The sequence below is a fragment of the Mauremys reevesii genome, unplaced genomic scaffold (assembly GCF_016161935.1).
Source record: "Mauremys reevesii isolate NIE-2019 unplaced genomic scaffold, ASM1616193v1 Contig70, whole genome shotgun sequence".
NCBI classification, from domain to species: domain Eukaryota; kingdom Metazoa; phylum Chordata; order Testudines; family Geoemydidae; genus Mauremys; species Mauremys reevesii.
Genome location: NW_024100885.1, coordinates 341646 through 408945, shown reverse-complemented (window position 1 = coordinate 408945; position 67300 = coordinate 341646). Strand labels below are relative to the sequence as shown.

General features: G+C 52.4%; 2 protein-coding genes across 2 annotated transcripts; both read right to left on the bottom strand.

Moving 5' to 3' along the window:
• Positions 1-9733: 9733 nt before the first annotated feature.
• LOC120394636 (zinc finger protein RFP-like) lies at positions 9734-34129 on the bottom strand. Its single transcript, XM_039518884.1, has 7 exons — positions 33707-34129; positions 28104-28199; positions 26086-26316; positions 24422-24444; positions 20208-20323; positions 18521-18553; positions 9734-10431 (listed from the first exon to the last, which is right to left on the bottom strand). The coding sequence occupies exons 1-7, from the start codon at positions 34121-34123 to the stop codon at positions 9905-9907; spliced, it is 1443 nt and encodes a 480-aa protein (XP_039374818.1). The 5' UTR covers positions 34124-34129; the 3' UTR covers positions 9734-9904.
• Positions 34130-51901: 17772 nt separating this feature from the next.
• On the bottom strand, positions 51902-62141 carry LOC120394632 (zinc finger protein RFP-like). The gene is made up of 2 exons (XM_039518877.1): positions 62004-62141; positions 51902-52573 (listed from the first exon to the last, which is right to left on the bottom strand). Exons 1-2 carry the CDS (start codon positions 62139-62141, stop codon positions 51902-51904), a joined length of 810 nt encoding a protein of 269 aa, XP_039374811.1.
• Between the last annotated feature and the right edge of the window lie 5159 nt (positions 62142-67300).

Sequence of the window (67300 nt, the reverse complement as noted above, 5' to 3'; positions counted from 1 at the left end):
GCAAACATTGTCCGTGATTTTTTTCTGCTTTTAAAAAACCCCTAGTTTTCGATCCAGAAAAAGTTTTGGTGGAAAATATTTGTCCAACCCTTTTAATGAGCTTTAGTGCCTTTTAGCACTAGCTGATGCTGAGAACCAGTGATACCTTGTAAAGAAGTTTTCTCAAAACTGGGTTTGTGCTGAGATGTGGAAGGTTTATTTTTCCCAGGGGCGCCCGTGGGGGGGAGCAAGGGGGCAATTTGCCCTGGGCCCCGCAAGGGCCCCCAGGAGAATATACTATTGCGATTTTTTTACAGAAGGGGCCCCCAAAATTTCTTTGCCCCAGGCCCCCTGAATTCTCTGGGTGGCCCTGGGCTGGAACAGGGCTGGATTAACTTTTTGTGGGTGCGGCACCAAACAAATTTGTGGGCCCCCACTGGGGAAATAGGGCCTGTGATGGGGGCGGTCGGCAGAGTGAGGGGCCGGTTGGGGACAATGAGGCGCAGCAGGAATGGCCCCACTCAGCACAGCACAAGGGCACTGTTTACAAACCCACAACTGCTAGACGCACACTGGCCTGCCCAGACCTGCGCTGCCAGCGTGTCCCTTCCACACTGCCCCCCTGCCCAGTGCCCGGCCCCCCTGCCAAGCACCCCTTCGCCCAGAGACCTCCCTCACAGATCCCAGCGCCCTCACCCAGATCCCTATGCCTGGTGCCCCCTTGCCCAGAGACCTCCCTCACAGATCCCTACGCCCGGTGCCCCCTCACCCAGAGACCTCCCCTGCAGATCCCTACGCCCGGTGCCCCCTCGCCCAGAGACCTCCCCCACAGATCCCAGCGCCCCCTCGCCCAGAGACCTCCCCCCACAGATCCCTACGCCTGGCGCCCCCTTGCCCAGAGACCTCCCCCACAGATCCCTATGCCCGGTGCCCCCTCACCCATAGACCTCCCCTGCAGATCCAGGCGCCCCCTCGCCCAGAGACCTCCCCCACAGATACCTGGGCCCGGTGCCCCCTCACACAGAGACCCCCCCACAGATCCCTACGCCCGGTGCCCCCGCACAGAGACCTCCCCACAGATCACTTCACCCGGTACCCCGCACAGAGACCTCCCCACAGATCCCTCGCCGGCGTCCCCTCACCCAGAGACCCCCGCCTCCACAGATCCCTACGCCAAGCACCCCCTCATCCAGAGACCTCCCCCACAGATCCCAGCTCCCCCTCGCACAGAGACCTCCCCCACAGATCCCTATGCCCGGCGTCCCCTCGCCGAGAGATCTCCCCCCCCCCCCCCCAGATCTGGCCAGGTGGAAGTATTTCGGAAAAGGATGCGGGGGTTATAGTAGATCACAAATTGAACATGAGCCAACATGATGTAGGTGCAAAAAATGACTAATATTATGGGGTGTATTAACAGGAGAGTTGTATGTAAGATATGGGGCATCATTGTCCTACTATGATCAGCCCTGGTGAGGTCTCAGCTGGAGTATTGTGTCCAGTTCTGGGCACCGCACTTTAAGAAAGATGTGGATACATTGGGCAGAGTCCAGAGGAGAGCCATGAAAGCGATAGGTTTGGAAAACCTGATCTAGTGAAGCAAATGCCAAGACGTCTGTTGATTTCAGCAGGATTTGCAACAGGCTCCAAACGCATATCACAAAAACACATACACGTTATTCCCAAGAGCTAGTCATCCGATGCCCGTACGCGACAAAATCCATTGCCATATGTAAGGGGACTGTTGCCCCCTTACTAACATTCAGTGGGGGTGTTTTGGTTGCTAGCTCCCAGCACTAAAAGGGGAGGGTTCGATGGCAAATCAGGACTCTGAGACTGACAGTCCCCAGGAACAATGGCAAGAGCCCAATGCTCCAGGTCAGCCTGATTGACAGGGCAGGCCGGCTAATCAAGGAGACAGAAGGCCAGGGTGGGTCCCGTTCTCCGTGTGAGCAGGAATGTGCCTGGGTCAGACAGAGTGGGACAGAGCTAAGGAGAAAGCAGGGGCCTAAGCTGAGCTGGGGAGCAGAGCCAGAGGGGCCAGATCCAGACCTGCACCCACAGAGCCAGAGGCACAGCCCAGGGAGAGCAGATCCTGTGCTGGGAGCAGAGCTGCAGCCAGAGGCACAGCCCAGGGGGAGCAGATCCTGTGCTGGGAGCAGAGCTGCAGCCAGAGAGCCAGGTGTAGTGAGCAACTGGGGCCAGCCAAGGGGGGACCCTGGGCAAAGGGCCCAGCACAGAAAGACACCCCCAGCCAAGGGTCCATGCAGGCCAGGCTGGGAGGGGGACCGGCACTGGGAAGAAGGATCCCACCACCCAAAGCCCGGAGGTGTGTGGTCACCACCATTGCATGTGTCCCACCCGCAGCATCCCTGCAGCACAGCCAGAGCCTGAGAAGGAGGCCTGGGGCCTACAAGGAACAGACTGCAAAGTGCCTTGATGTCCAGAGACATTGTTTGTGATGTTCCCTGCCACAGAGCAGGGTGATGTGTTTCCCTGTAACTGTTCCCATTTATTCTTATTCTTTTCTTTAAATTAATTGTTAAGTAAACAACTTGTATTTGCTTTAAATTGTATGGAATAATCAGTGGGTCAGGGAGGTGCCCAGTGCAGAGAGGGTACCCCGGAGTGGGGACACCTTAGCCCCTGTCCTAGGTGGCCACAGCAGGGTTGGGGGTCGAGCCCCCCAGGAATCCTGGGCCCAGCCTTGTTGGGGCTACGAGAACTCTGCCAAACAGGAGAGTCCTCAAGGGCAGTGAGGCCTCTGGGTAAAGGAAGTGGGAGCGAGGACTCAGATCCTTTCGCTAGCCCACCTCACCGGGGTAGCAAAGAAGCCAGGAAAGTTCCCCACAATAGCGGGACCATTCCCCCGCTTACACATGGCTCCCGGTATCTCCATGGCGTGGTATCATCGCACCTGTTTTTTCTGTCGGCTGGTTTCCCTAGCACCTGGTGTGACAGGGTCTACAGAACACAGTGAGGAAGGGGTTAAGCGCCTTCCCTGCCTGCAGACAGCAAACCCTGTATGGGGAGCTGGTGCGGCAGCCCTGGCTGTGAAGGGGTGGCCAGCAGGGAGCATTTTCTTCCCATGTAGGCGAGTGGAATATCCTGCTTTGGGTTTATGTTTCTTTGCCATGTTGAGTCTGGCTTTGCTGAATATTTGTAGACACCCCAGGCTCGATTCTGATGTTGTTTACACCAGTGTAAACCAGAGTAACTACAGAGTACACCACTTTGGATCCATATCATATAGACCTGATTGCCCACAGAGTGACTCTGGTTTCACACCGGTCTAACTCCTCTGATTTCAGAGGACTCTGGCAGGTGTAAATCTGGAGTAAGGCAGTAGCGAATCAGCCCTGTGTTTGTGTCTGATCGCTGCTACGTGAAGGGGCCTGCAGATTCCTGGGGTTTGAAGCTTGTGTCTTCGTGTCGGAGCAGAACTTAACTTCCATCACTGACCAGTTACCCCAGTCCAGCCTTCCCTAACCTTGTGAGCCCCGACACCAGGGCAGGGTTTGGCTGACAGTTCCTGGGCTGGCTCCCTGACCAGCTGGCAACGGGTGCTGTTATTAACACCTGTGCAGACTGAGTGGGAAACGCTACTCCACAAGGCTTTGTTCTCCAGGAGGTTCTCACGGCTCTCAGAGGCAGCCTGATGCTAGCTCCTCTGGCAGAGAACTGCTCCTCCCTGGACTCCCAAAGCTCCTCTGCCCCTTCTCTTCCTGTCTCTCCCTCTTTACACTGGGGCTGGCCCTCATTAGCGACAGCACCTGGGGGTGTGCCTGTGTAACTGCATTTCGCACAGCAGAGACAGGGCCGGGCTGGCTCTGGCTTTTTTGCTGCCCCACGGGAAAAAAAGGGGGGGGGGCAGGGGCCGCCGGAGCGGCAAAGCAGGGGAAAAAACAAAACCACAGCGGGGCCAGAGCGGCAAAGTGGAGTGGGGCGGGGGGACAAAAAATGGCGTGACTGGAATGGCAAGGGGAGAGGGGGGGAACTGCAGCACAGCCGGAGCAGCAAAGCAGGGAAAAAACAAAACAACAACAACATAAAACCACGGTGGGGCTGGAGCGGTAAAGTGGGGGGAGGGAACAGGGCGCTGGAGCGGCAAAGCAGGTGAAGAAAAAAAAAAGAAAACGGTGCAGCTGGAATGGCAAAGCTGGTGAAAAAACCCAACCTGCGGCTCGGCTGGAGCGGCAAAGCGGGGGTGGGGGAACGGCGCGGCCGGCAAAGCAGGGGAGAACAAAACAAAAAACCCTACAGGGCGGCCGGCGCCAGGGGACTCCCTGTGCTGCAGAGCGCGCGCCCGGTCTAGTGGGGGGAAGGGGAGGGAGCGAGGGGGGAGAGAGAGAGAGAGAGAAGGGGGGCGGCCAGGGCTTCGGGGGGTGCTCACCACCTCCGCGCCACCTGCCGGGAGGGCTCCGCGCTGCTCCAGTCGGCGGGGAGGGAAGGACGCGGGCTGCCCTGCCGAGTTTGCTGCAGGGAGCTCCCCTCCTCCGCGCCCTACAGGGGGGCCAGAGCAGCAAACAAAAAAAGCATCAGTGCCGCCCTAGGATTGGGCGGAAGCCGCCCCCTAGTATCTGCCGCCCCAAGCACCAGCTTGCTCAGCTGGTGCCTGGAGCCAGCCCTGCACTTGCCTGTTCCCCCCGCCTTCTCCCCTCTCTGACCATGGAGACACAAGCACCCCATGGGCCCAAGATCTGGGTCACAGGTTCATTTTGTGTTGCCCTTAGTGGGGCTCTAGGTCGGAGTCCTGCAGAGCGGGGCTGAAACGGGCTCTCAGCTCATCCATCGTGTCCCCCTGGGATTGCAGCTCCCACCAGGTTTCCAGGGTGGAGCAGATGCAGGTCCCATGGATTCAGTTCGGTCCTTCTGGAGCGTCCTCCTTCCAAGGGCTCCGCTCAGCTTCTCTCCTGCCCTGCTCCAGCAGGTCCTGAGAACCAAACGAGAGACGCTCATTTCAATTGGAGAATATTAGAGTTGGTCAGGGGCAAAGGCGCCAGCTCTGTGGGTGCTCTGGGGCTGGAGCACCCACGGGCAGAATATGGTGGGGGAGGGAGTCTGAGCTGTAGGGCTCAGGTCACAGCCTCAGGCAATGGGTCCCATGGAGCAGACACAGGAGAGTTTTTTTGTCTTTAATGGCACCAGGTGAGGTGTCCAACATGCAGCCCGGGGCCGCATCCAGCCTTCGCTCTGCGTTTACGTGCCTGCAGGACATGTTCAGACTGTGCAGGGGTTGGGAGCAGCAAAGGGACGAGGGGCTGTGACGCTGAGTGTCACCACGTCTGACTTGCAGGTGTCTGGCAGATCCCTGCCATTCATCGCACCTGAGTTCGGTGCCTGGGCTCCTACACAATGAACGGGGAGAGCCAGGCACAGAGACAGCGATTCACAAAAGCCAGCAGGGTGGGCAGGGGACCACCTAAGCCAGCCAATGGGAGGGGTGCACGGTGGATAACTAACTGAAGAGTCATTGGAGCTGGGGGACTGGATCAGGGGTCTCCCACCGCTGAGCACAGCTACCGGATTGGGTCCCGCAGGTGAGTTGGGCAGATGAAGGCCTGTTGTCCCCTGGTTTGTGAGTCGCTCTGGGGTTGGATGGGAACTAGGCAGCCCAGCACTAGAGAGAGGTACCAGTGCACATGCCCAGAGGGAGACACAGGCGTGGAGGGAACTTTTATGGCAAATACGTAGGTGCTGAGGGAGTTTAGGTGCCTACCGGGCTCAGCAAGAGTTTTGTGCATCTCAGTGGATCCTAAAACTGGGATTTAGCTGCCTGACCCCTGGCTTTCACTTTACAAATAAAGAGTGAGGCCCAGCTCCACAAAGATGTTTTGCTGCCTAATTTCAGGACCTACATTTCTAGCCTTAATGGCAGCAGAAATGGCCTTCCAAAAAGGAACGGCGTGTAACTGGCCCAGCGATGTCCGCCAGAGTCTGCAGAGAGCCTGAAACCATTCCCAAGTGAATGCCTCTGCCCTGGATTAACTTGACAGGAGCCGCAATTCTAAAGCTCGGGACTGGGAACTGTTCAGTGTCAAACGTAATGATTTCACTGCTGATCATTAAAGCAGATTGCCCTGGGAAAGGGGGTGGGGGGGAGTGAAAGCCCATAGCATGGGAAATGGAGAGTTCCCTCCGAGAAGGAAATGCAGAGCTGAGAACAGAGACTTGCAGAGAAAAGAGAAGGAGGAAGGAAGAGAAATGAAGGGCAAACATGGAGGGTGGCCGTAAGGGAAGCAGATTTTCTCACTGAGGAGTGAATGTGGCCCTAAGGCCAGATTTTGAAAGGTATTTCGGTGCTGAACTCCCATCTCTTCATTTCCTTCCCTGCCACAATTTGCAATTTCTGACCTCTGGGTTTCACCCCCACAGGTGGGAAACTCATTTCAATGGGAGTCAGGTGCTTAACTACCTGTCAAAACCTGTCCTTTCATTGTTACATAAATGCCACATCCTGCAATTGACCTGAGTGGGAGACCCACTGTACATTGTGGGAAGTGCGTAGGCCAGAATTTAAACCCCAGCCCATAGGTCACAGCCCCAGAGGGAACTGGGCCCAGTGCTCTGAAGGAGTCTGACACCCCCGCCACAAGCGTTCTCACTTGTGTGAGAACATCTCACCCCACTGTGTCTCCTTCTGTTCTTCATCTCCTGTCCCCCTCCCATGTGGTCTGAACCTTTCTATATCCCGTACGTGGTTCTCTGCTGCCTGAGTCCAGGGGTGGCTCCAGGCACCAGCACGCCAAGCGTGTGCTTAGGGCGGCAAGCCGCGGGGGGCGCTCTGCCGGTCGCCACGAGGGTGGCAGGCAAGCTGCCTTTGGTGGGTCCGCTGGTCCCGCGGACACCCTAAAACTCTCTCTCCGAACCGACATAAACACTTTAATCCCTCCCTCTTCTCCCAAAGAGAAAGTTATTCATTTAAAAAAACAGTTAAGACTGTCAAGTGACAAGATACCTAAAACAGCTAATATGAAGATGCATCAACACAGCTGTGTGTTGGGGGAGCCCAGGGCTGGGCTAGCAGCACCTGCAGGTTGGGTTTGAGGGGCACCAGCAGAAGTGTGGGGGGAGCCCAGGGCTGGGCTAGCAGGGGGCTGTGGGTTGGGATTAAGGAGTACCAGCAGAACTGAGGATTGTGGGGGAGCCCAGGGCTGGGGGAGCCAGCTGGGATTGAGGATTGTGGGGGAGCCCAGGGCTGGGGGAGCCGGCTGGGATTGAGGAACATCAGCAAAGGTGGGGGGAGGAATAGCTGGGAGGACAGAAATGGGGGGACACAAACATGGGGGACATATGAGGACTGACATAAAAGGGCAAGAGAGACCAGGGGATTTATAGAAGAGAAATGAGGGAGACGTCAAAGGCAGCGAGAGACGGGAGCAGTGTAGGAAGAGGGGGTGGGGGGGGTAAGCCCTGTGTCTCCTCAGGAGACAGAGAAACAGGAGAACCCCTTTACCACAGGCTGGGGAGGGAGAAAAGAAGAAGCCCCCAAAAATGCCGATAGGTGGGAAGAGGCTCACAATTTGGGGTGTGGGGACAGCTCATTCCATACCCGGTGCTGGGCACAGCAGAGGGGCCTCCCGCAAGATCCCATGGGGAACAAGAAACTCCTCAGCGGTGGAGGCAGTCGGTGGGGCTGGGGGACCAGGGGTGGCTCATAAAGGGTCACCACAGGCTGAGACTCACCCCAAATCCCGAGGGGGCCCATTTCATATGGAAAATAAGCAACATTTCCCTGAATGATCCCCCCCACAATTCCCATCTCCTAAAACCAGCTCTTCTCCCCACTTTCTGAAGAACGTTGGTGAAATCCTGGGAGTTTTTCCACTGACGTTAGTGGGGCCCAGACTTTATCCTTTCCCATGTAGGAGAGGGAACGAGAGACAAGAACAGAGAGAGAGAGACCCTGAGACAAGGTCACCTACTTACCGGGCTTGGAGGGATTCCAAGGGGGACCCAAAATCTCCCCGATTCCTTTCCCCTCTTTTAGGGATCGGCCAACAGGCTCCACTCTGGCCCCACATCCGCCATTATCCTCATGAGACGTGTCGGTTTCTAAATGGCACTGGAGCCTTTTCCTGCTCGGCACAGACTCTGAGTTCAGGTTAGAGCTGCCCTTGGCCCGCAGCTGGGCTGGGCTGGGCGGGGAGAGACACACGGTGGAGGACTAAGGGCCTTTCGTCTGCCCCGATACACCCCCCTGCAGACTTTGATTCCAGGTGGAGGGGAAAGAGATAAAGAAATAACTGGGAGAAGAGAGACACCCCATGGGAGCCCGGCCCAGCAGCCCTGGATTTCCCATTCTGATGTGTCCCAGTTCAGACGCTGGCTCCAGCCCCTGCCGCCCAGCTGGGATTAGCTGTTGTTAATTATCATGTACCCGTCATGTACCCCTTGCACCCACCATCACTCTGCCCACACAGCTCGTTAGCTTAGGTGAAGGTTGATAAATGCCATTCACAGCTACGCTAAACCCTCCCACCCCTCCCGAACATGAGACAGCTCCGCGGCCGTGGCGAGCCCCCAGGGGCCGGTCCCTGCCCAGCTCACCCTCCAGCCGGAGATCCCGGCGCAGAGCGGTGTTTTATAGCAATGCTGCTCCTCCAGCTTGTGGCCATCCGGGGGCTGTGCTCCTGCAGCTGGCCCCATCTCCTGCTTCTTGCAATGCACAGCGGCCTGCCCACCCTGCCCTGAGCGTCCCTGCAGAGCTGGGGAGGAGGGGAAGCAGGGACCCATGGCCGGGATTCTCTGAGCAATGGGGGAGAACCAGACTCAGATGGGCCGGGGGTGCTGGGGGAGGGGTGCAGAAGAACCAGGCCGCGGTATTGTTGTCAAGGTCCAAATTTCTTGGTCACGTTATAGCCCAGGTCCAGACTCCACAGAAACGTTTCCCACACGATGCTGTTCATACGTAAATAAAAAGATTTCGTGCTCCGTTCAATAGTGTCTGGCGGTCTGGCTTTGGCTTGCAGTGCCCCTATTGACTGCTCCAGAACATGGCGGCGTGAGGAAGAGTTGTGGGATGAAAGAAGAGGCCACGTAATCTACTGGTCAGGTTTCAGAGCGGTCGCCGTGTTAGTCTGTATCAGCAAAAACAGCGCGGAGTCCTTGTGGCACTTTAGAGACCAACACGTTTATTGGGCAGAAGTTTCGTGGGCTAAACCCCCTTCATCGGCTGCACGGAGTGGAACATACAGTGGGGAGGTATAAACACCCAGCACGTGAACAGAGGGGAGCTGCCGGACCGAGTGGGGGCTCAGTGCTAACGAGCCAATTCAATTAAGGTGGAAGTGGCCTATTCTCAACAGTTGTCCAGACTCAAACGCTGCCCCCCGGGCGCTTAGGAGCTCGTCAGTCCGAACCCCCCACCCAGTGTCCTGCTAACGCAGCTGGAAGAGCCGCTGAAGGGGAGCAGAGGACTCCAGTCCTGGTCTCTGATTGGGGGAAACCTGGGGGGCCCGACGGGTCCCCAGCCTCTGTGCACCCCAAGCCACGGGGCAGGACGTTGTCTGTGCAGCTGGGTCCTCCCTGCCCAGCTCTGCTTCCCCTGCGACACCTGCCCCTGATCTCCTGGGAACCTCTCCTGCCTGACGCCTGGTTTGCCCGCCGGTCTGTTCCCCGCTCCCCTCCCCGCAGCCCCTTCAGCCAGGCCTCCCCCCCCAGTTGAGGGGTCTCTCCCTGGCCCTCGGCTGGGTCCACCCTTCCTTGGTGGGACACCCCCCCCCACTCCACACAGAGTCGGCCTCCTAGGAGCAGAGACCCAGCCTAGAGCCTCCCACAGACCTGCACAGCCATAGAGCTACGGGGAGAGCGTCACCCCCCCTTCAGCCCCGTCTGTGTGGGGGCAGACTGGCTGAGTCCTCCAGGCCATACAGATCAGGGGGGTGGGGGCTAGAGGAGCCTGTTTCATGGGCACAGACAGGGCACCTCAGGGACACAGCGTGAGCCGCGCACTAGAACCAACAGCACCGAAGAACGGGCGGATTCTCTCCCCGGCGAAAGAGGCCGGCGGGAAAGTGACGATCGGGTCCCCGGTACCAGCATCAAAAATCGACACCTGCCCCCGTTCATAGTCCAGATACACCCGGATCCTGCGGGGCGCTGAGCTCGGGGGGAAGGGGATGCTCTGTGCAGGGGACATGTGAGCCCAGTACTGATCCTCCCTGCTCTCCACAGCCCAGATACCCCGCTCAGGGTAAAAGCTGATCCGTCCTTTCCTGCTCACAGACTCCCTGGCCACCCCCACATCACAGACTCCCCTCCCCACCTCCACCTCCACCTCCCAGTAGTGTCGGCCGGAGGTGAATCCCTCACAGCCCAGCACACAGGGCGCAGGGTCAAATCTCTCAGGGTTGTCGGGCAGAGCCTGCCTTGTGCATCCCAATCTCACACTTTTCCGATCCGCAGACACGATGAGTTGGGGATGGGCCGTGTGTGGATCCAGAGTCACGTTCACTGCAGAGAGAGAATCAGAGCGTGAGGGGCAGAGCTCAGCCCTGGGGCAGGGTCTGATCGTGTCAGTGACAGAACCTGCCCCAGCTGGGGAGTGAACCAGGCAACCTCCCCCCTCCCGGATTTACCCAGCTCTGCACGGGGAGCAGCGCTGAGATCTCAGCCCTGGGCCGGGGGGATTCGCACCCTGACAGAGCCAGTTCAGGGACAGAGCGAAAGGATAAGCTCGGCCGAGCCAGGCCCCAGACCCCGAGTCTGAGTCTCAGTGATTCCATCCTTGTGCTGGGGGGGAGACGAGGGGGGTCAGAGGGAGCTGGTTTTAAGCCACCTTTGTCCTTCCTTTAGTCTGCCTGGCCCCTCGCTCCAGGGGCCTCAGGGCTGCGAAGCAGAGAGCAGCCAGAGTGTGATGCCTCCTGTCTGTGCCCCCAGCAGAGCTGCCCCCTGGGGAGAGCGAATCGGGGCGATCGCGCCGGGCCCTGCGCTTTGGGGGGCCCCGCGGGCTGGTGTTATTGGCTGGCGCAGTCGGTCCCAGAAGAGACGAATCCGTCACTTCCACCCTGGACCCCCCTAGGGCCGGCCCTGGCCCCCAGCATGGCCCCAACCCACTGCTACAATAACGGCTGGGGGCAGAGTTGCTGTGCAGCCCCTGTGCCAACTTCACACGGGGGGGGGGGGGGGAGCTTGCACCGGAGCTATTTTCTGGGGACTGTTTCCAGGCACATCAAGGCCCCTTTGCTCAGACAAAGCAGCATAAAAGGGCCTGAGAATCAGGCCGTGGAACCTTTCCCCGCCTGCACCCACCTCTCCCCACCTCGGCGGCAGGTTTGTATAATTTTTGGTGGTGCCCAAAATGGTGGTGCCTCCCCCCCACTCCCACCCTGTAAGCCGATATATATATTTTATTAAATAGTGTAAACATGGACTGGAAGCCGTAAGCATTTAAGTTTCTCCTTATTGCACAATATCACTATCAGAAAAATCCATTGTTGATTATTAGTGGTCCTACAAATCAAGAATTTGTTGCTGGGATAAAATGAATCTACAACGCGTCGGCGCCACAAGATTACAAGCGTCAATTAAAAGCGGAAAGTCAGAAGCAGCTTCAATATACGGTATTATATTTTGTGGGAATGTTCTTAATGTTTTCTCTGAATACTGTGTGGGTGCCTCAGCTTCCCCTGCAAGGTGTCAACTGAAGGTGTTGGGGACAAAGAGATCAGGTGACATCCTTGTCCAGAAGAGACACAAAGGCCAGAGGAGGGAGTGTCAGTTTGGAGCTGGCTGGGGAAATGGGGAGAGGCCCAGAACTTGGGTCTGGGCTCCCCACCCCCCAAGATGGACCTGACTGAGGGGTCCTGTTTTCTGTACCTACAAGCTCTGTTTTAGACTGTGATCCTGTCGTCTAATAAACCTTCTGTTTTACTGTCTGGCTGAGAGTCACATCTGACTGCGGAGTTGGGGTGCAGGGACCTCTGGTTGCCCCAGGACCTGCCTGGGCAGACTCGCTGCGGAAAGCGCACGGTGAGGAAGGGCTGAATGCTCTGAGGTCAGACCCAGGAAGGTGTGAGCTTCTTGTCCTGCAGACAGTCTGCTCCGAGAGAGGAGGCTCCCCCAGAGTCCTGACTGGCTTTGAAGGAGTGGTTCCAGAGCATCCCAGCATCCCCTTCCACACCATACGCTTCCCGGAAGTCCGCACAGGCACTGACACTCCCTCCTCTGGCCTTTGTCTCTTTTCCAGGCATTAGGAGGCCACCTGATCTCTTTGTTCTCCAACACCTTCAGTTGGCACCTTGCAGGAGAGCGGCCCAGGCCATCAGTTGCCCAGAGACAGGGTTTCGGCCATTCTCTGTGCAGACAGCATCACACTGGCCCTCTAGGGCTCTACAACAATCACACCCCCTTTTCCCACCATCTAGATCGTTAAGAAATGCATAGGGGAAACTGAGGCACCACACAGTATTCAGAGAAAACATTAAGAACATTCCCACTTGTAACACCTGTATACGACTAGTTATATACTTTAAAGGGTGTAAAATAATCAAGTATTGTGCTAAACACAATTATACCAGTTAGTAGGGGAAGCAAAAGTGGATGGAACCTGGGAGGCAGTGACCGTGAGATGGTCGAGTTCAGGATCCTGATACAAAGAAGAAAGGAGAGCAGCAGAATACAGACCCTGAACTTCAGAAAAGCAGACTGACTCCCTCAGGGAACTGATGGGCAGGATCTCCTGGGAGAATAACATGAGGGGGAAAGGAGTCCAGGAGAGCTGGCTGTATTTTAAAGAATCCTTATTGAGGTTGCTGGAAAAAACCATCCCGATGTGTAGAAAGAATTGTAAATATGGCAGGCGACCAGCTTGGCTTAACTGTGAAATCCTTGCTGATCTTAAACACAAAAAAGAAGCTTACAAGAAGTGGAAGATTGGACAAATGACCAGGGAGGAGTATAAAAATATTGCTCAGGCATGCAGGAGTGAAATCAGGAAGGCCAAATCACACTTGGAGTTGCAGCTAGCAAGAGATGTTAAGAGTAACAAGAAGGGTTTCTTCAGGTATGTTAGCAACAAGAAGAAAGTCAAGGAAAGTGTGGACCCCTTGCTGAATGAGGGAGGCAACCTAGTGACAGAGGATGTGGAAAAACCTAATATACTCAGTGAATTTTTTGCCTCTGTCTTCACAAAGTCAGCTCCCAGACTGCTGCACTGGGCAGCACAGTATGGGGAGAAGGTGACCAGCTCTCTGTGGAGAAAGAAGTGTTTTGGGACTATTTAGAAAAGCTGGACGAGCACAAGTCCATGGGGCCGGATGCTAAAGGAGTTGGCGGGTGTGATTGTAGAGCCATTGGCCATTATCTTTGAAAACTCATGGCGATCGGGGGAGGTCCCGGATGACTGGAAAAAGGCTAATGTAGTGCCCATCTTTAAAAAAGGGAAGAAGAAGGATCCGGGTTACTACAGGCCAGTCAGTCTCACCTCTGTCCCTGGAAAAATCATGGAGCAGGTCCTCAAGGAATCAATTCTGAAGCACTTAGAGGAGAGGAAAGTGATCAGGAACAATCAGCATGGATTCACCAAGGGCAAGTCATGCCTGACTAACCTAACTGCCTTCTATGAAGAGATAAACATAGAAGATTAGGGTTGGAAGGGACCTCAGAAGACCATCCAGTCCAACCCCCTGCTCAAAGCAGGACCAATCCGCAAATGGCCCCCTCAAGGATTGAACTCCTAACCCTGGATTTAGCAGGCCAATGCTCAAACCACTGATCTATCCCTCCCATTGACTGGCTTTGTGGATGAGGGGAAAGCAGTGGATGTGTTATTCCTTGACTTTAGCAAAGCTTTTGATACGGTCTCCCACAGTATTCTTGACCGCAAGTTAAAGAAGTATGGGCTGGATGAATGGACGGTAAGGTGGATAGAAAACTGGCTAGATGGTCGGGCTCAACGGGTAGTGATCAACGGCTCCATGTCTAGTTGACAGCCGGTATCAAGAGGAGTGCCCCAAGGGTAGGTCCTGGGGCCGATTTTGTTCAATATCTTCATTAATGATCTGGAGGATGGCGTGGACTGCACTCTCAGCAAGTTTGCAGATGACACTAAACTGGGAGGAGTGGTAGATACGCTGGAGGGTAGGGATAGGATACAGAGGGACCTAGACAAATTAGAGGGTGGGGCCAAAAGAAATCTGATGAGGTTCAACAAGGACAAGTGCAGAGTCCTGCCCTTAGGACGGAAGAATCCCATTCACTGCTACAGACTAGGGACCGAATGGCTGGGCAGCAGTTCTGCAGAAAAGGACCTATGGGTTACAGTGGACGAGAAGCTGGATATGAGTCGACAGTGCGCCCTTGTTGCCAAGAAGGCTAATGGCATTTTGGGCTGTATAAGTAGGGGCATTGCCAGCAGATCGAGGGATGTGATCATCCCCCTCTATTCGACATTGGTGAGGCCTCATCTGGAGTACAGTGTCCAGTTTTGGGCCCCACACTACAAGAAGGATGTGGAAAAATTGGAAAGAGTCCAGCGGAGGGCAACAAAAATGATTAGGGGGCTGGAGCACATGACTTATGAGGAGAGGCTGAGGGAACTGGGATTGTTTAGTCTGCAGAAGAGAAGAGTGAGGGGGGATTTGATAGCTGCTTTCAACTACCTGAAAGGGGGTTCCAAAGAGGATGGATCAAGACTGTTCTCAGTGGTAGAAGATGACAGAACAAGGAGCAATGGTCTCAAGTTGCAGTGGGGGAGGTTTAGGTTGGATATTAGGAAAAACTTTTTCACTAGGAGGATGGTGAAGCACTGGAATGGGTTCCCTAGGGAGGGGGTGGAATCTCCTTCCTTAGAGGTTTTTAAGGCCCGGCTTGACAAAGCCCTGGCTGGGATGATTTAGTTGGTGTTGGTCCTGCTTTGAGCAGGGGGTTGGACTAGATACCTCCTGAGGTCCCTTCCAACCCTGATATTCTATGATACTCTAAACTGACCACCAAATTTAAGTTGCGTGTTTTTCTCCTCAGGTGAGGACTCTGGGGTGGGGCTGGGGATGAGGGGTTCACAGTGCAGGAGGGTGCTCAGGGCTGGGGCTCAGGGTTGGGGTGCTGGGGGCACAGGCTCTGGGGTAGGGCAGGGCTGGGGATAAAGAACTTGGGGTGCAGACAGGCTGCCCCAGGGCTAGGGCCAGAGAGGACTCCCCCTCCACTGGCAGCAGCAAGCTCCAGGGGAGAGACCCCTCATCTTCCCCCCCGCCCCATGGTCACTGCACATGCTCCTAGGGCCCCTCTCAAGTCCAGAAAGCCCACTCGCCTCCCCTGTGGTGGGTACCGGGGGATGGGGAGGTTGCCATCACGTGTGGCCTCCCCTGCTGCTGCCCCTCACCATAGCCTCACTGGGGATGGGGCTGCCCCTTGCCCAGCGTGGGGCAGGAGTGGGGACTGCAGGGTGGTGTCTGGGGGGGGGCAGGGTGTCACAAAATTCACCCAAGCCCCAGCTGCTCAGGTCTAGGAAGCTCCCCTCCCCAGTGGTGTAGCCAGGTTCTAACATCAGGGGGAGCGAACACGTAAAAAAAGGTGCCACCCGACATATCCAATTACTAATCAGGTAGTAGGGTTTACAGTGCTATAACAAGAGATTATGCTATGACCATTATCCAGTCAGCTTGCCAGGGCCGGCTCCAGACCCCAGCGCGCCAAGCACGCGCTTGGGGCGGCATTTTGTCGCCAGGGCGGCAGCCGGCTCCGGCGTACCTTCCGCAGTCATGCCTGCAAGAGGTCCCCCGGAGCTGCGGGACCGGCGACCGCCAGACCGCCCCCCTGCGGCGCGCCGCCCTGCTTGGGGCGGCGGGATTCCTAGAGCCACCCCTGCAGCTTGCACACTGCTATTTTGAATTAGTGATAATTCACAGAGAGAGAAAGAAGGAAGCTGAATTTAGAGAACAATTATTGACCAGGTTCCTGGTTATCCACCAGCCACTTTGCTCCAGTCCATAGCACAAAGCACCGTAAACGCAGTAGAATCTGGCGGCCACACGCAAAACCCGGAGCCCAGTGCTGGCTGCCTGGAAAGGTGCCGATTTTGGAAAATGTGCTCAGAGGGGAGCGTCCGCTTCTCCCTTCCCCCCCACTACGCTACTGGGTGGGGGGCATGCTCCAGGGCGCGGGGGGATGGCATGGGCCGGTGCCCACTCCAGGCAGGGCCAGGGGAGAAATCCAGCTCCAGATATTGGTGGAGCACAGCCCCCAGCCCTCAATATTCCTGGTGCTCCAGCACCTGGAGCCCATATAACCTGCCACCTATGCCTGCACCCACCTCTCCCCACAGACGTGATCAGAGACCCTGGCAGCACAGGAGGCTCCCAGCAGATCACAGGGAATCCAACGTCCCCCGTCCAATGATGCAACTCGTCACACCCCGTCTCCTTGCAGAGCCCCCTCCCGCCTAGCAAGCAGCCAGCTGAGCACTAGAAACCTGCTTTTAGAGAGACCCCACCGGCCCCCCATGACTGTGTGTAGCTGCGGGTGGGTGAGGACACCACACACTCACTGAATGGCTGCTCGGCTTGTGCTGGCCTATCGGGGACTTTCCAAACCCCACACTGCCGGCCCCACGGCCACGCAATGGCTAGTACAGTATTGCCGACGTCAAGGGATCAAATCTCATCAGACTGGCCCAACAATCAGGACATTTTAAAGGATTCTGTTGTGGTTTTTAGCTCAGTCTCTTGATGTTTGAACCCCCCTGGCCCCTCCCCAGGGCTGCGTATGTGACAGTCAGTGCTGCCCACTCATGTCCTGGAGAAGGGGATTTTGGCTCCTGCTGCAGGAGCTCTCACCCCCCATCTGCCCATCTCCTGCCCAGCAATTAATCCTGTCCCCAGCCCCCATCAGTTCTGTCCCCATCCGACCCCCTCAATTTAGTCCCCCAGCCCCCATCATCACCCCCATCAGTTCAGCAGCCCTCCCCCACTGCCCTCAGTTCACCCTCCCAGCACTCACCCTCTCTGCTCAGACCCCACCAGCAATACAGCCCCCCCAGCCCATCAGCCCCCCCAGCCCATCATCCCCCTGCTCACGTCAGGCCCCCTGCAGCCCCCAGGCCATAATAAAGCCTCCCAGCCTCACCTCTGCTCCTCCTGGGGCTCTTCACCCTGCCTAGGCCTGGGGGCTACAGTGGGGGCCCCTCTCCCACTTCCCAGGCTGGCAGGGGAGCAGCCGCACTGGGGTGGTGACAGCGGGAGCCCCAGCCACGCCCAGGGCACTGACAGGATTTCTAAGTAAAATTCAGCCTCATTTTTAGAGCTCTCAAATGTCGGGGTTTTTTTTCATCCACGGCTCTATGGTGAGATCATGAGTGAGGCTTAATTTTACTCAGAAATTGCATCTCTCTCAGTTAATTTGTGCGAGTTGGCCTGTCTGCGAACAGGTGATGTCTACCTAAGCCCTTCTGACATTTTTAACATTTTTTCTTTTGACCTATAAAGTAGAGAGAAAACAGAAATGTCTATTTTTGTATGTTGGATTTTCCCATTCTTCACTGTACCACATGTGCATTTGCTAATACTAATAATATGGCCAGGGGATGTGATGTATGCGCATAAAGAGTTCTGAGAATGAGGTGAGATGTTCCTCTCTGATTTGCCAAAAGGCTCATTTTTAAACTCTTAGATCTCTGCGGAGATCCACTGCTCGCCCCCTCTCCCGCACCCCAGCCCATCTGGGTAACCCAACCGCTAGTTACAAATTCTAAATTCTAAGAGAGAAAAGAATCGATTTTTCTGTTTTTAGGCAAGATCTGGGCAGCCACCAGGAATATGTTGCTCAGCTCCTGTCAAATGCAAAATTGAAACAAAACCTGAACTATGGCGCTGCCAATGAGCCTCCATAATTCACAGGAAACTTTTCACTCCCTGTAGTGGGGTGGTCACCCGCTCCTGCCCTGAGGGGCTTAAACCAGCCCAGGAGAGGGCTGTGGCTGGGGGCGAGCAGCTCCCAGGCTGATTGAGGAAGTGGGCACAGCTGGCCCTTATAAAAGGGCTGTGAGCCAGGCAGTCAGTCAGGGAGTCTCCTCTAGCTGTGGAGGGAGACGGGCCTGGCTGCTTGGGAGCGTACCAGGGTACCTGATGTGGAGCAGGGCTGGGGAAAGGCGAGAAGAGCTGGGGAGCTCCTGCCTGGAAACCCCTCAGGCTGCCAGCTTTGGGCAAGGCAAATAGGTACTGGGGTTGCAGAGGGCAGCCCAGGGGTAGGTCGAGGCAGTGGGTCCAAACCCAACTTGCCTGTGATGAGTGGCTGATACACTGCAGTCTGCCCCAGTGAACGGGGGCGAGATGGTGACTGGCAGTAGACTTATACTGAGGTGAGGTGGGGATAGGGGGTTGGGTGTTTCCCTGGGTGGGGAGACCCAGAAACTGTGGGGGTACTGCCAGGGGCAGCCCCCAAGAGAAAGGGGCACCAGGGTCTGGGAGGGACATGGGGGCCAGCGACAGGTGAGACACTGGCCGGCAGAGGGCTCTCTGGAAGCTGGTGAGCTAATTCCCTGGACAGCCAGCAGGAGGCGCTGTGGAGGTGAGCATTGCATCATTACACTCCCCTTTGAGAAATTTACCTTTGTCCAACCGCTGTCTGGATGAGAGTGAGTCTAGAGGAAGAAATGGGTGAAAAAGACGAAATGTCAGGTTGTCGTGTTTAGGGATATATTCACATTGTTAATGTTCTAACACGAAAGCAAAATGAAAAGAAAACAAACTTTATGAAGTTCTAGTGAAGGAGGTTAAGTGCAATTCAGACCAGTACAAACCATTCCACACCTCACTAAAAATAACCCCAACCATTAAAAACTAAGGACACGACCTAAGGTGACATGACAGACCCAGAGATGTTTTACCAGCAATTACACACCTGTGGCTGGCCCATGACAGCTGACATGGGGTCGCAGGGCTGGGGCACTGGGGCTGTTTAGTTGAAGGGTAGCTGCTGGGGCTTGGGCAGAGGCCTGGGCTGTGGGACCCTGTGACGGGAGAGGGTCGCAGAGCCCAGGCTCCAGCCCGACCCCGAACCTCCTGAGCCGGAGTCAGCGGACACGGGCCAGCCACAGGTGTTTAATTGCTGTGTAGACAAACCCGCGCCCACTCCCAGAACCACGGCCCCGTCTTGGCCCCAGCTCTGGGGAGAGGGGGCAGAGATGGGGGTAAGGGGGGTACCAGGTAAAATGTTTGGGGACCACTGGCTTTCAGCTCCCCCACTTGTAAAAATTCTTCCAGCGCCACTGCCTCTGCAATCCCTGCGCGGCTGGAGCCGCGCACGCCAGCTCGGCCTGCTGCGGGGGGGGGGGGGGGGGCGCCCCGACCCTCCACACCCCCTCTTTGTCCCCCTGTGGGTGAGTGGTCAGCGACTGATTTTTTCTGTGGGTCAATGGCCCGTGACAGAAAAAAGGTTCCCCAGCCCTGCTCTGAAGCAAGAGAGGGACTGTGCTGACACCGGAGGCCTTGCAGACAAACAATCCAAACAAACACACTCCAGAAACAGTGAATTCAGCAGGAAGCTCCAGCTCAGGTTAACGTTCCAGGGCCGCCCAGGGGGTGGGAGGGGCAAGTGGGGCAATTTGCCCCAGGCCCCGGGCCCTGCAGGGGCCCCCACGAGAGTTTTTCGGGGCCCCTAGAGCAGGGTCCTTCACTTGCTCCGGGGGCCCTGGAAAACTCTCGCGGGGCCCAGGCCCCCGGAGCTTCTTCGCTCCTGGTCTTCGCTGGCCGGGGGGTCCTTCCTCTCTGGGACAGAAGGACCCCCCGCCGCTGAATTACCGCCGAAGCGGGACCCGCCGCCGGAGTGCAGCTGGGTCTTCAGCGGTAATTCGGCGGCGGGAGGGGGGTCCTTCCGTTCCGAGACCCGCCACCGAGGTGCCCCAAAGACCCCCAGTGGGGGCTGCACTTCGGCGGCGGGTCCCGCTTCAGCGGTAATTCGGCGGCGGGGTTTCCCAGAACGGAAGGACCCCCCCCGCCGCCGACTTACCGCCGAAGCGGGGCCCCATGCCGCCGAAGACCCCGGGCCCCCAGAATCCTCTGGGCGGCGCTGTAATGTTCACAGCTGCTAGGAAAGGAAAACCCCCAGGGAGTCTGAATGCAGGCCGCTAACCCAGTGTGTGTGGGCCGTACTGAGAGCTGGGTAGGGAATTCATAGCTTCCAAATGATTAGCTGACTATCTCCATCCACAATCATTGTCCCTAAGATATTTCCCCAGCTCTGTCAGTTATCAGTGTAACATAGGTGAGAAAATTCCCCAGGTGACTGGTTATTACCTTTGAATTTCTTCACTATAGTCTCCAGAGATGCATTTCTTTGAGAAGATTCCCAGAGTCTCCATTTCAGGTCAGAAGAAAAGGCCCCTGGGTTCTGAAACTTCTCCCTCTCGCATCTGAAGAACAACCCAGTGTTACTCGGTGTGGAGTTCGTTCATGTTTGTGTTTTACTAACATGTATTTTACTCTAGTGAATGGCTGTAGCTCAGCAGACCCTGGAGGTTAAATTCTCTGTTGCCCCAGGAACAGGTCCAATCCCAGCTTGGACACTACAAGCTTCCCCTTCATTCTGGTGAGACCGATACTGGAAAACTGCATCCAGTTCTGGTGTCCCCATTTTAAAATGGACGTTGAAAAAGTGGAGCCGGGGCAGAGAAGACCCACAAAACTGATGTGAGGGCTGGTGAAAATGCCTTGTCCTGAGAGATCCCTGGCACTTGAGTGTGGGGTATAAACACTGTCATGGGGAGAACAGACTTGGCACTAAAGGGCTCCTCAGTTTAGCAAACAAAGGCACAAGGACCAATTGCTGGATGCTGAAGGCAGAGAAATGCCCATGGGAATCAGACAGACATTGTTAGCAGTGCGGGTGCATTAACCATTGGCAGAAACTGCCCAGGGAAGTGGTGGATTCTCCATCTCCTGAAGGGGCACCAGAACAGGGGGGCTGTGACCCCATCATTTTTAAAGGTGGGCGAGCTCTGCTCTCTGCCTGGGTACCTGCCTGAAAGGTGTGTGATGGGGGAGGGGCAGAGAGGAGTGAGCAGGGGGTGGAGTCTTGGGGGAAGAGGTGGAGCAGGGGTGGGGCCAGGGTTTGGGCACCAATGGCCCCCCCACTTCTAGGCAGCCTAAAGGTAATAGGTAATAATTGGAGATCTTCCAATCTCCTAGAACTGGAAGGGACTTTGAAATGTCATTGAGTCCAGCCCCCTGCCTTCACTACAGGACCAATTGTTGCCCCAGATCCCTAAGTGGTCTCTTCAAGAATTGAACTTATAAGCCTGGGTTTAGCAGGCCAATGCTCAAACCACTGAGCTATCCCTCCTGCCCCTACAGTCTCAGGCGTTACTGTCTGTTGATGTCGGTAAATCAGGACTGACTGGCTTTCTGGAAGGTGCTTTAGTCAACACACTTCAGGATTTAGTCAAATACAAGTTTCTGGGCTGAACACAGGAATAACTGGGTGACATTTAAGGACCTGACACACGTCAGCACCAACTCTGTGGGTGCTCCAGGGCTCAGCACCCACTGGCAGCAGCACAGATCAGCTTCCCCCCACCCCCCTTCAGTGCCTCCTGTCCGCTAGCTGGCCCTGCCGATCAGCTCCTCCCACTGCCTCCCGCCCACCGGGGATCAGCTGTTCAGCAAGGGGCTGGGGGGAGGGGGTGGACTCGGTGGAGCAAGGGTGGGAAGAGGCTGGGCAGGGCAGGAAGAGGCAGGGTGGGGTCTTGGGGGAAGGGATGGAGTGGGGGCAGGGCCCAGGGCAGAGTGGGGGTCGAACATCCCCGGGGGAATGAGAAAGTCAGTGCCTGTACAGTGATATACAGGAGGTCAAATGTGATGCTCTTACAGCCCTTTCTGGCCTTCAACTTTATGCATTTATGAAACTCAGTAATACCATGTGGCAATGAGTTCCATGGGTTAATAATGAATTGTGTAAAAAATGTATTTCCTTTTCTCAGCTTTACACTAGTTGCCTTTCAGTTGCACTGAACGTCCCCTCGGTCTTGTACTGTGAGTGTGGGAAGCAGGATCCCCTGACGTATCCCGTACACAACTGAAGGGAGATAATTAGCGACAATCCTTGTGGTGATGTAGATGCCCATTATACCAGGACCTGGAGTGAGACCCACTATCCCATTGCAAAGATAATTTATGTTCTTATTTAGCTCTTTGGATACATACGATGGTCAGTCCACTAGCTCCGGGGTTCTCAGCTTACAAGGCCAGTGTGTGTCCACCCCGCACTGAGGGACGGCAAACGACTGAATGAACCTGCACTGCCCAGGGAGCCGGGAGCAGTGGGAGTCGGTGCAGTTCTGGGGGGCAGGGCTGGAGCTGGGGGGAACTGGCTGGCACCTTCTATTGCTGGTTTGTCAATGGCTGGGGGATGAGCCATGTAACACGGCCGGGCGGGTCCCTGCCCGTAGGTGTCTGTCTCAGCGCAGGGCCTGTCAGGCCTGTAGCTCGACATCAGCATCACGGGGCGAGAGGCAGCCCAGGCTGGGGATCTGGAGGGCTCAGCAGTGCCACAGGCCAGGCTGCTCCCCGGGACCCCGTCGCACTGATGTAAATCTCCCTTGTGGCCAATTAAACCGATTCCTCCTTGTTCTGCCCTCAGGGGACGTGAAGAACAACTGGTCACCGCTCTCTGCAGAGCAGCCTCAGGCAGATCTGGAGACTGTTATCAGGCCCTGCCTCAGTCTCCTCTTCTCTAGACTGAACACACCCATTTATTGCAACCTTCCTCACAGCTCGTCCATTCTAAACCTCGGGTCACTTCTGTTGCTCTGCTCTGAACTCTCTCCAATTTCTCCACGTCCTTCTCACAGGGCGGTGCCCAGAACTGGACACAGTTTTCCAGCTGAGGCCTCCCCGTGGCGAGAAGGGGGAACAACGTCCTCCTGTGTCTGACACTGACACTCCTGTTAACACACCTGTGCTGGGTGCTCACCGCACATCAGCCCCCGGAAAGGGTGAAGGAAGCAGAGAACGAGGAGATTGGGGAGACAGGCCACACACGGGGGGTTCAGGCCAGAGCAGTGACCCCTGGCTGGACGATGAAGCTCAGCTGAGCAGGTGGGGGCTGGGCTAGTGCAAAGCCAGGAAGGTGGCAGCAGAAATGGCTGCAGTGAGGAGTCTGCAGCCCCCCTGTGCACTCGACAGGGCAGGAGGGGACCCAGGCAGAGAACAGCCTGCTGGGAGCCGGGCCTGGGGGAGGGAGTGTTAGACTCACAGGCCAGAGGGGGCTGCCAGGGTCATCTGGTCTAACCCCCGTCAGAGAGCAGGGGGGAGACGAAGGCCTGTGGGAGGGGACAGGGGAGCAGCCCAGGGAGGGAGCAGACGCTGCCTGCATGTGGCAGGGTCCCTGGGCTGGAGCCTGGAGCAGTGGGCGGCTCGAGCTCCCCACCCAGCCCCGGCTGGAGCGGCATTGCCTGGGCAGTGGGGCCAGCGAGACTCTGCCCCCCACCAGGGGAACCATTCAGTGACCTGGCTGGGGGCTGAGTCACACAGAGGAAGCTGCAGCTCCTGGGGGGAGAGACGAGGCTGCAGAGTGAGAGAGAGACAACGGGGGAGAGACGCCAGGGGAGGGGTTGGCCCTGGAAGAGCTAATCCCCAGAGCAGCCAGGAGGGGGCAGCACCTGCCCTGTGGTGAATACAGCACCTGGGACAGCACCCCACAGTGACATCTGCCTTTTTCACAAGAGCATCACCCTGCCGCCTCCTTCACTGTGTGACCCACTGCCACCCCCAGAGCTTTTCCCGCCGTCCTGCTGCCTCCCCAGTGATTCCCCATTTCCTAGTTGTAGGTTTGATTTTTCCTTCCAACGTGCAGCACTTTGTCTCCATTGAATGTTCCCTTCAATTGATTTTAACCCTTCCTCCCTCCGCCCTGTGTCTCTTGTGTCTATTTAGACTGGAACCTCCCTGGGGCAGGGACTGTCTCTGTCTGTGTCTGTGCAGCACCCAGCACTTTGGGCCCTGGTTTTGCCTTGAGCCTCCAGGCGCTGCCATAGCGCTACTGATAACAGCACGTTATAAACTCCTCAGAGCAGGGAACGTCTCTGCCATCGTATCTCCTGCCACACCCAGCACACGGCTAGAGCTCACTGCACAATTAGAAACAATTAATAAACAGCTCATTGAACAGTCATCAGCTGGCCATGACTTTCCATCCCTACCGACCTGGGTGGAGTTTGGAGTCTATGACCTAGAAATGAGAGACCCATTCTCCATCCCTGATCCTGAGGTCTCCGTTCCACCAGCCACACTACAAATAACACCCCCGTCTGTGGGTCAATCACTCTTTTCTCAGGCTGCTCTATTCTGGAGTCTGGTCACAATGACAACAGCCCCGAGATTAGATGTAACGGAGGGAGATTGGGAACCAGCCCCACACTCTGCACTGCTGGGCTGCGGGGAGCCAGGTCTCATGTCCAAAATCCCTTCCCTGCTCTGGGAAGTGAAAGGGAGAGTGAGAAGGAGCCACCTACCTGCTCAAGGTGCCTTTGATGTCCTAGAGGGGAGAGAGAAAAGGAAATTCAGTCCCAGCTCTCACACTAAGGATCCCTCCTGCTCTGGTGGGGACTCACTTGGTCTTCACAGTTTGAGGTTCAAAGATAAATTATTGGTTATTTATTAACGCAAACCAAAACATTCAATGTGCAGCATTTGTTCTTTCGGAGAAGTGCTCTGACTGCAGGATGTGGGCCCAGGAAGTTTGTATAAGGAGGTACACAGGCTCTTTGTGTAGTGACATTTGCATAACCAGCTGGCACATGGAACCCGAGGGCTCAGTCTTGCGATGTGCTGAACAAGGATCTTCCTAACACTCACAGGTGTGGGGAAGATCCCCTCCTGCAGACTCCAGTGGGCCCAGAGGGAGGGATGTCCCCATGCTGTGCTGCCCCCATGCTGTAAACTCTCCCCACTCACCCACAAACACTCTGAAGGCCCATCCTGTGGGCTTCTTGACATGCACAGGAAGGTGGGGCTGGGTGAGAACAGTGGGTGTGGGGTACAGAGTAGCACAGGGCCAATCACTGTCCTGCACCCCAGGTTCAATGCAGGAAACCTGAGGAGTGAAGAATGCTGCCCACAGCAGATACTGGTCACAACAAATATTCTGAATCTAGATATCAGCTAGAGAAGTCCAGGATGCTACGTTTTATTTCTCGTCTTTTTTTCTTTTTCTGCTAGTTAGAGGCATTTTTTGAAAAATAAAATCATCAGAAGGTTTTCGGAATTCTAACGACTACTTAAACTTTCAGGCTACCATAAGTAATGAACAACTTCCCTATCTAACTTCAGTTCTGGCAGAGAAAATCGTCACAGCCTCAGACCCCATGTATCAATTTTAAGGCCAATATTTTCCCTTTTTGTGATATGTAGGAAAAGTGGCAAAATCAGGCTTTAAATGGAATCGTAGCTTCAATCGTAGCTATTTCCATAATTAAACAATGGTTCCATCTTTAATCTTTTGGTGTTAGTGTTTGGAACACAGGAAATGCCAGACTGGCTCAGACTGGACGTCATCTAATCAGTATTCAGTCTCCAAAGGTGGACAGTGCCAGATACTTCAGAGGAAGGTGTAAAATAATCTACACCCCACATTCTCATCCTTCTCTCTAACAGTTAGCGATTGGCTGAAGCAATGAAGCATGAGGTTTAATGTCACTCTGCGTATTCTTGTTATCTGTATAAATATCTGATCACTTTTGAGTTTTGCTAAATGCTTGGTCTCAGCAACATCTGGTGGCAATGAGTTCCACAGTCTAATTACGTGATTTGTGAAAAAGCATTCTTTGCATCAGTTTTGATTTCTTCACCTTCTAATTTTATTGAATTTCCCTTTGTTCCTGCATTATGAGACAGAGAGAAGAGAGTTTGGAGTCTGTGATTTTTGGAGGAGTTTTCTCCCAGTAGAATTCAAAAGAAGAATTTATTTTAATTTAGGGCTCGATCCAATGCTCATTGTACTCAAGAAGTAAATTTCCATTGACTTTACTGGGCATTTTATCAAGCCCTTAAGGAAAAATAATGTATATTGTAGCAATACTGTATGTTCTGACCTTTCACTCCTACACTCCAAAAGTGAAGGGTTAGGAGACTTTCTTGCCCTGAGAAAGGTTCTGGGGTGTTTCTAACACCGTCTCACCTGCAGGAATTCACTCGCTGGCTGCTGGCACTTCTGCTCCATCTCACTGATCAGGGAACTGAAAGAGGAGAGTTCCTCAGATAATTTGGCAACATACTCAGCCCTCCCCTTTTCAATTTCCTTATTCAGCTCTTCCAGCTGGGCCAGCAGGAGTCGCTCTTGTTCCTCCAGAAACTGGCGCAGTTGCTGAAATTCAGCCACAATCTTCTGCTTCTCAGTTTGTAGCTGTTTCTGAAATGACGAGATACGAACAGGAAAATCACAGGTCAAGGACAAGACTACGGAGTGAGTCATGGGACATTTTATAAACCTATGGGATATTTTATGCATGAGGCAGCATGTCATTGCAACGCCACGGAATTTAACTTCTGATATTTTATGGAAAACATAGTCTATGCTCAGTAGACAGAAGATTTTCCAATAGATTTTCAAGAGTCCTAACTGGTGTTTAGAATATGAATTTTTCTTGCATGATTCGATAATCTATGATCTGTGGCTTCTAGAAAACCAGATCCTTTCAATAACAGGAAGCACAGCAGGTGTGGGATTCAGAGCTGACTGGCAAGGATTATTTTAGTAGAGGAAACAGTAGAACCCAAACTAAGAAGCGCTAGACTTGATCTGGGGAACACAAGCTGTCTACAAAATAGAGAGAGACATAAAAGGGCATTTAAAAAAAAAGTACTACAATTTCAGCTCTATCATTTGGTCTCATGAGTTCTGAAAACAGTTTTCGATACATAAAATTTGGCCCACCATAAATCTTGGATTTTAAGCCACAAGGGACCTTGAGCACAAATTGGGCTGCTGGGAAGGCCCCTTTTTACCCATGCAAATCTGAGTTTGCAGGTTGCTTAGGACTGAGTGCATGTGAACTGGACAGAAGCCCACCAATTCATGGTGTTTCGGGAGCACTCTCTGGCCCCGGATACCTGAGGAACCAGGAAATCAGACCAGATCTGGACCCACATCTTCTCCATGGCAATGTCTAGCAGCGATACCATTCCGGGCCTGTTCCAAAGCTCACTGAACTGACCCGGAGTCTTTCCAATGACGTCCTTGTGCTTTGTCTTAGGCACTAAGTGAACCTCCTCCTCTGGGGCAGCAGATTCCCAGAGCAGCTGCACTGATTGGCCAGCTGCGGTTCTCTCTGTTCAAAGTGCAGCTGACCAAAAAAGTGGGGGGTGGGGGAATTTGCAAAAATAATTGAAATCTCAAAGTTGTTTTCATTTCTCTGTTTTGAAAATGGAATTTCTTTTGATTTGTTTGAAGAATATCTTGAAATAATTTTTGAAACATGTCACATTTTTTCTTTCTCCCTTTTCCCAACATGGAAGAAAATAATGTTCATTTCCCCCCATTTTTCTTTTTAGTACGTCCTCTCTGTACCTCCTCAAAAGAGCTCCCAGTTTTGAAAAAGTGGCAAAAAGGAAAAGGAAAAACTAAGGGGAAAGAATGGGAAATTATTCATTTTAGTGCGCTCAGTCGAAAAAAGGGCTAAAAGAGAAAGAAAGAGATAAAAAAAAGAAATATGAACATTTTTTAAAATTTCAGCTTTTTAAAAGCCAAATGAAATTTCAGTTTGAAATGACACAAAAATGTTTGTTTTATTTTGAAATTTTCTGTCAAAAAATTAAAATTTTGTTGCAAGTGACTTTTTCCCATGAAAAAAGTTGTTTTCTACTAAACCCCTTTTCTCTGCTGGAAGCTTTTTCGGTTGAAACTTTTCAACCAGCTTTAGTTGAAAGACTAAAGGAGAAACTACTGTTAAGTAAACAAATTACACTCGAATTATCAGAGTTTTAATCATCCAAATATTGTCACTTTCTTTAATGCTGCATTTTCCTGCTGACTCTCAATTAAAGCAGAACAGTTTTTCTTTACAATGGGAAGAAAGAAGTGATCATCTTTCACAGGTGAGAATGTGTTACTCACTATTCCTCTGATGACACTCAGACTAAACAGTGGATTGATAATGTCCCTGTGCACATTTGCTTCTGAGTAATAACGGCACCTACCAGCAGTTCACGGCTTTTATTTTCCCCACTCAATTTAAATGTCAGAATCTCTTCGCTCTCTTTCTTCAAACTCTCCAAATGGCTCCGAATTTGTTTCTAATTAAAGAAAAACTGGTTTAGTTTTGGTTGTTTTTGGAGGATTTCCCCCCATTTCTTTATATTTGCAAGAATATCAAATACATAATAAAATGGTGGGTGCTCTAACCCCATGACTATACAGTCAGTCTCACACTTGTGGTCTCTCTCTCTCTCTGGCCCAAATGACTCTTTATCCCCAGTGCAATAGCTTCTACAGTGGGGAGGGAGGGAGCCCCACACCACACTACCCGTGGGTAGGTCACTCCCCTGAGAGATGGCAGATCCCTGTTTGAATCTCTTCTCCTCATCAGGTGGAGTTGGGACTTGACCCAGTGTTTCCTACTTCCCAGGTGGGCACCCTAACCCCTGGGCTAAAAGTTAGGAAGGAGGCTGCCTCTGTGTGTACCAGCTTGTGGGGCCTGAAGTGGCAGGTGTGTTCAGAGGCCACCTACCAGGTTGGGCCTCACCCTCTACCTGGGCAGCCGAACGCCTGTCTTCCTCCAGACTGTGAATCGCTCTAGGGCTTAGGTGGGATCTCGGCGTCTGGATGCCTAGCGGGAGGCAGCACTGCAGGGTGCGTGCCTAGAAATATAGGAATGGTGTAAAAGCTGGAATGAGCCAAAACAACATTTTAGTCACTAAAATTGTTGCAAAAAACAGCAGGTGTTTTTACAGACAGTTAAGAACAATATTTTAGTGATGAGAACAGACTCATAACACATTGTGCTCCTGGGGGAATTCAGTGCCGCTGCGCAATGCAGGATTTTGCAGAAATTAATGTTGGGCCCTGAAAATTTCCTTTTTCCCCACAGAAATGGGCTGCAGAGATGTTGGCCACCACTAGGGGCTGCTGGACTTGGCAGAGCCCAGATCTCAAACAGAGACAATCCCTGGGGGAGGGAATGGGAGTGTTCCCAGCAGCTGCTGCAGTTGCCAGCCCGCTCCGAGGGCAGGAAGGGGGCAGCAGCAAGCAGGAAACTCCGCGCAAGCCGGGACCCAGCATGAGGCTGTTTCTCCTTCTGGGTCCCTGGGCTCTGGGGGAGACTGGCTTTGAGTGTCTGCGCCGGGGGGAACCTCCCAGCTGGGCTCTGGGGGAGACGGGCTCTGAGTGTGTGGGCCGGGGAGGGCTCCACAGTTCAGCTCTGGGGTCGGAGGAGGCAGAGAAGCAGGAACTGGGTTGTTGTTGGGGTTTCTTTAACTCTCTACCCCGGGGGAAATTGTGTGTGTGTCTGTATTGTTACAGACAGACTTGCTGACAGGTATTTTGAAATAAATTACAAAAATAATTGAAACTGGTGTGATTGTGTCATTTTGAGAAATAAAATTTGCAGAATTTTAAAATATTGTGCACAGAATTTTAAATGTTTTGGTGCAGAATTCCCCCAGGAGTAACATTGTCACTAACTCATTGTGGCTCAAAACCATATTTTAAACACCAATAAATAAATAAATAAACCCCCAAAGACCTTGGGGACAATATTTTACCACTGAGAACTGATTCCTAGCACGCTGCCATTAACCCGTTCCAGCCCAGAGCCAGTTTTTAAACACCAAGAAGGACCTGGACACATGGTTCCGAAGTGGCCCAGAGGGTGAGATGTGTAACCAGAGCACGTTGCCTTGTGGACAATATTGTACCACTGAGAACGGATTAACAGCTGACTGTCCTTAACCTCTTCCAGCCCAGAGCCAGTTTTGAACGCTAATAGGAACCAGGAATACACAGTTCCGAAGTGGCAAAGGGACAAAATTTATACAAATAGCTCATTCCCTTGAGGACAGTAGTTTAGGATTAAGAACTGATTAGCAGCACACTTTTGTTAACCCATTCCAGCCCAGAGCCAGTTTTTGTACGCTAATAGGGACCTGGAACAATCGGTTCTGAAGTTGCACAGGTGTAGGAAATTATTACATATTGTACATAGAGATGAGAATACATAATGCTAATGAGAGACCCAGGTAATTTATCTTTGATGGGGCATTCTGGGTAACAATTAGCTTTATTACTAAAGCCGCACAGGACACATGGTTCCGAAGAGACACAGGAATGGCATTTTGATAAATAAAATTGGTTCCAAAAAGAGCAGATACTGTGGCAGACACTTAAGAACAACATTTTAGTAACGAGAACAGACTAATCAAACATCACTATTAAGCTGATCTGGCCCAGAACCTCTTTTTTAACCCCCAAACGGGTCCAGAACACACAGTTCTGAAGTGGCTCATGGGACCAGAATTGTTGGTGTCACTAGGCATGACTCTAGGTAACTCAGGAGGGTGGAAAGCCATAAGTGTCAATAAAGCCTTCCTGTAGTAGGCCTAAATGAACTAAAGTCACTCCATGTCTGACCAAAGTGCTTCCATGTTTATGTTTGAACTTTAATCAACCTAACAAGCCAGTAACCAAGAATGGAATGTGTAGCAGCTAGTTATCAGTGCAACCCTGATACCAGGAGGCAATAATAAGGCCTGCTTGCACCTGGCTAAGAGGAGGGGGAGAGGGCAGAATAACAAATCAGAGGGAGTAAAACAAAATAACCGGTCAAGAAAAAGTCACTAACGAGATGATTTGTTTGTTGCCAAGTATGACTTAACTGCTTAATGTAATTGGTACTTGCATGATGTATTTGCTATAGAAAAATAGATGGGAGGGGGAAGAAGGGGGGTAAGGGGGAGGAGTGTGGGGGGTAATGGGAATGCGTAGCTGAAATCATGTATAAGAAGGGAAAAACGGCTTGTATCTGTGTGCAGGATTTGAGATTGCTATGTCTCCCTTGCACCTTATTTGGGCTCAAATAAACTTTGTCTGCTTCTCCACCTTGGTGTGTTTATTGGAGCGAAGCACACCGGGCAACGAACCACTGTTGCTGCCTCGAGCATTCTGTGCCGGCAACAGAATGATACGCATAACACAACTCACTGAGAACAACGCTATCAGGGCCGTCCTTAGGATTTGCGGGGCCCTGCACAGCATTATTAAACGGGTGCCCCTCTGCTCCACTGACGGCGGTCCCCAGCCGGCGCTGCTGACCCCAGTGTGTCGAGGGGGCACAGCCACCACCCCCGCGCCCGGACCCCCAGAACCTCCCCCCCCATTGCTGACACACACCGGCAGTAGCTCAAGACAGGCTTCACGCTGTCACATGGGGGCTGCATCTTGCCAGAGCCCACGGCCCTCCTGCAGCCCCTCGCCACTCCTGGCTCCCCACGGGCATTGTGACAGGAAGTACCAAGCAGTAACAACAACAACAACAACAATACGTGTGTGTGCGCATGACAGTATATGTGTGAGTATGTGTGAGAGAGAAAGAACCTCTGTGTGTGTGTGTGTTGGGGGACTGTGTGACAGTGTGTGTGTGTTGGGGAGTGTGAGACTGTGTCTGTGTGACAATCTGTGTTGGGGGACTGTGACTCGTGAGAGGCCGAGTGTTTGTGGGTGTGAGAGTCAGTCTGTGTGTGAGAGACTCTGTGTGTGTGTGTGTGTGTGTGTGTGTGTGTGTGTGTGTGTGTGTGTGTGTGTTAGGGAAGTGTGAGAGACAGTGAGCGCACTGGTACTTTAAGTCCCCCCCCCACTCACGAGGAAGTTTCACTTCTCCTGTCCTGGCCCTGGTCTGGCCCCCGCCAGAGACGGAGTGGTGCAGCCAGGCAGGGTGCAGGGAGGGACTCTGCTGCAGGCAGCGGTGGGCTCCCCGGGGCTGGGGTGGCAGAACTGAGCCGGCTGAGGAACGAGTGAGGAAGGGGGCAGGGTTGGGGTTGGGGAGAAGCCCAACGGCCCAGCACAAGGGAGGGGGCAGAGAAGAGAGGAGCCAGCTACGGCCAGCGAGGGGAAATGGTGCCCCAAATTTTCCAGTGCCCTACGCAGCCGCGTGTGCCGCGTATGCCTAGGGACGGCCCTGAACGCCATCCCACGGAAATCCTTTTCTGAACCCACCTTCAAGTGCCAGTTAATGGCAAAAAATAGCTTTATTTTTTCTGAGGTGGCACAAGGGACCAAAATGATGCACACACAGTGGTGTGCCAGCTGTAAATGCAAGCCTGCATTGCATGCCCGACTGCCTGTGCATTGTCTGACTGGCCCCTGCAGGCTGGGTCCGACACGCGGGATGATTCCTCCAGCCCCGATGTACAACACTATTTTGTTCTTCTCACAGCAGGACCTCACACACAGTGCATGCGAGATCATGTTTACACCGCATGGAGGACGCCATTTTGGACTGCCTAAGGCATGTGAGTGGTTGCCTGGCTTGCTAAACCTGTCACGGCCTGCGACTGTACACGCCATACAACTAACTGAGAACAACACTACAGGAAACCTTCGCTGAAGCCACCTTTAGGGGCCCGTTCCAAGCTCCATCCGGCTTTATAAAGAAAACTGCCCAGAACACTCGGTGCCGAAGAGACACAAGGAACAGAAATATGCCAGAAACATCTTAATAAATGAAATTGTTGAAAAAACAGTGGATACTGTGGCAGACACTTCAGAACAATCTTTTATTAATGAGAACTGACTAGTTACACGCTGTTATTAACCCTTTCGAACTCAGAACCTTTTATTTGAACACAGAAAAGGACCTGGAACACACGGTTCCAAAAGCGCTCGGGGACCAAAGTGATTCACGTAATACAACTCGCTGAGACTAATGCACTAACGCAGAAAACCTCTTCCAAATCCAGCTGCAAGTGATGGTTTCAGGCAGTAAACGGCTGTATCAGTAAATCCGCCCAGAACACTCCGTTCCGAGGCAGCACAGGGGACAAAAATGATACTCATGATACAACCGAGACTAATGCTGGGCTACAGAACACCCCGACAAACCACCTGTTCAACAAACAGCTTTATTAACAAAAGCACCCGCAGACTCCGCTCCGAAGTGGCTCACGGGACCCAAATAAATGGAAATGGCTGGAATGGCATTTTAATAAAAACAACTCAGTGGAAACAGTCAGACAATAATGGGAACGTTACTGTAGTCATGAGAGCTGATTAACAGCTGAGTGTCATTAACCCATTCCAGCCCAGAACCATTTTCAAACCAAGGAGGAGCCTGAACAGTCAGTTCTGAAGTGGCTCACACCATCTTGTCAACTGTTGGAAACGGGCCATCCTGATTATCACTACAAAAGTTTTTTTTCCCCTCCTGCTGATAATAGCCCACCCTAACTGATTAGTCTGTTAGAGCTGGTATGGCAACACCCAGTTGTTCATGTTCTCTGTGTATATATATCTTCCTACTGTATTTTCCACTCCATGCATCAGATGAAGTGGGTTTTAGCTTTTCCACTGCATGCATCAGATGAAGTGGGTTTTAGCCCACGAAAGCTTATGCCCAAATAAATTTGTTAGTCTCTGAGGTGCCATAAGGACGCCTCGTTTTTTTTTTAAACAATGTGTTATGTCTGTTCTCATTGCTAAAGTATTGATTGTAAGGGTGTCTAACCGTATCCGCTGGTTTTTGCCAAAATTTATTTTATTAAAATGCAGTTCCTGGCTGTTCCAGCTTTTACACCGTCCCGTGATTTCTTACCTTGTAATTCTCAGCAGCCTCCTCTATGAGAACCGCAGGGTGTCCTTTGTGATCTTGGGACAGATGGCAAACCACACAAATGAGTGTTTGATCCTTTTGGCAGAAGACTTTTAAATTCTCCTTGTGTTTTTCACACACAGTCTCAACGTCTGGTTCTTTTGTTAACTCCAGTGTAAGTTTTCTGGAAGCTTCTACAATATTCCTCAGCTGTCTGTTTGGTTTGAGGTTTCGCCGGGAGAAGGTTTCTCTGCACTCAGGACAGTGGAAGTCTGTACTCAATCCTTCCCAGCACTGAGTGATGCAGGCCTGGCAGAAATGGTGCCCACAAGCTAGAGACACTGGGTCTTTGAAATAATCTAGACACACTGAACAAGTCAGTTCAGCGAGGAGCAGTTGTGTTGGAGTCGCAGCAGCCATGGCTGCTTCTGCAGAGAAGAGAGGAATTTAGTTTCCTTTTATTGTTCTCAGAAATGGGCTGATTCTGAACTTTGCACATGAAGCAGGCGTTCCCTGTGTATTCGTTGTCTCATGTTACTCTTGGGAGGCTGGAACAGGGACGGATTAACTTTTTGTGGGTGCGGCACCAAACAAATTTGTGGGCCCCCACTGGGGAAATAGGGCCTGTGATGGGGCGGTCGGCAGAGCGAGGGGCTGGTTGGGGACAATGAGGCGCAGTGGGAGCAGCCCCACTCAGCCCAGCACAAGGGCACTGTTTACAAACCCACGACTGCTACACGCACACTGGCCTGCCCAGACATGCGCTGCCAGCGTGTCCCTTCCACACTGCCCCCTTGCCCAGTGCCCAGCCCCCCTGCCAAGCACCCCTTCGCCCAGAGACCTCCCTCACAGATCCCAGCGCCCCCACGCCCAGAGACCTCCCCCACAGATCCCTACGCCCGGCACCCCCTCGCCCAGAGACCTCCCCCACAGATCCCTACGCCCGGCGCCCCCTCGCCCAGAGACCTCCCTCACTGATCCCTACGCCCGGCGCCCCCTCGCCCAGAGACCTCCCTCACTGATCCCTACGCCCGGCGCCCCCTCGCCCAGAGACCTCCCCCACAGTTCCCTACGCCCGGCACCCCCTCCCCCCCGCCCAGAGACCTGCCCCACAGATCCCTACGCCCGGCATCCCCTCACCCAGAGACCCCCACAGATCCCTATGCCCAGTGCCCTCACCCAGAGACCTCCCCACAGATCCCTATGCCCGGCACCCCCACCCCGCACAGAGACCTCCCCACAGATACCTACGCCCAGCACCCCCTCGCCCAGAGACCTCCCCCACAGATCCCTACGCCAGGCGTCCCCTCACCGAAAGATCTTCCCCCACAGATCTGGCCAGGTGGAAGTATTTCGGAAAAGGATGCGGGGGTTATAGTGGATCACAAATTGAACATGAGCCAACATGATGTAGGTGCAAAAAATGACTAATATTAGGGGATGTATTAACAGGAGAGTTGTATGTAAGATATGGGGCATCATTGTCTACTATGATCAGCCCTGGTGAGGTCTCAGCTGGAGTATTGTGTCCAGTTCTGGGCACCGCACTTTAAGAAAGACGTGGATACATTGGGCAGAGTCCAGAGGAGAGCCATGAAAGCGATAGGTTTGGAAAACCTGATCTAGTGAAGCAAACGCCAAGATGTCTGTAGATTTCAGCAGGATTTGCAACAGGCTCCAAATGCATATTACAAAAACATATACACGTTATTCCCAAGAGCTAGTCATCCGATGCCCGTACGCGACAAAATCCATTGCCATATGTAAGGGGACTGTTGCCCCCTTACTAACATTCAGTGGGGGTGTTTTGGTTGCTAGCTCCCAGCACTAAAAGGGGAGGGATCGATGGCAAATCAGGACCCTGAGACTGACAGTCCCCAGGAACAATGGCAAGAGGCCAATGCTCCAGGTCAGCCTGATGGACAGGGCGGGCCGGCTAATCAGGGAGACAGAAGGCCAGGGTGGGTCCCGTCCTCCATGTGAGCAGGAATGTGCCTGAGTCAGACAGAGTGGGGCCGAGCTAAGGAGAAAGCAGGGGCCTAAGCTGAGCTGGGGAGCAGAGCCGGGCCAGATCCAGAGGGGCCAGAGCTGCACCCACAGAGCCAGAGGCACAGCAGATCCTGTGCTGGGAGCAGAGCTGCAGCCAGAGAGCCAGAGGCACGGCCCCAGTGGTTTCTCCAGGAATTGAAATTAGGGGGGGTGTTTGAATTTACAGGGAGGGGGGTGTGTCAGGACCAATGAGATATATAAAAGAGAGACGAATAAAGTAAATGTTTTGTTAGGATTATGCAAATTTAACATAAGAATAATGTAAGTTACACCAAAACACATAACAGGTCTAGATTTCTAAAAAAATATACATTTTAAAAAAAGTATTTAAATTGATTTTTGAAACGTAAGCCATCATGGGGTAAGAGGAAAGTCCTCTCATGGATCAGTAACTGGTTAAAAGATGGGAAACAAAGGGTAGGAATAAATGATCAGTTTTCAGAATGGAGAGAGATAAATAGTGGTATCCCTGAGGGGTCGGTACTGGGACCAGCGCTGTTCAACGTATTCATAAATGATCTGGAAAAATGGGTAAACAGTGAGGTGGCAAAATTTGCAGATGATACAAAACTATTCAAGATAGTTAAGTCCCAGGCAGACTGCGAAGAATTACAAAGGGATCTCATAAAAATGGGTGACTGGGCAACAAAAATGGCAGATGAAATTTAATGTTGATAAATGCAAAGTAATGTACATTGGAAAACAATCTCAACTATACATACAAAATGAAGGAGTCTGAATTAGCTGTTAATACTCAAGAAAGATCTTGCAGTCATTGTGGATAGTTCTCTGAAAACATCCACTCAGTGTGCAGCGGCAGGCAGTGATTCCCAGCATTCTGTTTGCTTTTTTAAAAAAGAACAGGAGCACTTGTGGCACCTGTCAGGGACTCGAACCCTGACAGCGAAGTTCGTTGTCTGACCGCAGAGAGACAGGCAACACCAGCAAGGTCCGATCAAAAGCTCTTTATTGACAAGTGCACGCATCAATAGAGAGCAGCTCGGCTCCAGAGAGAACCAACTGCACTTTACTTCTTAGTATCAGCCTATATAGACAGTTTTATTACGTCATAGATCATTCACTTGAACAACCCACCCCCCCGTTTCTAACAACTAGAAATTAGACACCTTTAATATACACGCATGCCTAATCTTCTATGTCTACAGCATTAAATTGTTAATAATATCTTAACAAGCACCAAAAGTTAGGAATGTAGGGGAGTTAAAAACAAACCGAAGACTAAACCAGGGAGTGAGTAAGGACGCTGGGAGGCTGGGCTTTCTTATCAGTTCTTCAAACACTGTTCCTAACCCAGCACAGCTGGTACTATGCCAGGAATGCAACCCCTCACTTATCTCACTTTTTCCCAGGGCTTTGTGAGACATGCTACTTCTAAGTATTTTTCACTCCAGGATTACCCAGAAGCCCTTGTTAGCCTGACTTCGGTCAGGTTGGCATAACTGGTTTTGTGCTACATCTTTATTCAGGCCTAACACACCTTAGAGACTAACACATTAAAATATCATATTGCCTCTATATAAATCCATGGCACATGTACACCTTGAATACTGTGTGCAAATCTGGTTACCCCATCCCAAAAAAGACATACTGGAAATGCAAAAAGTACAGAGATGGGCAACTAAAATGATTAGGGGTATGAAACAGGAGAAGAAATTAAAATGACTGGGAATTTTCAGCTTAGAAAAGAGTCGACTAAGGGGGGATATTCTAAAATCTTGACTGATGTGAAGAAAGTGAATAAAGTAAATGTTTTGTTAGGATAATACAAATTTAACATAAGGAAAATGCAAGTTACATCAAAACACATAACAGATCTAGATTTCTAAAAAAATATATAATTTAAAAAAATGTAATTAATTTAAATTGACTTTTGAAAAGTAAGCCATCATCGGGTAAGAGGGAAGATCCTCTCATGGATCAGTAACTGGTTAAAAGATGGGAAACAAAGGATAGGAATAAATTATCAGTTTTCACAATGGAGAGAGATAAAAGTGGTATTCTTGAGGGGTCAGTACTGGGACCAGTCCTATTCAACATATTCATCTGGAAAAATGGGTAAACAGTGAGGTGGCAAAATTTGCAGATGATACAAAACTATTCAAGATAGTTAAGTCCCAGGCAGACTGCGAAGAGCTACAAAGGGATCTCACAAAACTGCGTGACTGGGCAACAAAATGGCAAATTAAATTCAATGTTGATAAATGCAAAGTAATGCACATTGGAAAGCAATCTCAACTATACATACAAAATGATGGCATCTGAATTAGCTGTTAACACTCAAGGAAGAGATCTTGGAGTCATTGTGGACAGTTCTCCACTCCATGTGCAGCAACAGTCACAAAAGCAAACAATGTTGGGAATCATTAAGAAAGGGATAGATAATAAGACAGAAAATATCATATTGCCTCTGTATAAATCCATGGTATGTGCACACCTTGAATAGTGTGTGTAGATCTGGTCACCCATCCTAAAAAATATATATTGGAATTGGAAAAGGTACAGAGATGGGCAACTAAAATGATGAGGGGTATGAAACAGGAGGAGAGATTAAAGTGACTGGGAATTTGCAGCTTAGAAAAGAGATGATTAATGGGGATATGAGAGAGGTCTACAAAATCTTGACTGGTGCGAAGAAAGTGAATAAGGAAATTTTATTTAATCCTTCACATAACACAAGAACTAGCAGTCACCCAATGAAATTAATAGGCAGCAGATTTTAAAAAAACAAAAGGAAGTATTTCTTCACACAATATAAAGTCAACCCAGGGAACTCTTTGCCAGGGGATTCTGTGAAGACCTAAACTATAACAGGATTTTAAAAAGAACTAGATAAATTCCTGGAGAACAGGTCCATCTGTGGCTATTAGCCAGGATGAGAGGGATGCAACGCCATGCTCTGAGTGTCCCTAGCCTGTTTGCGAGAAGCTGGGAGTGGGCGACAGGGGATGGATCACTTGATGATTCCCTGTTCTGTTCATTCCCTCTGAAGCACCTGGCCTTGACCACTGTTGTAAGACAGGGTACTGGGCTATATGGACCATGGGTCTGACCCAGTATGAACATTCTTATGTAAAAATTAATTATAATAAAAATGTTTAGCACAGAAACTCCCCAACATAATGACATCCCAAGATAGCAACAATGTGAGATAACAACCTTGGCAAATACTGCATTTTAAAAATCTTGGCCTACTGGGAAACATATTTATATAAGTTTCCATTCCCAGTCACAAATCTAGCATTCTGGAGCAAAGTGACTAAAATATAGTCCAACAAACAAATGTTTATTTAACATGCCCCTCACTTTTCCCTCCACCGCACTCCACTCACTGGTGTTGTCCTTAGTCAGTGGAGACAGAGGGTATGGCTACACTGGCGATTTGCAGCGCTGGAAAGCCTCCACCAGCGCTGGAATTAGTAAGTGGCCACACCTGCAGGGCACTTCCAGCGCTGCAACTCCCTGGCTGCAGCGCTGGCCGTACACCTCACTCGGCATGGGGAATAAGGATTCCAGCGCTGGTGCTGCAGCGCTGGTCATCAAGTGTGGCCACACACCAGCGCTGTGATTGGCCTCCAGGGTATAAGGTGTATCCCAGAATGCTTTTATAAATTACTCTCTTTGTTTTGTTATGCAGCCTCTCTTTGTTTTGTTGTGAACGAGCTCCGATCGGAGCTCCGTTGCCGCTTATCTAAAAAACAAACAGAGCTCCTGTTTGCTGTGATCAATCTGTACCTGGCTGTAAACAATCAAATGAGAGGCAGGCAGGGAGCAAATGAAACAGCGGGGAGTCATGTTGGCTGCAGGCTGTTTGCAATTAAGAGTTAAGACTAAGGGGTCGGAAAAATGTTCTGATTTTTCAAGGCAGGAAGCTAAACACACAGTGTTGGCTCCAAAGATCCACTCTCTCTCTCCCCCCGCTCCCTGTCACACTAGACCCCACTCCACCCCCCTCTTTTGAAAAGCACGTTGCGGCCACTTGAATGCTAGGATAGCTGCCCATAATGCATCACTCCCAACAGCGCTGCTAATGCTGCAAATGTGGCCACACACCAGCGCTGGTAGCTGTGAGTGTGGCCACACACCAGCGCTGCTCCTACACAGCTGGATGACCAGCGCTGCAAACTACCAGCGCTGCAAACCGTAAGTGTAGCCATACCCTCAGAGTTCAGAGGTGCTTTCACGTGAGTACACCTTCCAGGTGGGGGACAAAAAGGCACAGATTGCTCTGGCCACGGCTGTTTGTTGTGCCACCGTTCACTCCACCACTCTGTTGCCAATGGCCCTGCACAGTCACCTTCTGCTGTCACCTACCACTGTGACCTCTCCGAGTTGGTCTCTTGAGGTTCCACCAGCTCTCAGTGATTTCAGCTGAGCTCTCAGTGTGGGAACCTCGCTGCTAGTGCAGTCTGGGCTGTCTCTTACACAAAAACACTGTCCCCACAGGAACACTGTCCCCACAACAGGACTAAGCACTTAGACCTGATTGTCAGTGATTTCAGCTGCAGTGGTCACTTAACAGAACAAAAGACTATCTATGAAGCCTAATCAGCTCTGTCTTTAAACAGTGGAGAGGGACAGGTCCCCACCCTCTCTCTTGATGCCTTCAAATCATCACAGACTAAGTACAGTTCTACTGCCCTTTACTCATACAATAAGAACAACATTTCATCCCCCCTCCCCCCCACATTCAAGTGGTTTGTAATCCAACCCCAGCCAAAATCTATCACTTGGACAACACAGCTCTGTTTGCTGGATACCTAGGTAGATTAGCTGTGAATGTAAATATAATCTGGCCCTGAAGCCTTAGCCCCCAGCTCATCACTAGCTGTCAGGGAGAGCTCATTTAGACTTTGCTTACAAATCATCATTTGAAATTATTAGGTTGGCCAACATCACCGAAATGAATGCACTGACATCATAAAAACAGCTGTATAAGGAAGCAAGGAAGCTAGTCTATGTTCATACTTTTCAAATCTATTATACTTTTTCAGATACACATTTTATCATACACTGTATAAGCTTTTAAAGTGTGTATTAATGTTTTAGTTTAAATTCAGATTTCCAAACAGTCACTAAATTGGTATGTAACTAGCTCACAAAACTGGGGGGGGTGTTGGGAAAATTCAGGGGGGGTGTAGGGAAATCACTGTGGCTGAGGCTGATCCGCCCCCCGAGCTCTGAAGCTGGCACCTCCCGCCAGCAGCAAATTTCCCCCCTTTCCTGCTGGCGGGCAGGGGCATCGCTGCCTTCAGCTGACTCCAGGCTGCAGCCGCCTCGCTCTGCTCTGCCTGGCAGCCGGGACAAACGCCCAGTTTCGCGAAGAAGGAGGGACGGCCGGGACAGAGCTGGAAAAGGGGCCTGTCCTGGCCAAAATGGGGCGTATCATCACCCTAGCCAGCCCGGCCCTATTGTTCTCAGCTGGCCCCGCACTCCCCTTTGTCGTGCCCCATTACCCCTAGCCGGCTGCTCGCTCCGGGGTACCCCATAGAGAACATGGCCTGGCGAGCTCAGCCTCCCTGCACCAGCCTCTCCTTCTCTGCAGTATGGGGAGTCCCTGAGGTAAAATCCACCCTGTGATGGTACCTCCCATAAGGCTTCATGGAAATATGCTTAGAATGTGTTTTATGGTAAATATGCCATGTAGCATATCTCTGTAAAGGTTCTGATCTACTGAATGTATTAATACTATTTGTATGCATGTGTCATTTTTGTATTTGAAGTTATGAATGTTACGAATGTTGGCTGGGTACTGGCTTGGTTTCTGAATAACCTTAGGGTATGGCTACACTTACGGTTTGCAGCACTGGTCATCCAGCTGTGTAGGAGCAGCGCTGGTGTGTGGCCATATTAGCAGCGCTGCTAGGAGTGATGCATTATGGGCAGCTATCCCAGCATTCAAGTGGCCACAACGTGCTTTTCAAAAGAGGGGGGTGGAGTGGGGTCTAGTGTGACAGGGAGCGGGGGGAGAGAGAGAGTGGATTTTTGGAGCTAACACTGTGTGTTTAGCTTCCTGCCTTGAAAAATCAGAACATGTTTCCAACCCCTTAGTCTTAACTCTTAATTGCAAACAGCCTGCAGCCAACACGACTCCCCGCTGTTTCATTCCCTCCCTGCCTGCAATCTCATTTGATTGTTTACAGCCAGGTACAGATGATCACAGCAAACAGGAGCTCTGTTTGTTTTTTAGATAAGCGGCAACTGCAACGGCAACGGAGCTCCGCACGGAGCTCATTCACAACAAAACAAAGAGAGGCTGCATAACAAAACAAAGGGAGTAATTTATAAAAGCATTCTGGGATACACCTTATACCCTGGAGGCCAATCACAGCGCTGGTGTGTGGCCACACTTGATGACCAGCGCTGCAGCACCAGCGCTGGAATCCTTATTCCCCATGCTGAGTGAGGTGTACGGCCAGCGCTGCAGCCAGGGAGTTGCAGCGCTGGAAGTGCCCTGCAGGTGTGGCCACTTACTAATTGCAGCACTGGTGGAGGCTTTCCAGCGCTGCAAATCGCCAGTGTAGCCATACCCTTAGTCGAGCATTTTGTCAATTCCTGAAGAAAGGAATGTGCAGATTAAGCACCTCATCAAGAAACACTTAAAGGACAATGGATCTTGGAAGGCTCCAATCCACATGAGAAGTCTGCCTGAGGCCGTTCAAAGGAGCATGTGAACAATGGCTACTACCTGTAAAAACTGTGAGTCCTGCATGGACATGTGACTTGCCCAGGTGACTCCAGAACTCCATCTTGGAGCTGGACTTTGCATAGGAGTTAGGCGGGGGTCTCCACCCACAAGAGAAAGTCTATTTAAGCCTGTGGGAGACCCCTCCATTTTGTCTTCAGCTGGCTAAAGAGGGAGCCTCTCCAGCCCCCAGGATACTTGAAAGAAACTGGAACAAAGGACAGTGTGCAGGGGGTGTGAGTGATTGCTGGACCCAGGCTAAAAGGAGACTAGTCTGTAAAAGGAACATTCTGGAACTGGTGAGGATCTTCTCTCTATTCAGTTTGATTAGACATAGATTTGAGTGTTTTGTTTTATTTTGCTTGGTGATTCACTTTGTTCTGTCTGTTACTACTTGGAACCACTTAAATCCTCCTTTCTGTAGTTAATCAAATCACTTTTTACTTTATTAATTAACCCAGAGTCTGTATTAATACCTGGAGGAGCAAACAACTATGCATCTCTCTCTATCAGTGTTATAGAGGGTGAACAATTTATGAGTTTACCCTGCATGAGCTTTATACAGGGTAAAAGAGATTTATTTGGGTTTAGACCCCACTGGGAGTTGGGCATCTGGGTGTTAGAGACAAGCACACTTCTGTGAGCTGCTTTCAGGTAAATCTGCAGCTTTGGAGCAGGTAATTCAGACCCTGGGTCTGCGTTGGAGCAGACGGGTGTGTCTGGCTCAGCAAGACGGGGTGCTGGGGCCCCGAGCTGGCAGGGAAAGCAGGGGTAGAGGTAGTGTTGGCACATTGGGTGGCAGCTCCCAAGGGGGTTTCTGTGATCCAACCCGTCACACACCCTCCCTTGTAAACAAGGGCTCCCTCAGGGGAAGGGAGCCCACCTAGCTCAGTAAAAGGAGGCCAGCCTGGCGAGCCCAGCATGTTGGTGATTTTATGTGATTTTATATAATAAATTATTTAAAATGTTTAGGATCAGGTTTTTTCATGTGGCTCCCCCCTTATCAATATGGACTTTGGTACTTTTTGAAATGGAGTCAAATCTCCATTTTGTCCTCAGAGGTGGAAGAATGAAGGCGCCCGAGCTGTGGTGCAAAGGGCTGGTTCAAACCGGTTGGAACTGGCTTGTAACTGCCGTCCCCTCAGCGCTTTCCCGCCACTCGCGCCTTATAAGGACCTGTGCCCTGACGTCACGGTGCTGCCCGTCCGGGGGCAGCCATGTGCAGTCGGGCTTTTGCCCAGGTCTCCGGATCAAGAGCTGGGAAGGATCCTGTGACCCCAACAATTTACCTGCACCCAGGGTCCTTTGGTCCATCCACAGCTCCGGTCCCAGCCGCTTGTCACCATCCCGCGGCTGAGATCCAGCGTTTCTCCCCAAAGGGCAGCGTTCGGCCGAGGGGAGAACGTCCTGGACCCACCGCTCGCTACCATGTGCCCTGCCCAGAGATGACCTGGGATTAGCAGGAGGCCATAGAGGGGATTGGATCTGTTTTGTTCTTGCTGCCAAGGGAGGGGTATATTGGGCCTGAGCTTTAAGCTCCTTTGTTGCAGTCCACTGGTCGTTGAGTGTTTGCGTTTGCTACGACTTTCTCCTTGCCCCTGTCTTGTCATCCACCCTTCATACAAACCTTCCTGTTTCAAACATGACTTTTGTCTCTTTTCTTTTCTTACACCCCACGTGGGGGGGGGGGGACCCAGGAGCTGCTTCCTCAGGTGATAGACCCTGAGAGCAAGTCCAAGACCCCGCACCTGTAAAAGGGAAACAGAGAGGCACATTGGGGTTCACATAGATCTACTGTGGGGTGGGGGCTTTTGCTGCCCAGGGTGGGGGCTTTTGCTGCCCAGGGTGGGTGAGAGTCCAGGCTCGCTGGGTGGCTCTTACCATGGCCGGCTCCAGCTTCTGGCAAGGCAACAGGGCCTCTGGGGGCAGAGAAGGAGCAGGGGGCAGGACCATAGTTCTGACCCCCCTCCGCACTTCTACACAGTTTCTGGTGCTTCTGAGGACCCCAAATTGGCCGGGCCTCTGGGCACGGGCCCTGGAGCCTGGGTGTTAATCCAGCACTGAGGCCCAGGACGCAGCACCAGCCTGTCAGTCAGTGCCTCCCTGCGGGCCTCTCCCTCTCCCCACGGCAGGGAGCTGGGGCCTTGCCCTGTCACCCTCCCCAGCCAGGCTCTGAGGCGCTGTGGTGGGGTGAGCGACCCAGCCGAGAGGCGCTTGGCAGCTCCACCTGCAGGGGCGACTGTGCCCCGGTGCAGGGTGGCCGTCAGTCCCACGTCATAAAGGACTGTCTCGTACTAATCAATACGGGATGACTTTTATCCCATATTTCAGTCTGGGCGCAGGGGGTAGCCAAGTGCTGGCAGAGCGGCCCAGCATCTCCCTCCGGCACCTGAAGTCCAGAATTGCGCCTCCAGCAGTTTATTTTGCAAAGTGCCACAGGCTGGCAATGCAGGCCGGCGCACAGGGTCGCAAGGCCCAGCGGCCGCCCCTCCAAAAGCCGCCCCCTTCCCATGGAAATCTGGAGTGAGGCCCCGTTGCAGCAAAGCTTTCTCCAGCTGCTGCCTTCCTCCAGTCCACACCCCTCCTTTCAGCCCCGACCCCCGGCCATGCCCAGCTCCGCAGCGGGCGGAGACCAGCAACCGCAGCCTCCGACTCGGCGCCCACACAGAACCTGAAAAGGAGCCGCAGCGGCTGTCCAGCCAGCGCCGGAGACCCTGGGGTGGCTGCAGCACCCAGAGCTGGAGAGAGAGACCCCCTAGGAAGGACGGAGGAGATGGAGGGAGTGGCCCCCCTACCCAGAGGCTCAAGTCAAGACAGGGAACAGCTGAGCTCTGTCCTGTATTGTTGGCAACTGTCTCCTGGTGTCTGCCCCCTGCAGCTGGCGTCTGCCCCATCCCCAGCACGCAGCCACCCGCCCGCCTGCCCTGGGCCTCGCTGCAGAGCTGGGCGGGGAGAAAGGGCAGGAAACACGACCCATCAACCCACTGCCTGAGCAGCATCCTCTAGGTGCTGATTTTCCTGGTGGCCCAGGGTCTGTAAGGTCTGGTTTCCCTGTGGCCCCATTTGCCTAAAGCCTGGACTCTCCATGGCCTTGGTTTCCAGACACCGGCTTTCCCTGGCACCTGCTTTCCTGAGGCCGGGCTACTCTGAGGCCCCATGTCTCTCATGCCGACCACCCACATCACCTGGGTCCCCTGAGGTCTCTTGGTTCCCTGCGGCCCAGTTCCTACACAGCTGGAGTCCATCACACCCCATGTCCCCAAGGGCTGGTTTCTGTAGCATCCCAGTACGTGCTCTGGCCAAGCCACAGATTTTGCTCTTTCCATCTCTCAGAGGGAGCTAACCCCTGCAGCCCTATGTGGATTTGATGCCCTTGTGGGCTCGCTTACACACTTGCTGCCCCTCTATACTGGCACTAGAAAAGGTTCAGAAAAGGGCAACTAAAATGATTAGGGGTTTGGAATGGGTCCCATATGAGGAGAGATTAAAGAGGCTGCACATTGGAAAAAATAACCCCAACTGTACATACAATATGATGGGGGCTAATTTAGCTACAACGAGTCAGGAAAAAGATCTTGGAGTCATCGTGGATAGTTCTCTGAAGATGTCCACGCAGTGTGCAGAGGCAGTCAAAAAAGCAAACAGGATGTTAGGAATAATTAAAAAGGGGATAGAGAATAAGACTGAGAATATATTATTGCCCTTATTTAAATCCATGGTACGCCCACATCTCGAATACTGGGTACAGATGTGGTCTCCTCACCTCAAAAAAGATATTCTAGCACTAGAAAAGGTTCAGAAAAGGACAACTAAAATTATTAGGGTTTTGGAGAGGGTCCCAGATGAGGAGAGATTAAAGAGGCTAGGACTCTTCAGCCTGGAAAAGAAGAGACTAAGGGGGGATATGATAGAAGTCTATAAAATCATGAGTGATGTTGAGAAAGTGGATAAGGAAAAGTTATTTACTTATTCCCATAATACAAGAACTAGGGGTCACCAAATGAAATTAATGGGCAGCAGGTTTAAAAGAAATAAAAGGAAGTTCTTCTTCATGCAGCGCACAGTCAACCTGTGGAACTCCTTGCCTGAGGAGGTTGTGAATGCTAGGACTATAACAGCGTTTAAAAGAGAACTGGATAAATTCATGGAGGTTAAGTCCATTCATAGCTATTAGCCACGCTGGGTAAGGAATGGTGTCCCTAGCCTCTGTTCGTCAGAGGGTGGAGATGGATGGCAGGAGAGAGATCACTTGATCATTGCCTGTTAGGTTCACTCCCTCTGGGGCACCTGGCATTGGCCACTGTCAGTAGACAGGATACTGGGCTAGATGGACCTTTGGTCTGACCCAGTACGGCCGTTCTTATGTTCTTATGTTCTCTCCCTCCCTCTCGATCTGATTCTGCCTCTCTCTGTATGAGGGGGAAAGGGAATTATACTGGGGCAGGGGAGCACTGGGGTGCTGGGGGGTGCCGGCTGAGTAGCCAAGCGGTTGCTTTGGGGAGGCCATTTCCCAGTTCAGCTGGGAGCTGCCGTGCGTGCAGGGGAACGGCAGGATGAGGGTCTGTCCAGAGAGAGGGAGCCTGGAGTTCCCCATGGAGATGACAGAAGTTACTCCCCTGCCCTCCCATGTTGCTCCATGAGAGGGCTTGTTCAACCCGTTATTCACCGTGGGCCGAGTGGAGTCGCCATCTTTGTGAGGGGTGAATAGATTGCCGGCTGCGGCCTCCATCTTGGAGAGGGGCGACACTAATGTCTGGGGTGGCCCGTTATCTTGGTAAGGGGCATGGCCTCCCCAGGGGCAGGTGGGAGGGTCGACTGGGGAGCTGTTCCCATGAGATTTGGTAGGGTGGAGCTGTCCTGAATGCCAGCCCCCCGTGCTGGGGAGGAGAGGGCTGGAGGGCACTAGAGGGGACACATGGATCTCGGGGCTACGGGGGTGGGAGAACGAGGAGGTTGGAGGTGCCATATGGGGCCTCTCGGCCATAGAGAGGAAGGCCATGGGGCAGGAACAGGTTTACAATGGTGCCAGGGCCACACTCAAATGGGCCCTGCCCCCTCCTGCTCATCTCCCCTCTTGTCCCCCGGAGGAAATCTGATGAAGCCGGTTTTTGCCCAAGAAAGTTCATGCTCAAATAAATCTGTTAGTTCTGAATTCCTCGTCTGTCCAGATGAAATCTCATATAGAATTCCCCTGTGTTGGATGTAACGCCCTGAGTGAGGAAAATGTTGATCAGATGAGCCCACCTTTCCAATCTATCCAGAACAGTCTGTATATGTGATCTGTCCTCTTCATTACTTATCAATCCACCATTTTTTTTATGTCACCTGCAAATTTTACCAGTAGTGGTTTATATCTTTTTCCAGAGCGTTGATAAAGCTATTGAATTGCATTGGCTGAGAACAGATCCCTGCAGGACTGCACAAGAAATACCCCCATTGGATGACAATTCCCCACTTATCATTACCTTTTGAGATCTATCAGTTAGCCAATTTTTAGTCCATTTAATGATGACTGAATTGCTTTTGCATGGTGCTAATTTTTTGACAGAATTATTTTACCACAATGAATCTCGCTCTGGTTCCATGTTCCCATAACATCTTGGGCTTAGAGGGCAAGCTAGTTCGGTGGTTATGAATGTTATCATCTTCATCTAGTTTTGTTTCTGGTAAGGGAAAAAGTTACTCAAGCAATGTCAGGATTCCAGGAACTTATTTAGATAATATTCGTGCACTTTGCCTTGCATCCTTATTTTAGGCCAACAAAGATAGCTGGGTCAGGTTGTGAATAACTCATTCTCAGAGAACACAGACATCTGCTTTTATCTTATCTACTAACTGAACTTCCAGTGAATTCATTGCCTGTGACTATCCTAGTGATTTATATCATTGTAACTTAATTTGAGAAGAGATCAATTTAAACTAAATTGATATAAGCCTAAATCAGTCCTGCCTGAGGTGTGATTGGATGATCATGGAGTCATAGAAACTCAGGGCTGGAAGCGACCTCAAGAAATCATCAACTCCAGTCCCCTGCACGGAGGCAGGACCAAGTAAACCTTGACAATCCCTGGCAGGTGTCTGTCCAACCTATTCTTAAAACCTCCAATGACGGGGATTCAACAACCTCCCTTGGAAGCCTGTTCCAGAGCTGAACTAGTTTGACAGTGTTGACTCATATTGAATTTGTGATCCACTATAACCCCCAGATCCTTTTCTGCAGTGCTGCTGCCTAGCCAGTTAGTCCCCATTCTGTAATGGCACATTAGATTGTCCTTCCAAGGTGTAGTACTTTGCACTTGTCTTTATTGAATTTCATCTTGTTGATTTCAGACCAATTCTCCAATTTGTAAAGGTTGTTTTAAATTCTAATCCTGTCCTCGCAAGTGCTCACCACCCTTCCCAGCTTGATGTAATCTGCACATTTTAGAAGCATGCCCTCCACTCCATGGTCCCTCTCCATTAGCAAAGTCATTAATGAAAATATGGAAGAGTACCAGACCTAGGACAGAGCCCGATGGGACCCCACTCAATCCGTCCTCCCATTTGACAGCAAACCATTGATAACTTCTCTTTGAGAACAGTTTTTCAACCAGTTGTTCACCCACCTTATAGTAATTTCATGTAGACCATATTTCCTTTGTTTATGAGACTGTCATGTGGAACTGTGTCAAAAGCCTTAATAAAGTCTAGGTATAACACACCTACTGCTTTCTGCCATGCACTGGGCTGGTTATGCTGTCAAAGAAGGAAATCAGATTGGTTTGGCATGATCTGTTCATGACAAACCCACATTGGCTGTTTCTTATAACCCTATTATCTACTAGGTTTGAATAAATTGAGCGTGTAATAATTTGTTCCAGTATCTTTCTGGGTATTGAAATTAGGCTGGCTGGTCTCTCATTCCCTTGATCTTCCTTTTTCAGATAGGCATCAAACCTAACAGCTTTGAATCAAATAACTTAAAAGCTTCAGGGGCAATTTTCATCCTTCTTATGAATACCAAATAGCATCTTTCTCCAGAGCTTAGGGACCTAACCAATCCTCCATATGTTCTTGAAGATACTTGCTAATGGTTCCAAGATTGCTTCAGCTGGTTCCTATGGTGAAAATTCTGCAGGACCCACAAACTTAAATGTATTTAACTTATCTAAATATTTCTTTAATCAGTTCTTTCCCTATTTTGGTCTGAGATCCTTTCCCCTTGTTGTTAACATGAAGCACCTGGTCACAATTAACCATTTTGGGAAAGACCTGAGGCAAAATAGGTATCCCACGCGTCAGCCTGCAGTAGCACAGGTTAGATTTTTTTCATTGAAAACTGGCTTTTCTAGGGAAATGAAAAATGTGGTGGGAAATTTTTCATCCCTTTGACGTTTTTGCAGTTTTTTTTATTAAACTAAATGACAAATTGTTTAACTTTTTGAATCAAAAATGCTTTTGTGAGTCTTGGCTTCTGAAAAAGTGAAACAAACTTGGAATTTTGGGTGTGTCTTCTCACTTTTCTTTCTCTCCTCCCCACCCGCCACTCCTCACTTTTCAATGGAAGGGAGAGAAAAGGCAGAGCGAAAAATGTGGGTGGGGGGATATAACAACCAAAGAACTGAAATGTTTTCTTGAGTTTGGTTTAATTTTTTTCAGCTAAGCAAAAATTCCACAAAAATTGTCCCACAAAACACAATTTTTAAAATTTCCTTCAAATTTTTAATTTTTAAAATGAATTTGGCAGAGAAAATATTTTTCTCCTAGCTCTAAGAAGCAGCACCTGCCTTGGAGACCTCAGAAAACGGTGACTCGTACAACAGTAGTTTAATCATAAAGAAAGTGAAATTTGTACCCTAACTGACAATGGTTAGCCCAACAATTAAACTTTATAACGCAATCTGCCAATATTAGCTTTAGCCATAAACACTGTCTAAGGGAACAATCACTTCAACATCTTAATTCTTTTGCATTTGCTAGGAAAGGGACGATTCCTCGGTTGAGTTTCTGGATTACACAGGATATTGAGCTGTTTATTCTGACAAGAGAGCTCACAGCACCGGATATTTAAAGGCTAAATCCCTGTGAAACATCTGGCCCATAGACCAGTGTCCAATCCCTCCCTTGCCTCTGTGGCAGGAACCGCAGATCTTAAATGCTGGCCCCCAGGGCACTTAGGAGCTCATCAGTGTGAACCCGCCACCCAGTGTCCTGCTAACGCAGCTGGAAGAGCCGCTGGAGGGGAGCAGAGGACTCCAGTCCTGGGCTCTGATGGGGGAACCCTGGGGGGCCCGATGGGTCCCCAGCCTCTGTGCACCCCAAGCCAAGGGGCAGGACGTTGTCTGTGCAGCTGGGTCCTCCCTGCCCAGCTCTGCTTCCCCTGCGACACCTGCCCCTGGTCTCCTGGGAACCTCCCCCGCCTGGCGCCTGGTTTGCCCTCTGGGCTGTCCCCTCCAGCCCCCTCTTCTGCCAGGCTCCCCCCTGCTCCCTCCTCCCCCCACCCTCTTCAGCCAGGCCTCCCCCCCCAGTTGAGGGGGTCTCTCCCTGGCCCTCGGCAGGGTCCATCCCACAGGGGGGCTTCCTCCTTCCTTGGTGGGACACCCCCCCCCACTGCACACAGAGTTGGCCTCCTAGGAGCACAGAGACCCAGTCTAGAGCTCCTCTGTCACGGAGTCCCTGGGCTCGGGAACTGCTCCCTGCGAAGCTGGGCAGGACTCTGGGGAGCCTCCTTTCCCTCGGAGCAGACTGTCTGCAGGGCAAGAAGCTCCCACGGCTTCACCTCCTGGGTCTGACCCCGGAGCATTCAGCCTCCCCCACCCCTCCATGCGCTTCCCACAGTGAGTCTGCCCAGGCAGGGTCCTGGGGAAGCCAGAGGCCCCGGCACCCCCACTTTGCAGTCAGACGTGACTCTCAGCCAGCCGGTAACACAGAGGTTTATTCGATGACAGGAACAGGGTCTAAAACAGAGCTTGTAGGTACAGAGAACGGGACCCCTCGGCCGGGTCCATTCTGGGGGCAGTGAGCCAGACCCCACATCTGCATTTTACTCCTCGTCCCCAGCCAGCCCCAAACTGACTCACCCTCCAGCCCCTCCTCCTCTGAGCTTTGTCCCTTTCCTGGGCCAGGAGGTCACCTGATTCCTTTATTCTCCAACACCTTTAGCATCCCCTTTCAGTGGGGAAGGGCCCCGGTCACTAGTTGCCAGGAGACAGGGTGTCGGCCATTTATGTGCACTGGCCCTTTGCTCGGCAACAATCTCACCCCTTATCCCACCACCTAGTGAGTTAAGAAATGCATAGGGGAAACTGAGGCACCCCGACAGTATTCAGAGGAAACATTAAGAACAGTCCCACTTTATCACAGCCTCACACAGACCTCCACAGCCATAGAGCTATGGGTAGAGCATCACCCCCCTTCAGCCCTGTCTGTGCACGGGGACACTGGCTGAGTCCTCCAGGTCAAAGAGATTAGGAGGGTGGGAGGTAGAGGAGCCGCATAGTAGCCCGAGCCGGGGAGTGCGGGACAATAGTGCTAAGCCGAAAGAATGGGCGGATTCTCTCTCCGGCAAAAGAGGCCGGTGGGAAAGTGATGATCGGTTCCCCGCTACGAGCATCGAAAAGCTGCACCCGGCCCCCTTCATAGTCTAGATAAACCCGGATCCTGTGGGATGCCTGGCTTGGGGACAAGGGGATGATCGGCATAGGGGATGTGGGAGCCTGGTACTGATCCTCCCAGACCTGCACAGCCCAGATCCCCTGCTCAGGTTTAGGGCAGATCTGTCCCTTCCTGCTCACAGACTCTCTGGCCACCCCCACAAAACAGAACTCCTTGTTCTCCACCTTCACCTCCACCTCCCAGTAGTGTCGGCCCGAGGTGAATCCCTCACAGCCCAGCACACAGCACATAGTGTCAAATCTTTCAGGGTTGTCGGGCAGATGCTGCCATACGCCTCCATATCTCACACTCCTCCGATCCGCAGACAGGATGAGTTCAGGATGGGCCGTGTCTGGATCCAGGGTCACATTCGCTGCAGAGAGAGAATCAGAGCGTGAGGGGCAGAGCTCAGCCCTGGGGCAGGGTCTGATCGTGTCACTGACAGAACCTGCCCCAGATGGGGAGTGAACCAGGCAACCTCCCCCCTCCCGGATTTACCCAGCTCTGCACGGGGAGCAGCGCTGAGATCTCAGCCCTGGGCCGGGGGGATTCACACCCTGACAGAGCCAGTTCAGGGACAGAGCGAAAGGATCAGCTCGGCTGAGCCAGGCCCCAGACCCCGAGTCTGAGTCTCAGTGATTCCATCCTTGTGCTGGGGGGGGAGACGAGGGGGGTCAGAGGGAGCTGGTTTAAGCCACCTTTGTCCTTCCTTCAGTCTGCCTGGCCCCTCACTCCAGGGGCCTCAGGGCTGCGAAGCAGAGAGCAGCCAGAGTGTGATGCCTCCTGTCTGTGCCCCCAGCAGAGCCGCCCCTGGGGAGAGCGAATCGGGGCGACCGCACCGGGCCCTGCGCTTTGGGGGCCCCCGCGGGCTGGTGTGATTGGCTGGCGCAGTCGGTCCCAGAAGAGACGAATCCGTCACTTCCGCCCCGGACCCCCCTAGGGCCGGCCCTGGCCCCCAGCATGGCCCCAGCCCACTGCTACAATAACGGCTGGGGGCAGAGTTGCTGTGGAGCCCCTGTGCCAACTTCACATGGACAGGGGGGGGGCGGGGGGGCTCCCTTGCACCGGGGCTATTTTCTGGGGTCTGTTTCCAGGCACATCAAGGCCCCTTTGCTCTGACAGAGCAGCACGAACGGGCCTGACAGTCAGGCCCTGGAACCTTTCCCCACCTGCACCCACCTGCCCCCACAGACGTGATCAGAGACCCTGGCAGCACAGGAGGCTCCCAGCAGATCACAGGGAATCCAGCGTCCCCCGTCCAATGATGCAACTCGTCACAGCCCGTCTCCTTGCAGAGCCCCCTCCCGCCTAACGATCAGCCAGCCGAGCACTAGAAACCAGCTTTCATAGAGACCCCACCGGCCCCCCATGACTCTGTGTAGCTGCCGGTGGGTGAGGACACCGCACACTCACTGAATGGCTGCTCGGCTTGTGCTGCTCTATCGGGGACTTTCCAAACCCCGCACTGCTGGCCCCACGGCCACGCAATGGCTAGTACAGTATTGCCGACGTCAAGGGATCAAATCTCATGAGACTGGCCCAGCAATCAGGACATTTTAAAGGATCCTGTTGTGGGTTTTAGCTCAGTCTCTTGATGTTTGAACCCCCCCTGGCCCCTCCCCAGGGCTGCGTATGTGACAGTCAGTGCTGCCCACTCTCCCGCATGTCCTGGAGAAGGGGATTTTGGCTCCTGCTGCAGGAGCTCTCACCCCCCATCTGCCCATCTCCTGCCCAGCAATTAATCCTGTCTCCCAGCCCCCCATCAGCTCTGTCCCCATCCAACCCCCTCAATTCAGTCCCCCAGCCCCATCATCACCCCCCATCAGTTCAGCACCCTGACCCCACCGCCCTCAGTTCACCCTCCCAGCACTCACCCTCTCTGCTCAGAACCCACCAGCAATGCAGCCCCCCCAGCCCATCAGCCCCCCGATCACGTCAGGCCCCCTGCAGCCCCCAGGCCATAATAAAGCCTCATGGCCCCACCTCTGCTCCTCCTGGGGCTCTTCACCCTGCCTAGGCCTGGGGGCTACAGTGGGGGCCCCTCTCCCACTTCCCAGGCTGGCAGGGGAGCAGCCGCACCCAGGGCAGCTGACAGGATTTCTAAGTAAAATTCAGACTCATTTTTAGAGCTCTCAAAGGTCGGGTTTTTTTTTTCCATCCGCGGCTCTATGGTGAGACCATGAGTGAGGCTTAATTTTACTCATAAATCGCATCTCTCACGATTCATTCATGAGAGTTGGCCTGTCTGTGAACAGGTGATGTCTACCGAACCCCTTCTGACATTTTTAACATTTTTTCTTTTGACTTATAAAGTAGAGAGAAAACAGAAATGTCTATTTTTGTATGTTGGATTTTCCCATTCTTCACTGTACCACTTGTGCATTTGCTAATACTAATAACATGGCCAGGGGATGTGATGTATGCGCATAAAGAGTTCTGAGAACGAGGTGAGATGTTCCTCTCTGACTTCCCAAAAGGCTCATTTTTAAACTCTTAGATCTCTATGGAGATACTGTGACAGACCCAGACCAGTGGGGTGCAAGAGTCTGGCAGAGGGTGAATATACTGGTCACTGGATGAGCAGTTTTCTGTTCCCTGAGTGACCAGAGCAGGGGCTGCACTAGAGTGATCAGGAACCTGCTAGAACCAATTCAGGCAGCCAGGCTGATTAGATCCCCTGCAGCCAATCAAGGCAGCTAATCAGGGCACCTGTGTGTAAAAAGAGCTCACTCCAGTTTGTGGGGTGCATGTGAGCAGCTGGGAGCAAGAGGCACCAGGAGCTGAGAGTGAGGGGCTGCTGCTGCTGGAGGACTGAGGAGTACAAGCGTTATCAGACACCAGGAGGAAGGTCCTGTGGTGAGGATAAAGAAGGTGTTTGGAGGAGACCATGGGGAAGTAGCCCAGGGAGGTGTAGCTGTCATGCAGCTGTTACAGGAGGCACTATAGACAGCTGCAATCCACAGGGCCCTGGGCTGGAGCCCGGAGTAGAGGCCGCGCCCGGGTTCCCCCCAAACCTCCCAACTCCTGATCAGACACAGGAGGAGTTGACCCAGACTGTGGGGAAGATCACTGAGGTGAGCAAATCTGCCAATAAGCACAGGACCCACCAAGGTAGAGGAGGAATTTTGTCACAATACACTGCTCGCTCCCTCGCCTGCACCCCAGCCCATCTGGTTACCCCAACCACTAGTTACAAATTCTAAATTCTAAGAGAGAAAAGAACCGACTTTTCTGTTTTTAGGAAAGATCTGGGCAGCCACCAGGAATATGTTGCTCAGCTCCTGTCAAATGCAAAATTGGCAGCACCATAGTTCAAGTTTCGTTTCAATGAGCCACCATAATCAGGGCCGTCCTTAGGCATAGGCAGCCGCCTAGGGCACCACTAGGTCTGGGGGCACCGCTCTGCCGGGAGCCCAGGCCAGACAGACGGGAAGCAGTGGAGCATGTAAAAACAGGCTGCTGGGTCCTAGAGAGAGCCGAATGCAGCACAGTCTGAGGGAGGGGATTGGCTGCTGGGGTCTCTGGGAAGGGGAGGGGGTAGGGGTTGGGGAAGGAGCTCACCTGTGAGTGTGACTCTTTCCCCCCGGCTGAGGTGAGGTGAGGCAGGCTCTGCAGCTCTGGAACCAGTGTCCTTTGTTGTCCCCCATAACATCCATTCTTCTCCCCCCCTGCCCCATGGAGCACCCCCTCCTTTCTCCCTCCTCCTCAGGAGGATCCCTCTCTCTCCCCTCCCTCCCCTCCGTCAGGGCTGGGTTGGGTGAGGTGCTGGGGGGTAGGTGGGGGGAGGAGGCTGGCTGGCTGCCTGCTGAGGAATGAAAGTGAAAGTAACTCACTTCCTGGGCAGTGAGCCAGGATTGGAATGTCACACGGGGCTGGGATGGGGTTAGCCAGATGTGTGAAAAATCAGGACGGGGGTTGGGGTAGGGTGAGCAGATATCCCTATTTTATAGAGACAGTCCCAATTTTGGGGTCTTTTTCTTATATAGGGTCCTTTTACTCCCCACCCCCGTCCTGATTTTTCACACTTGCTGTCTGGTCACTCTAGGTGGGGGCAATTGGTGCCTATATAAGACAAAGCCCCAAATATCAGGACTGGCTGTTTAAAATGAGGACATCTGGATCTGGTCACCCTAGCTGGGGAGCGCGTCTCCCCCGGGCTGGCAGCGATTCATCTCATCCGGGGGGAGCTGCACAGGGCAGGATGAGCTGCTGTGGCTCCATGGGTGCCCCGTCCCTGAGATCAGATGCTGTGCTAACTTCACCATGGTCCGTTGGGCTGGCGGTGGTGCCCATTGGCGTGTGATCGGACCTGAGGGTTTGCTGCTGCTGTTGCCACTCTGCACCCCAAGAGGTGGATTTTGGGGTCTACTGAAGCTGTTGGACCAGCAGGCTGGGGGGTGAGCCAAGCATGAAAGCAGTGCTGTGTTGCCATTTAGATTGTCATTTAACAACTTTGTTTGCCAAAAATGCTTGCTAACAATCTTGAATCCAATTTCAATATATTTTTTTAATCAATATCTTAGCCAAAAACAGAAAATTAAGTTGTTGACAATTATTAGTGACAGGTTTGGTTTGAGGCAGGGAGTGGACCAGTTTTCATCAGAGAAACAAAAAATGTTGACTGACTTTCCTATAGCCTGTTACTCCTGATAAGAGCCCTCCAACAACTGTAATATGCTCATCTCCTTACTGGTGTATAGAGCAGGGGTCGGCAACCTACGGCACACGTGCCAAAGGTGGTAGGTGAGCTGATTTTTGATGGTACGCAGCGGCAGGCTGAGCGGCTCAGCCCATCACTGCTCTGGGGTTCCGGCTGCTGCCCTATTGCCAGCTGGGATACCGGCCGCCGGCCCCACTCAGCATCTGCTGCTGGCCTGGGGACCCCCCAAGGAACCCCAGGCTGGCAGCGGGCTGAGCAGGCCGGCTGAACCACTCAACTTGCTGTCAGCCTGGGGTTCCATTCACTCAGCCGGCAGCGGGCTGAGTGGGCTGGTGGTGGGCTGAGCAGGGCCGGTGGAGGGCTGAGTGGCTCAGTCTGCTGCCAGTCTGGGGTGCCGGCAGCACTCAGCCTGCTGCTACTCTGGGGTTCCAGCTGTCAGCCCCTTGCCAGTCAGGAGCCCAGCCGCCGGCCCCACTCTGCCTCCTGCCAGCCTGGGTGAGCAGAACCCCAGGCTGGTAGCGGGCTGAGGGGGGTTGGTGGCCGGGATCCCGGCTGGCAGGAGTTGGTGGTCAGAACCCCAGACCAGCAGCAGGCTGAGCAGGGCCTGGGATCCTTGTCTAGGGTTCCAGCCACCAGCCCCGCTCAGCCCGCTGCCGGTCTGGGGTTCCATTTACTCAGCTGGCAGCGGGCTGAGCAGGACCAGTGGCCGGGACCCCAGATAATAACAATAGTTTATTTATATAATATACACATAGAGAGAGACCTTCTACAAACGTTAAAATGTCTTACTGGCACAAGAAACCTTAAATTACAGTGAACTTGGCACACCACTTCTGAAAGGTTGCCGACCCTTGGTATAGACTGACCATATGTTGTACTAAGATTCTCCTGCTTTTTTTTTTTCCTGTGAGTCGGTATAGCTTTTGCCAGCCCAGAAGTTGGGCAGCCAATGTTTTACGTTTTCACAATGTTTTGTCCAACTTTCATAAAGTAAATACATAGTTAATATGAGTTAAAAAGGCCAGGGACACTTCCTTGTGAAGAATCTGTACAGCAGATCATGCTAGAGCTGTGAAAATGTCAGTTTTTGATGGAACTTTAGAGGCAGTGATTTATCATGTATTTTATCATGTGAATGTGCTGCTATTGCCAATGTCTTTCCAAACAAAAATAAGGCACAATAGGACTTCTGTAACATTTCTGTGCTACCTTAATCTAGATGAGATGATTCTGTGCTGACTTCATTTTGGTCACTTTGTGCTTTACCTAGCAGTAAAACTAGGGTTATATTTTCCCACTGTTTGGAAACCCAGCTTATTAAACTGATTTTGCAGCCAAAAAAGCCAGAAAGATTGCTTTTAATTAAAAACAAATCTTTGTTTCAATACCTCTTCATATAAATTTCCAATAAAATTTTGACAAATTAAAAAAATTATATTATTTGCATCATTCTGTCAAATCAGAATTTTTTCTATAGTGCTACTTCTTTAGTGCTAGTGCATCAGCATTACAGTTTGCTTCATTAAGTTAAACTGGTTTTAATAACGTGAATGTGGCAAGTTTTCCAATACTGTATGCTTATATTTGTGTTGCTAAGAGCAGATCAGGCACAGGGGCACCAGTTTAATAATCTCGCCTAGGGCACCATAAATCCTAAGGACGGCCCTGACCATAATTTATATGAAAGTTTTCACTCACCCTTTGATCCGAGAACGTTACCTTTGTCCATCTGCTGGCTAGACGACAGTGAGTCTAGAGGAAGAAATGGGTGAAAGACGAAATGTCAGGTTGCTGTGTTTAGGGATATATTCACATTGTTAATGTTCTAACACAAAAGCAAAATGAACAGAAAACAAACTTTATGAAGTTCTAGTGAAGGAGGTTAAGTGTAATTCAGACCAGTACAAACCATTCCACACCTCACTAAAAATACCCACAAACATTAAAAACTAAGGGCATGACCTAAGGTTACATGACAGACCTAGAGATGTTTTACACAGCAGTTACACACCTGTGGCCGGCCCTTTTTTAAGAGTGCTGGTGGATTAACCATTGGCAGAACTTGCCAAGGGAAGTGGTGGATTCTCCATCTCTGGACGGGCACCAGAACAGGGGAGCCGTGGCCCCCAACACTTTTAAAAGTGGGCGAGCTCTGCTCTCTCCCTTTGTACCTGCCTTAAAGGTGAGTGATGGGGTGAGGGGGCAGAGAGGAGTGAGGAGGGGGCGGGGTCTTGGGGGAAGAGGCAGTGCAGGGGTGGGGCCAGGGTTTGGGCACCAGTCCCCCCCCGCCCCTTCTAGGGAGCTTCAAATGTTAACTGTCTGTTGATGTCAGTAAATCAGGACTGACTGGCTTTCTGGAAGGTGCTTTAGTCAACACACGTGGGATTTAGTCAAATACAAGTTACTGGGCTGAACACGGGAATAATTGGGTGAAATTTAAGGACCTGTGATACCCCATTTCAAAGATAATTTATATTCTTATTTAGCTCTTTGGATACATACGATGGTCAGTCCACTAGCTCCGGGGTTCTCAGCTTACAAGGCCAGTGTGTGTCCACCCCGCACTGGGGGACGGCAAACGACTGAATGAACCTGCACTGCCCAGGGAGCAGTGGGAGTCGGTGCAGTTCTGGGGGGCAGGGCTGGAGCTGGGGGGAACTGGCTGGCGCCTTCTATTGCTGGTTCGTCCATGGCTGGGGGATGAGCCATGTAACACGGCCGGACGGGTCCCTGCCCGTAGGTGTCTGTGTCAGCGCAGGGCCTGTCAGGCCTGTAGCTCAACATCAGCATCACGGGGCGAGAGGCAGCCCAGGCTGGGGATCTGGGGGGCTCAGCAGTGCCACAGTCCAGGCTGCACCCCGGGACCCCGTCGCGCTGATGTAAATCTCCCTTGTGGCAAATTACACCGATTCCTCCTTGTTCTGCACTCAGGGGACGTGAAGAACAACTGGTCACCGCTCTCTGCAGAACAGCCTCAGGCAGATCTGGAGACTGTTATCAGGCCCTGCCTCAGTCTCCTCTTCTCTAGACTGAACACACCCATTTATTGCAACCTTCCTCACAGCTCGTCCAGTCTAAACCTCTGAACATTTATGTTGCTCCCCTCTGAATCTCTCCAATTTTTCCACATCCTTCTCACAGTGCAGTGCCCAAAACTCGACACAGTTTTCCGTGGCATGAAGGGGGGAACAGCGTCCTCCTGTGTCTGACACTGACACTCCTGTTAACACACCTGTGCTGGGTGCTCACCCCACATCAGCCCCCGGAAAGGGTGAAGGAAGCAGAGAACGAGGAGATTGGGGAGACAGGCCACACACGGGGGGTTCAGGCCAGAGCAGTGACCCCTGGCTGGACGATGAAGCTCAGCTGAGCAGGTGGGGGCTGGACTAGTGCAAAGCCAGGCAGGTGGCAGCGGAAATGGCTGCAGTGAGGAGTCTGCAGCCCCCCTGTGCACTCGACAGGGCAGGAGGGACCCAGGCAGAGAACAGGCTGCTGGGAGCCGGGCCTGGGGGAGGGAGTGTTAGACTCACAGGGCCAGAGGGGGCTGCCAGGGTCACCTGGTCTAACCCCCGTCAGAGAGCAGGGGGGAGAAGAAAGCCTGTGGGAGGGGAGTAGGAAGCAGCCCAAAACTCCCCAAAAAGACCTTGAGGACAGTATTTTACTACTGAGAACTGATTCCTAGCACGCTGCCATTAACCCGTTCCAGCCCAGAGCCAGTTTTGAACGCTAATAGGAACCAGGAATACGCAGTTCCGAAGCAGCAAAGGGACAACTTTTATACAAAGAGCACATTACCCAAAAGTTTGTCTCACCAACAGAGTTGGTCCAATCAAAGATATTCCCTCCCCCACCTTGTCGCTCTGCCCCCTGCAAGTCCATTTCCTTCCTCTGATCTCACTGTTCCCTCCCGGAGCACTTCCAGTGCTCACTCCCAGACCAGCTCAGAGGTTAGCACAGAAATGGGGCCAGGGAACAGGCAGGGCCGGCTCCAGGCACCAGCGAAGGAAGCAGGTGCCTGGGCTGGCCAATAGAAAGGGGCGACAGTCTGTCAGTTGTTGGGGCAGCACATCCGGGTCGGCGGCAGCGGCACTTCAGCGGCAGCTCAATCGGCCTGCTTCAGTCTTCAGCAGCAATTCGGTGGCGGGTCCTTCACTCCCTGTCTTCCTCTTCGCCGGCAGCTCAGTCGGGTTTTTCTTCCTTTTTTTTTTCCCGCCGCTTGGGGTGGCAAAAAAGCTGGAGTCGGCCCTGAGTGAGGGGGACAGCGTAGTTATTCCAGGGGGGCGAATACTCGCTTGCTTACTGCTTCACAACGCATGTACCTGTGGGGACACCTGTTTTCACCCCGTTCTCACCTCTGCTCCTCTGCGGTTTGGAACCTTGACCTTCCCCCCGGCCCGTAGCTCTCAGTCGGTGTCGAGGATGCACAGAGCTGCTTAGAGGGTGTGGAATCCCGGGTGTGTACAGTTGCATGGCACATAGCTAGGCTCAGAATAGGCCACTAACCTCCTAGGTCCCTATCCTTGTTGCCAATCACTGAGTTGGTAGTCTGTGTTGTTTAAATGCAATACATTATTCTACTTTAATCATTAGTTGCACCTTGGCAATTGTCCAGTTGGTGTTACCTGGGGTTCTTTCAACCCAAAGCTCTTGGTAACAGAAAAGCAGAATCAGTCCCAATGATTAGTGATCTCTAAGACCTTCACTGTCCCCTGGAAGGGTTTGTGTGTCAGTACTGCTGGATCCCTGAAATCTCTGCAAGTTGAGACCTTCCAGATGTTATTGGTATTTTTTAAGAGGTGACAATATTGAAGCCAGCTACACTTGTTTGTATTCGACATTTCACCTAGGAGACTTTTCCTGTCCCCCTTCATGTGCCTTTTTTCAGGAAGATCCAGCAATTCCTGTGGCTGCGCTGATTCCGGACAAGTGCACAACACATGCACACAAGATGTTTTTTCATTCCTAGCAGAATGTGTCTCCCAGGTCAGCAGCAGTTTCACTGTAACAGCACTGTGCTATAGGTATAAATTTCAGCCCCTGGGCAATTCAGAACTGACTTTTCTGGGACCTTATTGGAGTTAAATATGATTTTGGTCGGGTACAGGTTAATAACTGTGTTATAAGTCTGTTCTCATTACTAATGTATTGTTCGTAAGGGTGCCTAACCGTACCTGCTGCTTTTTGCCATAATTTTTTTTTTATTAAAATGCTGTTCCTGCCCATTCCAGCCCTTACACCGTCCCGTGATTTCTTACCTTGTAATCCTCAGCAGCCTCCTCTATGGGAACCACCGTGTGTTCTCTGTGATCTCGGGACAGGTGGCAAACCACACAAATGGGTGTTTGATCCTCTTGGCAGAAGACTTTTAAATCCTCGTTGTGTTTTTCACACATTGTCCCAACTTCTGGTTCTTTTGCTGACTCCAGTGTAAGTGGTCTGGAAGCTTCTACAATATTCCTCAGCTGTCTGTTTGGTTGGAAGTTTCTCTGGAAGTTTCTCTGCACTCAGGACAGGGGAAGTCTGTATGCAATCCCTCCCAGTACCGAGTGATGCAGGCCTGGCAGAAATGGTGCCCACAAGCTAGAGACGCTGGGTCTTTAAAATAATCTCGACACACCGAACAAGTCAGTTCAGCGAGGAGCAGTTGTGCTGGATGCGCAGCAGACCTGTCTGCTTCTGCAGAGAAGAGAGGAATTTAGTTTCCTTTTATTGTTCTCAGAAATGGGCTGATTCTGAACTTTGCACACCAGACAGGACTTTCCTACGCGTACATTGCCTCATGTTACTCTTGGGAGGTTGGAAACTGCTTCTGCTCCAAGTTAGCACCTGGAGGAGGCACCAGGACAGACTGTGGAGTGGCAGTACCTGACGCTGTTGATCCCTGCAATGGTGCAACCTGGCCCCTCTGCAGAACAGCGGATTGAAAAACAGCTCCTGCCACATCCACACACAGCTCCATACAGCATTTCTCTCCGCCATCGCTTGTTGTGGGACTGCAGAGGGACCTACAGCCTAGCTCATGGCACAGCTCCCTGCAGCAGGTGGTTCTGGGAAAATTTACAAAGTGCTGTGGGCTGCCAGTGGTATTAGAAGGGGAGGATCCTAGACTCATGCCTCTCCCTGTCAACCCAATGACTGGGGCAATGACCATCTTTTTTTCTGTTCAGTGTTTGCCCTCTGTGGTTGATACAATAATCTCTCAATATCGTCTTCCTAGCCAGGTTCCCAGAGGTCAGCAGGGGATAGACACATGGTCTGCAACTGAGGAAGAGGGAAAACGGGACTGGAACAATGGGGGCCGGAGTCACTGCCTGATTCTCATCAACTGCAGCATGAAAACATGTTGATATCTTGTGCCAAGGGCTTTGCATGAGGCACCGCTGGGCTTCTTAGCCTCCATCTAACTTCTGCAAAGTCCTGATCGGCAAAGCTGTTCCAGGTGACAAAAAGGCCTGGTGGATCTGTGTTGCTTCCAGTGACATATGCAATCAAGTAGTTTTCACTGTGAGGGGTTTTAACCCATTTCTCAGAAAATAACCTGCAGATTCAGACCAAACTTTCAGATCCCAGAGCGGTGGATTTGTCTGTGGGGGAGCGTAAGGGTCCGGTGTTGGGGCTCGGCCCTCTCAGGTGCGGCCGGGAGCCAGGCCGCCTCACTATGCGGGGCCGCGTAATCCGTTCAGTCTCTGAAGTCCAAGCCCTAGGTCAGGGCGGGGCAGCAAATAGTAGGTCACGGGCTCAGTCCCTCAGGCAGGGGCTGAGCAAAACAAACAAACAGTGAAGCCCAAGCCCTCAGTCAGGGTGGGGCAACAAGCAGTAGTTCAAGGGCTCAGACCCTCAGGCAGGGGCTGAGCCAGACAGGCAGCAATTTAAACCCAAGCCCTCAGTCAGGGCGGGGTGACAAACAGCAGTTCTGGGCTCAGACCCTCAGGCAGGGGCTGAGCCAACAGCTGGTAAGTTCAGACTTCTATGTCTGAGCGCTGGTGTGAGGGGGAGATGCCACCCGTGAGTGGGGTGGCAGGGGGAACACAGGCCCACCCACTCCACTGTGTCCCAGCCCGGGGCCCTAACAGCGGCAGTCAGTCTGCTGCTGTTCCGGTGGGGTCCTGACCGCAACACACCAACATCGGCTCAAAGTCTGCTGCAGCCAGACTGGGGTCAGCTACCCCCGGGCTACTTCCCATCTCCCCCTCCATGGGTACCTGCTCATCTCTGGGGTCCGCCGCGGGGTCCCACACCATGGGCTCCTCGACGTGCTGAGGGCTGGCTAGGTCGGGCTGCTCCTCAGGACTCGGGTCGGGGGGACGCTCGGGCAGCTCCTCGGGGTACTGGGCTCGGGGAAGGCTCAGCCAGTTCTCCTCAGGGTACCGGGCTCGGGGCAGGCTCAGCCCGTCCTCCTCAGGGTACCGGGCTCGGGGAAGGCTCGGCCCGTCATCCTCAGGGTACCGGGCTCGGGGAAGGCTCGGTCCAGCAGGAGCTCGGTCAGGAGCGTCTGTCCTCTCCGGCCACCGGGCTGCAACTGAGCGCTGGGCCTTTATACTTCCTGTCCCGCCCCTTGACTTCCGGGGGGCGGGGACAGGCGGCAGTGGCTCCGCCCACTGTGCCGGTTGTTCTGGCTCCTCCCTCTCAGGTGCGGCCGGGAGCCAGGCCGCCTCACTACAGGGAGCAACGCTGTCATCTCTGCTTGAGTATGAGCCACTGTCACTGGCCAAGGGAGTGGAAGTTCCTGCTGCTCTTTGGGTTATAACCCGTGAGCTGGACTCTAATAAAATCCAACTGGGAGACATTGGGACTATTATCAGAAGAGAGTTAGGGCAGGAAAGCGACCGATTGGCCCTTACTAAAGACATAATTTTCTGACAGTAAAAATCTTCTCAGTTATTGCCCTGTCTGTTAGCTCCTTTTTAAGGGAAAGTTCATCCAGAATATTCTGTCAAGGCGATTCTAGTGCTAGTTGTGGGGACCTCAGATTTCCTTGACTCCCGTCAGTCCGGTTGTTAGCCAGCATTTAGCACACAGACTACATTGGTAACGAACCTTCTCCAGATCGTGGGTAAAGATCAAACTCTTGTACATCTGTCAGACGTCTTTGATATACTGACTATGGTGAACTGTAACTCATAGCGCTACACTCGAGTGGCTTTGTCCTTTTCTTTCTAGGGGGATCCCACAGATAGTGCTTTGCAATGTTCTGTCTGCCCTGAGCACCTTTTCATGCAGGCTGCCACAAGCTTCTATTCTTAAGTTAAGGAGAGAGATCTCTGAGCTGCTCTTCCAACTGTTAAAACAACACAAGCCATTCAAATTTGCACTTTGTGTTGGGAGGTTTCATTTTGAGGATAGCGCTAATATGATAAGCAATCATCAAAGTGCGTGGCAAGAGTTTATGGGCATTATAGTTTCATCTGACCTTATCACTGCTAATCTGAAGACTAAAGTCCAGCCCATCCCTATTAGGTTGGATATTAGGAAAAACATTTTCACTCAGAGAGTGGTGAAGCACTGGAATGGGTTTCCTAGGGAGGCGGTGGAATCTCCTTCCTTAGAGGTTTTTAAGGCCTGGCTTGACAAAGCCCTGGCTGGGATGATTTAGTTGGGAATTGGTCCTGCTTTGAGCAGGGGTTTGGACTAGATACCTCCTGAGGCCCCTTCCAACCCTGATATTCTATGATTCTTGGGGAAGGGTGACTCTATAATTTATGGGAAATGGCAAAACAGCATTAGGAAGTCCTGTGTTCTGACTGGCCATTAGACATGTTGTGACACACATTGCAACCCCACACACTGTCTTTGGTGACCACTGTATCAGACATTTATGAAAGGTTTATGTGTGATTGTGTCTTCCTCCTTGGGGGAGGGTCCCACAAGTCCTCCAGGAATTTGAAAGGGTGTGTGGGTGGGAGAAGGATTAAGGGGAGTCACTGAATACTGCAAACAGCCCCCAGAGGTGCCAGCTGCTTCAGGTGTCCGCTCCCGTGAACGAGGGAGGTAGAGTGGGTTCAACAACTCAACCTTCTTCAAAATACTCTGCATCGGGTCCCTCATGGCAAACCATTTTTTAACACAAGCGCAGTAGCCTGGGGCAGGCACGGATTGGCAGAGGTGGGCCTTAGCCACAGGGCCCTGACCCCTGCTCCTCCTCTCCTCCCGATGCCCCACCCCTGGCCAGGCCTGAAGCAGGCCACGGTAAGAGACCGGGGGGCAATTTCCGTGGCGGAGCGAGTGACCCAGCCAAGAGGCACTTGGCAGCTCCACCAGCAGGGGCGGCTGTGCCCCGGTGCAGGGTGGCCGTCAGTCCCACGTCATAAAGGACTGTCTCGTACTAATCAATACGGGACGACTTTTGTCCCATATTTCAATCTGGGCGCAGGGGGCAGCCAAGTGCCGGCAGAGAGGCCCAGCATCTCCCTCCGGCACCTGAAATCCAGAATTGCGCCTCCAGCAGTTTATTTTGCAAAGTGCCACAGGCTGGCAACGCAGGCTGGTGCACAGGGTTGCAAGGCCACTCAAATTCGGCCTGGCGGCTGCCCCTCCAAAAGCCACCCCCTTCCCACTGAAATCTGGAGTGAGGCCCTGTTGCAGCAAAGCTTTCTGCAGCTGCTGCCTTCCTCTGGTCCGCACCCGTTCTTTCAGCTCTGGCCATGCCCAGCTCTGCAGCGGGTGGAGACCAGCAACCACAGCCTCCGACTCGGCGCCCACGCAGAACTTGAAAAGGAGCCACAGCGGCTGTGCAGCCAGCGCCGGAGACCCTGGGGTGGCTGCAGCACCCAGAGCTGGAGAGAGAGACCCCCTAGGAAGGACAGAGGAGATGGAGGGAGTGGCCCCCCACAGAGGCTCAAGTCAAGACACTGAACAGCTGAGCTCTGTCCTGTATTGTTGGCAACTGTCTCCTGGTATCTGTCCCCTGCAGCTGGTGTCTGCCCCATCCCCAGCACACAGCCGGCCGCCCGCCCACCCTGGGCCTCGCTGCAGAGCTGGGCGGGGAGAAAGGGCAGGAAACACGACCCATCAACCCACTGCCTGAGGAGCATCCTCTAGGTGCTGACTTTCCTGGTGGCCCAGGGTCTGTGAGGTCTGGTTTCATCTTTGGCCCAGTTCACCTGAGGCCTGGGTTCTCTAAGGCCTGGTTTCCATGACACCTGGTTTCTCTGAGGCCCAGTTTCCATGACACCTGGTTTCTCTGAGGTCTGGTGTCCAGGGCACCTGGTTTCTCTAAGGCCTGGTTTCCATGACACCTGGTTTCTCTAAGGCCGGGTTTCCATGACACCTGGTTTCTCTGAGGCCTGGTTTCCATGGCACCTGGTTTCTCTAAGGCCTGGTTTCCATGGCACCTGGTTTCTCTGAGGCCTGGTTTCCCAGGTGCTGACCTTCCTGGTGGCCCAGGCTCCATGAGGTCTAGTTTCCCTGTGGCCCAGTTTGCCTGAAGCCTGGGTTCTCCATGGCCCTGGTTCCCAGACGCCGGCTTTCCATGGCACCTGATTTCTTGAGTCCGGGCTACTCTGAGGCCTCGTGTCCCTCATGCCGACCACCCTCATCACCTGGGTCTCTCCGT

Bases quoted from the DNA above. Each gene is read 5' to 3' on its own strand.
- LOC120394632 (XM_039518877.1), bottom strand. From the start codon at position 62,141: ATGTGTGAAAAACACAACGAGGATTTAAAAGTCTTCTGCCAAGAGGAT. The intron at 52,574-62,003 runs GTAAGAAATCAC...TAAATCCGGGAG, and splicing joins AGGCTGCTGAGGATTACAAG to GGGGGAGGTTGCCTGGTTCA.
- LOC120394636 (XM_039518884.1), bottom strand. From the start codon at position 34,123: ATGGCTGCTGCGACTCCAACACAACTGCTCCTCGCTGAACTGACTTGT. The intron at 28,200-33,706 runs GTAAGAAATCAC...TTCTTTAATTAG, and splicing joins AGGCTGCTGAGAATTACAAG to AAACAAATTCGGAGCCATTT. The intron at 24,445-26,085 runs GTGAGACGGTGT...TCTCCCCTCTAG, and splicing joins CAGCGAGTGAATTCCTGCAG to GACATCAAAGGCACCTTGAG.